Below are 51,785 nucleotides of genomic sequence, written 5' to 3' on the forward strand. Positions count from 1 at the left end.
ATCACAAAAAAAATTAACTTGTTTGTTATATGGTCACATGTGACCCATAATTTAAAAAGTAAGCTCTAAAGCATGGATGGAAAAAATATGTATATATACTCCTCTAAGAAGAACAGAAGGAAAAGAGATGAGAGTTTCAGGAAAAGAATAGATATCTTACAAACTATACTGCTGTTTTGTTTTGCACACTTGTTATTTTACTTCACTCTGACCACTTCCTCTACTCAGTTCCATTTGTTCTCAGCTTCCCAAGTCTTTGTCGTCAACTATGTCTTTTTGTATTTTTAATTCCTGTTTTTTTTTGTTTTGTTTTGTTTTTTTTACATTTTATTAATTTCTTATTTATATTTGTTAGTAAAATTGACAATAAGTACAAACAAAATGGAAAATAAATGCATTTTAAAGATTTATGTTTTTATTTTTCCATTTCAGGATAGAAACAAAGTGTTGTTATTTCACTATTTTAATTACTTTATATGAACTACTCTGTCTCACACTTACACACTCTAACACACATCACATTCTACTGAACTGTAACACATTAACACACTAAACATGAGAGTTAGAGTAAGTTCTATAGTACATAACCTGAAGAAACATTATCAGATTAATCAGATTAAAAAGAACAACATTTCGTTTTAATTATGTTCACCAGAATTTTAATTTCAATTCACTTCCAAAAAGAGAAATTCCCATTGTGCTTCCGATTGTCACCCCAGTGCCAAGAAACTTTAGCTTTACTTTAGTGGGGCTAATTTTGACACCAGTATCAATCCCCAGGCCCAGCTTCACTTTAACAGGACCAGCTGCAGCTGATACACTTCCTAGCTGAGCTCGAGCCATGGCTCCTGCTTCCAGCAACATGTTAGCTTCAGCCTCTACAGAAGCATTTGGACCTCTAGCTCCAACTGAAAAGATGCTCCATGATGCTCCAGCTCGTCCTACACCAGCCTCGGCTACAGCTCCGGCTTTAGGAATACGCTTCCCTGGTTCGTTTTCAAGCCCACATGCATATGCGTCCCCATCTGCATACACGCCATCAGCAAACGCGTCTGCTGGTCTGTCGAAGTTATCGATCATTTCTAAGATTCCCAGTGCGTCAGGGGCTGGAATATGTTTTAAAAATGTCAGAGTTCTTTAAAAATTATGAATTAAACAAACTGATTTACACTAGAAGCTTTTTAACTTAGTTAATTAGTGATTTTCAAATTAAAGAGCTTCTGTTCATATGGCTATGGGATATGGCTCTTTGTTTGACAGAGACGATGTGGTTAGAATGATGAGTTTGATTGAAGTGTTTTAGATAACATCATACTTCAAATCCAGAGATTTTAATTAAGATTATTCTGGAAAAAGTACATTATTTCAGAATATTAAACAAAATTATTGAGTGCAATTTTTCACCAATGTTGAATTTTGAATGTAAACATTATTTCTTCTTTTTCTTTTAATTGGATGTGTGTTTATTGGCCTTATTTTGTGTTCAATACTTTGTAAAGTGGCATTAGATGCAAGACATTTTTTTTATTGTGCGCTTACCTCTCTTACGTGACATCTTCATGTAAAAACACTGGCTGGAAAAATACACAATGAAAAAGAAAGGCAGAATGAGCCTATGCTAAATATGAGAAATGCAAATATAGAATTACAAAAAAAATATATATTGGGTACATTATTATTACATTAGCATGTTGTTTCATTACAACCTTACAACCTTAATTGTGTTTGTTGTCATTTTTATCAATAAAGTGAAGAATGCAAATAATTGTGATCATTTTGGATTTTTTTCTTTTGTTGTTATTGTTGATGAAACGTAAAACTCCATGATAATGAGTATTTTCATAAGCAAAATTGACAAGAATAATATGGTGTTGGTAACAAAAAGCATTTTTATATTTTCTCAATGAAACCTAATAAAAACGAATAGTGAATAATAACCAAAAGCAGGAATAGTATAATAGCACAATATGTATTACAGGAAAGACCATCATACTCACAATTAGATGAAGAAAGAAGAAGAAAATGTTATCAAGTCTTCTTAAAAACTCAAAGAGAGATGAGAAGCTATTAAAGTTTCTCTTCAGCAGTTAATGCCAACTCTCTAAAACAAATTCTGTACATTAAGCTCAGATCACCTGTCGTTATACCCATCACTCCTACTCATCATTATCTCCATAACTGGAGTTGTTTCCCTTAAACTTAGGAAACCAGTTGCAGTTTCACATTAAGTCAGCATCCTCTTTTTTGTCGTAGTTGTTTGAGGTATTCCCCGTCCTCAGAATATTGCCTGCTCACTGCTTTTTCTCATTTACAGTAAATATCAGCCTAAAAGAGTGTAAGATGATGAGTTAATCTTTTCACTGTAACTTTTCACACTGCTGCTAATGCTACATTACAGGGCAGCTGAATGCACTCAGAGATGAGGCTTATAAAATATCCATTTGTGTTTTGGCCTGGAAACTGACAAGGCCAAATTTATTTACTTTTTGTGGTGGTAGCTAATATAATGCAATAACATATGGTGAACTAATTCACTAGTTAAGGCCCTCATCTAGAGTAAAGTGCACAAAAACAGAGAATTGATAGAGGGTGTACTTTCTTTTTCTCATGACTGTACATGAGCAGAATTTGAGTAAAACAGAGGCATGTATCAGTTACACACAATTCTGACCTTGGGGAGCTCAGGATCTCCAGAGTGGCACAAGAGAAAAGAGTTTAGTCCTGATGATGTCACAGCCATGAGTGAGTCCAACAGATCATGAATTGGTCGTGTTCTCTGGGTGGGTGAGTGTTACTCAGACAGTGACAGTGTTACTCTCTCACAGGTTAATCACAGTGTCACTAACCATTCACGTGCGTCTGTGTGTGTGGAAGCATCTCTTATCCTTCACAATCCCTCAACCTAAAAAACAAAAACAAAACTTAAGCAGCTGCATAACCTGACCTGAATACGAGTACCTTTGGACTTAAGACTCTGACTCTGAATACAACAGAGTGCACATGTTTAAAATGGAATAAAATACAAAATCACAAAAGCCGTGTGTAATATGACAAAGTTACACAAACACAAAATGTTTTTTGGTCAGTTAGACCATTAGTGCATGAATAAAACATAAAACATAATCTTAAAGGCTGCGTTTGATGCAAGTCAGACATCTAAACCCGCATCTAAAAACAATTCGCAAAAGCCTCAGTGTTGGTCTTTAGTATGTTTTTATATGTTTGATTTCTGGTTTAGCAAAATGCTTACCTATGTTACTGTATAGCTTTATTCTTTACTGTCGTTTAGTGTGTTCACTTTTTAGGCACTTCATATGCTTCATAATCTGGATTGACAGTTTATTAGACATAAGATTAATAACAATTGTCATATAATACACTATATGTTCAAAAGTTTGTGGACACCTGACCATCACACCCATATGTGGTTCTTCCCCAAACTGTTGCCACAAAGTCTGAAGCACACAATTGTATGGTGTGTTTGTATGCTGTAGAATTACAATTTCCTGTCGCTGGAACTAAGAGGTGTAGTCCGAATCCGTTTCCGCATGACAATGCCCCCGTGCACAAAGCGAGCTCCATGAAGACATGGTGTGTGAAGGTTGGAGTGGAAGAAATTGAGTGGCCTGCACAGAACCCTGACCACAGACCTCAACCCCACTGAACACCTTTGGGATGAGCAGAAATGCAGACTGCACACCAGGCCTCCTCGCTCAACATCAGCGCCTGACCTCACTAATGCTCTTGTAGCTGAATGAACACAAATCTCCACAGCCACGCTCCAACATCTAGTGGAAAGCTTCCCAGAAGAGTGGAGCTTATTATAACAACAAAGTGGGAATGGGATGTTCAACAAGCACATATGAGTGTAATGGTCAGGTGTCCCAGTACTTTTGTCCATATAGTGTAAAGGAAATAAATGGCAACATAGCTCATGTAAATAATGTAATACAGTGATGAACTGTGAAGGGTGCAAAATCTTCTCATGTAATTAGAATGTAATTACTGAAAGACTTCATCTCATATCTATCAGTAATTACATTCTACTGTAAATACAGATTAATGTTGAGCAGGTTGTTAACTTCCTGTTCAGTATGTTAAAGCACACATAGTTTTGGAACCTCTTGTGAAATGTATTTTAAGGTGAAAGAAGCGTTTTCATGCTGTACATCTGTATAAATACTAGTGCTGAAGTAAAACTAGTGGAGTATTAAGTGGACTGAATACCATAAACAATAAAAGTCACAAAAACATTTATTTACCTCTTATTTAATGTTGGAATAGGATCTTCTGAACGATTGCAGGATAAAAAGAAACCACAACTTTAGCTTCTTTTAGTACAAAAGTTTGTTACATTTAAACCATTACTACACTTACTATAGGCTGTCAGTCAGTCTGTGCGTTACCATGGCAACACGCAATGTCCTGTCCAGCTGTGGCTTCTTTGGGAACTATTTTCATTGATGGAGTAAAAATAACAAAATGTTTGGTCATATTGTGTCTGAAATGTCAGTTATTCCATATTATGCAATACCAACAACCTACGAACACAATAGCAACCACTTTGTATTCCAAAGCAACTGCCTACTAAAACCCTAGCAACCACCAGGGATACCATAGCAATGACTATGGTAGCAACCACCTAGAAACACCCTAGCAACCACCTGCAATTCCAAAGTAACAAGCTAGCAAGCACTTGTAATACCACAGAAGTGACCTAGCAACCACCTGCAATACTTTAACATGACCTAGCAACCACCTATCACCCATCTGGAATACCAAAGAAATAACTCTGCAACCACTAAGCAACACCCTGGCAACCAACTGCTATTCCATAACATCAACCTATAAACCACCTAGCAACACCCTATTCATTGTTTGTGATGGTTGGCCAGTGGTAGGCCTGTTAAGGTGGAGTTTGACGAAGAGCTGATGGCTCATCTGATGTTTTGAGATGTGTAGCAGCAGGAAACTCCACCTTCGCTCAATCTCGGCACACGTCCTGAAATTTAAACAGATCACCATTAGTGTCGGAGATGCACTCTTCACTATAACACACACATTACTGTTCTTCTCTCTGTGGGTAATTTTGTAATCAAAATAAAATAAATCATAAATAACAACAACCTCCTCCTTCTTATTATTATGTGACAGATGACTCTCTTTCTGTGGAAACTGAATCGCACTGAAGAGTGACGCATGATACTGAAAGTGGTTAAGAAAGTAAAAGAGTCAAATGAGCTTGAGTTTGAAAATAAATCTGCCCAGAGGTGGGTATAGATCATATCATTGTCATCACATTTATTACATGTAGCATTTACTACACTGACAAAAAATGTAAAAACCTTATTGTATATGGTTTATACATGTACAAAAGTTACAAAGGATGAAGTAATATAGTATCGGTAGACATGTCCAGTGTATTTCAGACCAATTTAAAGACTAGGTTTTGTGTACGATGCACTGTGTTTCCAGGTATGTCAAAATCAAAACCTGCTGATAGCTTGGGAGATGAAGCGAAAATGGATTGTTTGCTGGATATAAAAACTCCTGACGCACCTTTTCAGGACTCTCACTCAACCTAACGCTGAGCTGAAGCCATCACAGGAGAGAAAACAGGTAAGAATTAACACATTTCTAATTTTTATTCAACACCAATAATCCAGTTCAAAGGAAATTAAAGAATTTTCAGCTTTACAATGAAAGACCATTTAAATGAAATGAAAAACCATTTAATTTTAAGATGAATAATCACTTGTCCCAACAACTCATTTACAGTGTATTATGTAAATATGTGTGTGTTGGTGTTACAGTAAAATACTGAGTGACAGGGTGGTATGATTTATTCTCCTATAACAGCAAGTCACTAAGTGTTTTATTCATCTCATCCCACTGCAATCAATGATTACATTTAGACCATTAGACCATTAGACCATTAACCATTTAGAGTTACATTTAGGTTAGGTTCGGTTCAACTTTATGGTCGTTGTCAGAGTACGAGTACAGAGACAACGAAATTTAATGTTGTGGGATATCTGTGAAACAAGTTAGTTCCTGTTCTCACTTACGTTATAGAAGCTATAAAAAGTCATTCCCTCACCTCTATTTTTTCTCTTTTGCATTGAATAATATCAATTAAATTATCTAGCATATTTGATTTGGCATGGTTTTTACTCCGGTTGCCATTACTGACGCAACCCTCCCCAGTTTTATCCAGGCTTGGGAGCTGTCTTGTGCAACCCCAGTGGCTGGGGCTGGTTCCCTGGCTGGGAATCAAACCCGAGCCACGGTGGTGAGAGCGCCGAGGCCTAACCACTAGTCCTCCAGGGACCACTACAGAATTCATCAGTAATGTAGTATAATAAAAATTATTTTCACTCACTCACTTTCAGTAAACGCTTTATCCCAGTCAGGGCCACAGTGTATCCTGTCTCTGCTGGGAACTCGGGGATTGCGGTGGAACATCACCCGGGGTGGGACACCAGTCCATAACAGGGCACCATGCGCACTCATTCACACACACACACACACACACACACACACACACACACACACACACACACACTTTCACATATGCATTCATACCTAGGGGCAACTTATCTAAACCAATCCACCTACTGGCATGTTTTTAGGACGTGGGAGGAATCTGGAGAAAAACCCACAAAGACAAGAGAAAAACATACACAGAAACTCTGCTACGGTTCTTTGTTATTAATTTTAATTTATAATTTTTAGTTTTTGAATACTCTTGTTGGCCCAGGTACACCTGATTTTAAGTTTTTTGTAGGAACATCGACATGGCCAGCAAGGGCAAACAGTGGGTTCTCCTGGCAGGAGGTTCTAAAGGTTGGAAAGACTACGGTGTCCAGGTGTGAATATTAAATGCCGTGGCTTAAATTAAAAGTAATGCTAATATGTTATGTGATATTTTTATGTGTATTGCTCAGTAAAATAATTTCTTTTAAAGTGTCATTTCTATTACAGGCCAACGTGTGCCACGCTTACCAGGTCGCACACCAGAATGGCGTTCCAGATGAGCAGATTGTGGTGATGATGTATGATGATATCGCTTATAATCAACAGTGAGTATAGAGCTCTGCAGTAGAAGAGGGCCGTGCCAAATAGTGAGAAAAACTCTCAGGTTAGACTACATGAAAATGTAAAAAATATTTCATTGTGGTGATGCAAAATACTTTCATGCTTCTTGCAACACAAAATACAGTACAGAGAAATTTTCCCAGGGCATCCATTTTGGTTCTGAGGAAGACCATATGAAAATATAAGTTGAAAAGTAGGAATGATAACTAGCTTTAGTGTGAATGATGATAATGCTAGATAAAATGATTAAAAAAATCTGATTAACACTTGGGGATCAGGCACAATCATTTGTTCTTTTTTTCCTTTTTTGTCGCTAGTAGCACTAGTTTTTTTATTATTCATCCTGTAATTTATTTTCAGCGTGAAAAATCCCATAATGCAACACATATTACAGTATCGTACTGTTCAATAATGTTATAGTATTTTACTGGATTTGCAGTGTAGAGGTTTAAATAAATACAACAATCTGAAACTTGTAACTGTTGTAACTCATTTATCCTAATTCTTTATATTCATAAATACTGTATATTATGTATAATATATTTATATGATGAATAAGTATTCATTAAAGATAATTATATTATTTGTCTATATTATATTTTTGTAGAAATCCCATTCCTGGAAACATAATCAATGTACCAAATGGCCCAAATGTTTACCCTGGGGTTCTAAAGGACTACACTGGAGAGGTAATGTGCTCTGTAACATTTAATAAATAAATAAATAAATAAACTCTGATTATTATTATAAAACAATCTAGTTATTTTTGTTAAGTAGAATCGATGTTTTTAAATTGTCCATTATCAGGAGGTATCAGCTGAAAACTTTCTGGCTGTACTACGTGGAGATTCAGCTGCTGTCAAGAAAACAGGACCAAAAAAAGTAATACAAAGGTAGAAACCATCTCTTTTAGCTTTATTCACCTATTCTAATTCAGGTGACCTTTTACTACATACTTTAAACTTACTTAAAGCACTATTGCATTGTGGATTCTGGTCAGAAGATGTTGATTAATTTTCTACAACAGCAGCTCTGAGAGTACTACAGTTGCAAATCACAGGTATATATTAATGTGCTCGTGCTACTCAAACCAGCCCAGCTGGCAAAACAATCATCTCACAGATCATAAAGACTTTATTTACAACACCATTTGAGTGACTAATTTAAAAATAGTTGCTATTTGAAATATATAATCTCACTTTGCATTCGCTTCCCTTTCTGCATGTTGTACAATCATGTACTGCCCCAATTAGTTCCACAGAGTTGTTATTGCACCTAGTGGTCAAATATGGAAACCACAACAAAAGTTAAATAGAGACCCATTCAGGCAGGAATCACACTGCCCCATGCTCGTAGGAGTGTCAGGTAAGGTAGGCAGAAGAGGATGCAATTTCAGTAAGAGTTTATTGTGGAAACAAGCAGACAATTCCAAATTGTAAGGCAAGGATGCAATCTAACAACAGGCAATAATCAGGCAATGCGCAAACCACACAAACAGGTCAAATCCTAAATCCAAAAACCTAAATCCAAAAACTTACGGGTTGGTAAGGTCGGGTAATCACACTTCACAACTGGCTGAATGTTCATAGTCTGTTTATATAGGTGCAGGTGTAATTGTGAACAGGAGAGCATGGTTAAAAGCCAGTGACTGTGAACATGACGGAATTTGTGTGTTTGGGATGTGTAGTCCGGGGACGCCATGTTTGTAGGCCGCAGTGTGTTCTGGGAAACAGAGTTCTCAGTGGATGAAGGAGGTGACCTGACACACCCCTCTCAAAGAGTTCACTCTAGGATGAGGCCCTGGGAGTTCTAGGTGTCTGGAGTGGAATTCTTGGCACAAGCTGGGGTTAAGGATGTCATGACTATACCCTTCCCATTCAATGAGGTACTCCAGTTTAGCATTTCTGCAACGGTAGTTGAGTATGTTCCTGGCTCTGTACGCTGGTTGACGTTCGATCTCAAGTGCTGCAGGTGGAGTTGTCAAGGGAACATCTGCAATGGTTTTCTGCACAGAAAGTCCTGAGAAAATGGCCGATCTCTTGGTTGGCCCTCTCCACCTGCCTGTCAGTCTGGGGGTGGTACCGTGCAGTAAGGCTCATGGTAACCCCCAGTTTCTTCATAAAACTTGACCAGACTCATGACATGAACTAGGTGCCTTGGGTGCTGACGATGTCTTCCTGGATTCCCAGAACAAGTGGTTAAAAAGCAGTTCTGCTATAGGCTTTATAGGCCAGGCAGAGGGATGAGGTGCAAAGATTTTGAGAAATGGTCAGGGATGACAAGGATGACTGTGTTATTGCATGACTCTGGGAGGTCAGTGTCCACTGCCATCTGAGACCAAGACCGATGTGGCATGGGCAGGGGCATGAGCTTACTGACTAGCAGGGTTTGCGAGACTTTGGCGCGTGCGTAAGTGGTGCATGATGAGAAGAAATGCTGTACATCTGTTAGCGTGTTGGGCCACCAGTATTTGTCCCATAACAGATGATATGTCCATTGGGCACCTGGATGGCTATTGGCTACGGCAGTATGTGCCCAAGTGATGAGTTTACCACACAGGGCAGTGGGCACAAATCATTTGTTGGGAGGACACGACCAGGGAAACCGCTACGGTGAGGTGTGGGCAATCTCTTGGTCAATGTCCCCAAGTGACCGTTCTTACAAAGCACGAAAGGGGGAAGGATGTGATCTTTGCTGTCATTCTTTGGGCTCACAGCATGCAAGCAGGAAAGAGAGTACACTTTCATGTTCTTCGAACCGGGTCTGTATGACAGGATAAATTGGAAACAGGCAAAGGACAGAGCCTATCAGGCTTGGTGACTATTCAAACTTTCTTGTGATCGGTAAATATAGTGAATGGATGGGTGGACCCCTCCAGTCAGTGACACCGTTCCTCCAGTGCCAGCTTAACAGCCAGTAGCTCTCTGTTTCCAATGTCATACTTCTGTTCTGCGGGGGATAGCTTCCTGGAAAAGAAGGCCTTTGGGTGGACTTTGGGCTTATTACTGAATCTTTGGGAGAGGACAGTTCCAATGCCCATCTCGGAGTCATTCACCTCTACTATGAAAGGTTGAGATGGGTCAGGATGCTTGAGGTTCGGGGCCGTGGTGAAGGTAGTCATAAACTTGTTGAGTCCCTCCTCGGCTACATTGCTCCATGCCAGTCATTTGGCCCATTTCTTGAGAAGCAACGTCAGTGGATAGCCTATGGAGCTGAAGCCTCGGATGAAACTTCTGTAAATGTTCAAGAAACCATGAAATCTTTGTAGATTCTTTATGGTTCTGGGTTTGGGCCACTCAGGGATGGCAGTCACCTTAGCTTTGTCCATAGTTACCCCTTCTGGGCTCATGATATATCCCAAGAAAGAGATTTTATGCCTGTGGAATTCACATTTTTCTCCTTTCACAAACAGCTGGTTTTGCAGTAGGCACTCTAGGACTTGCCAAACATTGCAGACATGAGTTTCGAGGGAGCGTAGATCAAGATGTCATCAACGTAAACTATGACAAAAGCATGTCTCATATGACATCATTGATGAGACATTGGAATACAGAGAGGGCACACCAGAGCCCATACGGCATTACACAATACTCATAGTGGCCAGTTTTCCACTTGTCTCCAGAATCTGAACCAGATTATATGCACTTCTGAGGTCAAGTTTAGTGAAGATTTGAGCTGAACACAGTTGTTTGAGGGCTGTAGGGACCAGTGGCAGTGGGTACTGTTACTTGATGGTTACTTGTTTAAGACCTTGATAGTTGATGTAGAGTCTGAGACCTCCCCCTTTCTTCTCCATGAAAAAGAAGCCAGCTGAGGTGGGAGACCTGGACAGACTGATGTACCCTGGCTTTAGTCTTACTGAATACTTCACGAAGATCATGGTATTCTGAAGGGATATTGAGGGGTGTGTGATTTTCTGGAGTTTCAACTGTTGTCGATGCCACTATCAGCCAAGGCACTTGGAGACAGTGGTTGTGACTGTGGGGAGACCAGTGAGTGATCTCATTAGCTGGGGTTCATGTCATTGCATTCATGGACATCCCAGAATAATGGAGTGTTTAGTGGTATGGGTGACGAGGAAAGACACGAGTTCCTGATGCAGCGCGCTGATCTGGAGGAGGAGGGGCTGTGTGCAGCAGGTGATGGCACTCTCTCCGATGGGTCCTCCGTCAATGGCTTGAATATGGACGGGGTGTTGCAGTGTTTGTGTGGGGATGTGGAGTTTGTTCATGGTGTTTTGGTTGAAGAAGTTGCCAGTGGACCCAGAGTCAACAAGCACTGCCAATTCAGAGACACCATCTGAGTGTTGTATTTTCAATTTAAGTGAAAATATGTGAGTGATTGGGGAAACAACAAATGAAAATGACTCACTTTTGAAGAACGGGGATAGTTATTCCTGCTCTCTGATGGGTCAGGTGTGGCTGAAGACTGAGCACAGAGGGGGCTTTGTCCTACGGAGTGGTCAGGCTGGCCACAGTCAAAGCACCATTGTTCTCTGCGACGATTTTCCCGTTTGCCATCATTAAGCCTGGCTTGGCCCAGTTCCATGGGTTCGGAGAGGCTGCATACCCCCAGTGAAATCATGTCTCTTTGTGGGGGCCTTTATTTTTGAAGCAGGTGATCTAGGTGGATGGAGAGATCGATCAGGGAATCTAGAGTCATCTTATCATCTCTGCATGCCATTTCGGTGAGAATCTCAGAGTTTAAGCCCCGAAGAAAGGAGGCTTTCAGGGCCGGTGTGTTCCAACCACGGAACTCGAATCTGTACTTGGATACTCCTCTTTTACCTTGGGACATGGTGAGCAGCTATTCTCTGATCTCCTTTTCCTGAAAAGTGAATGATCAAAGATGCATTGAAACAGCTCTATGAACCGGTCGTGGAAGTCAGCTGTTCTCCTCCCTGATACCATACCACTGTGGCCCAGTCTAGCGCCTTGCTGTTGAGGAGGTCTAGAAAGGCTGCGATCTCCTGCTGCTCTGTTAGTACCTCTTTGCTGGGAAAATACAGTGAACAATCTAGCAGAAAGCCTTTACAAAGGAACATTTCACCTGCATACTTGTCCTGCTGCAGGATTAGTGAGCTAGCTGCCAGCATTGGAGGTTGCAGCGTAACAGCGGAGGTCAGTGACCTCAAGACTTTGCGTCCAGATCTGCCAGACGTTGTTGGTGCTTGCCCACCAGTTGTCTTTGTGTTGCTACCATGGGCCACCAGTCATGCTCTCCTGCTGCATCCATGGTAACAGCAATGTAATTTTATTTAATGTAGGTGGAATTGCAATTGCGGTTTATTGCGGAAGCAGGCAGACAAATCCAAATTGTAAAGCAAAGATGTAATCAACAACGAGGCAATGATCAGGCGATGAGCAAACCGTACAAACAGGCAAATGCTAAATCCAACAACCTGGTAGAAAGCAAGATCAGAATACCACAGAAACAATACACAATAAACAGGTTGGTAAGGTCAGGTAATCACACACTGAGCGTTACTTCACAACGGGCTGAATCTTTGTAGTCTGTTTATATAGGTGCAGATGTAATTTTGAACAGGTGTGTATGGTTAAACGTCCAGTGACTGTGAACATGACAGAATTTGTGTGTTTTGAGAAGTATAGTCCAGGACAGCCATGTTTGTAGGCCGCTATGTGTTCTGGGAAACTGAGTTTTTGGTGTATGCTGGAGTTGACCTGACAAGGAGAAGCAGTGGATAGAGGAGTTATTAACAGAGTTGGCTGGGTGGGCTAGTTCAAAATCTCTCTACTGCTGCAAAGAAGTTGTTTTATAACATATAATCAGAATAAAGCACAGACAGTGTGTGTATGATGTACAGAACCTTTTCTATTGTTAGCTATATTGTACAGCTTGTGAGAGGGAAAGAGAGATTATTGAGTGGTTCATATCCAAACATCAGAAATGTGTGTGTGTACCATGGTGATCACTTCCCAACACAAAGACTGTGAAAAACAAAGAAAAATGTGTCTCCTTTTTGCAATGCCCAAAATTTTGGGCTAGTTTTAGGCCTTCTGTGTAGATTTTGAGATGTAGTTGGGCTGGAAATTTTGCTGAAACAACTGCATAAGTCGAGTGTGATAGCCTCTCCACTTCATTTTGTTTGAGGCTGTGTAGTTATTCATGTCCTCCTGCAAAACCAAAATCTATGGTCACAAGCTGCTGCTGTGCAACTGTTCAACTAGCTCATCTGCTGTTTTTTATCAGGGGAAAAAGACTGCTGTTTTTGTGTGTTTTTGAGTGATAACACATTGCAATGTTCTCTGACATTAAAATGTGGAGCTCCTACACAAAATATGTGAAGGTTGGTAGGTTTGTGGTTTTATTTGTATTGCTAGATGTTATGGGAGCAATCAAGTTAGGAATCTAAAATCTCCACACTTTGGAATGTGACAAAATCATACTGTCAACAATTATTACAAATATCTTTTATCATTTTAAGATTTTTTTTCTCTTTCAGTGGTGAAAATGATTCCATCTTCATCTACTTATCAGACCATGGAAATAAAGGAATCTTTCACTTTCCTAATTCCACAGTAAGTTCAGTAAATTTTCTCCTCCTTCTGGGCCATTCTCAGAGCTCTTACATAGTTATAGTACGTTTTGTACACGGGGTTGTACAGTTGTAACTTATGGGGTTGTAAGTTGTTTTGATTTCATATCAGTAACTGAATATCAGAAACTGAATATCATTAAGCGACTCATTTTCAGTCAGAGTACCAGATCTTTATAATCATATACTACTGAGGTCATCAGGAAATGATCTTTTTTTTCCTGTTACAGCTTTATGCACATGATCTCATTAACACAGTGAAGGAGATGTCAAAGAGACACAAATTTTCAAAGGTACGTATTTTAACTTCTAATTTACATTTTTGCACATCTCTGTAACCCAGGGCTCACAGAGGTAAAGAATCCTATGCAAAAAGTTAATGAACAGGCAAATCAAGGTCAAGACTGTCCAGGTCCTTACCAAAAACACTCTGATAAAACAACAATTTCAGAAGGTCGTCAAAATATCAGATATCAGAAATCTCATCAAAATCAGAGCATGAGACAAAGGCAAAGTCATGCACAAAATATCAGGAAATAACAGCACAGATCTCACACAAATGACTGGCAAAATGTCAGGTTTCATTATAACTTGAATAGCTCATGTGCTTTTTATAATGTGCAAACAGGAAATGAGTCGAGTAGCCGAAGAAGCAGTTCAGAATTTTGGGGAGGGTGCCCTCTTGTGGTCAGGAGGGGACATGGCCAGGTTTAGATGTTACAGTCTTACCATTCATTCTGTGTTCTTATGTCCTGTCTTTCATTTCCTATCTCTCTATTCCATTAAAAATAAATAAAGCAGATCACAGATTATACCACAGCTCTTTTTCAATTCTTATTAGTCCGACAGTGTTGATTATTTTCCTATAACGGCCCTGGCCTTAAGTGTTTTATTTTCCTTTGATCACAGCAATTTACCAATTCAATTTTTTATTTATTAAAGAATGTCATACTTATGATAAATTTTGTCACAATTAATGTTAAAATGTCAGCAGTCATTCAGATCATGGTCAGATTATTCACAGCCATTTTCATTATTGTCATTTTTGCTATTACACTGATGACAAGCAGATTTATTTTAGCACCACAACTACCACTACCACTACCACTACCGCTACAATGACTTGTACCCATTGTGAAGTGAGGGTCCTTGCGTGTGTGTAATTCAGTCCAGGTGTGCGTAATCAGAATGAATGTGAACATGATAGAGTTCATGATGTCTGCGTGTTGTAGTCCTCATCAGCCATGTTCGTAGTTTGTGTTGTAGTCTTGGAGTTGTAGCTGGGCGCTGAATTCATCGTTGACGAGACAAGGACCTGTTCCGTATACATTTTCCATCCCTATCTATGAAAGTGATAAAATCCCTAAAACTTTAAAGTAATCATATTTTTGTATGTGTTTGTTTTTGTGTGTGTTTGCTGATTTTTTGTACCTGGTCAATGTTTGCAGATGGTCATTTATTTGGAAGCGTGTTGTTCTGGATCGATGCTGGATCAGTTGTCTGACTGCAACGGTTAGTACAATATCTATTTACTGCAAAGTCACAGTTCTGTCATGTTTAGGTACATGTGTTCTTCCCATGTGTCTGAAAGGCCTTTATCCTTTTGTTTCAGTGTATGCAGTTTCTTCGTGCAAGCCTGATGAATATACCTATGCTTGTTTCTTCGACAAGAAAAGAAACACTTTTCTTTCTGATATCTTCACTTTTAACTGGCTTCATCACATGGACACAGTTAGTGTTTATTAAACTATTAATGCCTCAAAATATCACTATAAAGTGTTTTTACACCACAAAGATGTACTTTGATTTCTTACATATTTGTAAAATATTTGAATTAGACACCATTCATTTTTTCTGTTGTTCTTCACTTCACTCTAAAGGTAAAACTTACTGTGACTTCGTTTGGAGAGCAGTTTTCCTACCTGTTGAAAAACGTGAATGAAGATGCAAGGAAGGCGGGAGTGACTGAGACACCATGTAACTATGGAGACAAGGTATGTACAACAAAAATAAATGTAGTATTTTAAATGTTTCTTCATATTATTTTGATATCTCAATTAAGGAATAAAGGGAAACATTACATCAGAAGAAAATTCCATAGCAAAACAAATTATTAACCCTGGAAAATGCTGTATTATTTATTCAAAATAAATGACAATGTTAATAATGTTTAAATGCCTAGAGTGTTTACTTTGTGTAATGTTGTATTTATTCTTCCTTACTCGGCATTATTTAGGGCATGCTGAAGTTAATGTTGAGTGAATTTCTTGGAGAATCCCCCGTCTCTGTCAGAGAGGCCTACACGTCCCAGCCCCTGAACATTCAAGTGTCCGATGTGGTAGACACTACAGAAGTTCCACTGATAATCCAAGAAAACAGGATTAAAAATGAACAGGACCCGGAAAAAAGACAGGCCCTGGAAAGACAGTATGATGATCTTAAAAGAGTGAGTAAGCAACTTCCACTGTACTGCATTATTTACAGTCCTTATTTCTGAATAGATTCAGTAGTCACACTCACTGTATCAATGTCGTGACTCTTATTCATCAACACAACACTATATTATATACACTATATTGCCAAAAGTTTTGGGACATCTGCCTTTACATGCACATGAACTTCAATGACATCCCATTCTTAATCTGTAGGAATTCATATGGATTTGGCCCACCCTTTGCAGCTATAACGGCTTCAACTTTTCTGGGAAGGCTTTCCACTAGGTTTAGGAGTGTGATTATGGGAATATTTGACCATTCTTATAGAAGTGCATTTGTGAGGTCAGGCACTAATGTTGGACAAGAAGGACTGGCTCGCAGTCTCCGCTGTAATTCATCCCAAAGGTGGTCTATCGGGTTGAGTTCAGGACTCTGTGCAGTCCAGTCAAGTTCCTCCACACCAAACTCACTCATTCATGTCTTTATGGACCTTGCTTTGTGCACGGGTGCACAGTCATGTTGGAACAGGAAGGGGACATCCACAAACTATTCCCACAAAGTTGGGAGCATGAAATTGTCCAAAATGTCTTGGTATGCTGAAGCATTAAGAGTTCCTTTCACTGGAACTAAGGGGCCAAGCCCAACCCCTGAAAAACAACCCCACACTATAATCCCCCCTCCACCAAACTTTACACTTGGCACAATGCAGTCAGGCAAGTACCATTCTCCTGTCAACTGCCAAACCCAGACTCGTCCATCGGATTGCCAGACAGAGTAGCATTATTCGTGACTCCAGAGAACACGTCTCTACTGCTCTAGAGTCCAGTGGTGGCGTGCCTTACACCACTGCATCCGACGCTTTGCATTGCACTTGGTGATGTAAGGCTTTGATGCAGCTGTTCGGCCATGGAAACCCATTCCATGAAGCTTTCTATGCACTGTTCTTGAGCTAATCTGAAGGCCACACGAAGTTTGCGAAAGTTGGCGACTTAGAATGCACTGACCCTGCTCTGTGATTTTACATAGCCTACCACTTCGTGGCTGAGTTGCTGTTGTTCCCATTTGCTTCCACTTTGTTATAATACCACTAACAGCTGACCGTGGAATATTTAGTAGTGAGGAAATTTCACAAATGGACTTATTGCACAGGTGGCAACCTATCACAGTACCACACTTGAATTCACTGAGCTCCTGAGAGCGACCCATTCTTTAACAAATGTTTGTAGAAGCAGTCTGCATGCCTAGGTGCTTGATTATATACACCTGTGGCCATGGAAGTGATTGGAACACCTGAATTCAATGATTTGGAGGGGTGTCCCAATACTTTTGGCAATATATTGTAAGTGTAGCTACTCGAGGCTGCGGTGGGCTGAGCACAGGTACAGAGGAGGCAGACGTAGGGAAATAAAGTGCCCCTTTTTTTCACAGTGTTAAAGTAGTAGGTGGGAGGGGTGCAGCGTGAGGGAGAAAGTGAGTGGGCTAGCAGTTGTCCTGCCCTAGGGCTCAGCGAGCAGGGGTGGGACCCAGGAAGCTTCTTGGAGTGCCGGGATGAAGAGTCTCGCCTTGTCGATTTTGGGGAGCGTGGTCTTCCTCACTGCCTTCAGCCTCTGAATTGGCTCACCTTACTGCGCTTGCCATGCCCTTTATACATTCCTGGATTCTCCAGGAGGGTGATGAGCTGCTGCTGTAACCATTGGCTGCCAGCCATGTGTGATTGTGCCACCCTGTCTTGCAGCCATGTGCTCCTGTACTATTCAGAACAGTAGTGGTGCTGAAGTGGCACCCAGATCTGAGAGGGGGGAGGCTAAAGAGGAGAACATAGGTTCATATCTCCTCTAGTATCCTGCCAGCCCCAAAAACGCTCATACCAGTTTCTTTGTGATTGGGAGAGGCTACCCTTTACTGCCTCAATTTTCTTTTCTTGTGGCTTCAGCAATCCCCAGCCAATGTGGTACCCCAGGTACTGTGCCTCAGTCAGCCCCAGGTGGCATTTTCGTGGGTTGACTGTCAGCCCTGCCTTCCGGGGCTCACCCAGGACCTCTCTGAGATGATACAAGTGGTCCAACAAGTTGACAGAGTGGATGATGACATTGTCTAGGTATGCAGCAATGAATTGTTTATGCAGCTGTAAGACAATGTCCATCAGCTGCTGGAATGTTGCAGGCACCCCGTGCAGCCCAGAGTGGAGAACCATGCACTGCCAGTGGCCATTGGCTGTGCTAAAATCTGTCTTGAGCTTGGCTTCTGGGGCTAAAGTTACTTGCCAGTAGCCTTTCAGGAGAGTGGGTAGCTGTTGAAGTCCAAGACCTGGTTCAGCTTCCGGAAGTCATCACACAGCCTGCGCCTCCTTTCAGGCATCAGCACAACCAAAATGGGGCAAGACCAGGGGCTGGCGGGCTCCTCGATAATGCCGTTTCATCACGTCCTACTGACCTCCTCCTCAGTAGCACGACGGTGGGGTTCCAGGACATGGTAGGGCCATTGTCGTACCACAATTCCCAGTGGGGTTTTAATTTCGTGTGGGACCAGATGCGTCATCCCAGGTGTCGAGGAAAAGACATCAGCAAACTGCTCCACTAGCTCTGTTAGAGCTTGACTCTGTGTGGGGGAGAGCTCCTCTCCCTTCTGGACCAAGGTACCCTCTGCGGGACCTGGGGAAAGACTTGCGGACACCACTGGGGCAGTTTCAACCCACTTTTTCAACAAATTGATGTGGTATGTTTGGGTGTCTGCATGCTTACCTGGCTGTTGCAGGTGGTAATTCACTGGGCCTACCTTTTCGAAGACTGTACAGGGGCCTTGTCAGTTAGCGAGGAACTTGCAGCTGACGCTTGGTGGTAGGAGGAGCACTTGATCACCCTGCTGGAACTCCTGGGGCTGGGCTGGCCAGTTGTATATTTGTTGCCGTTCCGCCTGGGCTTCCTCCATGTGTTCTCCAATGATAGGAGCCACTGGTCAATCCTCTCCTGCTGGGAAGTGGCTTTCCAAAGGGGAGCCACCTCGGGGTACCTGGTGGCATAAGTCAACAATAACAATGATAACAAGGATGTACTCGTGGCCCCGGGCCCTATGAAATAATAGTGCATGCCTATTCTTTCAAAAGGGATGCTGATGATGGGAAGCAGGATAAGGGAAGCAGGCTTGGGCTTCTTGGGCGCGGTGTGTTGGGATTTGAGGCACTGCTGAAAGAAGTTCTGGACCTCAGTGTCTATGCCTGGCCAGAGGAACTGGTCTTTCAGTTTTTCTAGGGTGTTGCAGGCCCCAGATGACCGTCTAAGGGGTGTGAGTGGGCCAGGTGTATTACTAGCTGGGTTTCTGGTCAGGGGATGACTAGTAGGTTGCAGATTTGCCCCTCGGATCAGGAAATAGGAGGCAGGTAGCTTTCAAACTGGGTCTTGGTTACTTGTTACACCTGGCCCCAACAATGTTTCAGACAGTCTACCTCTTTTTGTTCACTCTCGAAGCTGCCCTCGCAAGTCACCTGCTGAAACACAGACAAGACTGGGTTAACGTGTGTGTGTGTCTCACCTTCTGCTCCCGCTTTGGCATCATCCTCTTCCTGGGCCAGGTAGGCCAGCTGGATCCTGGGTTGCCTGGGTCAGGGTATTTGTCGCTGCTGTCGTGCCCTGGTGATCTTAGTGGTGGGAGCCGTGGGCAACCCTGGCCAGTCTCTCCTGAGTAGTAGGGGTACTGGAAGGTCTGGAATCAGGCCCACTAGCAGTGGGCACTTGCTGAAGAGGTTCCTGACCTGGATTTCAGGAGAGGGGACCTCCCTGACATCTCCGTACAGGAAACTGAGAGGAACCCGCATTTCTTGGCTGTTCGGGGCAGGATTGCGGGCTGGGTCAGTGTCACGGTGCTCCCTGAGTCTAGGGCTGGGAGTGGCCTGCCATCTTCTTTCACTGAGATAGTGTGAGTGCTGGGCAGATTGAAGGTGTGGACGGCACATCTAGGCATCAAGGGTTTATTGGCTCATTGTGGGGGTGACAGGTCCGGCTCGGTAGGCTCCTTCTCTCCCTATTGTTGTTAGGAGGTGGTGAGCTGGCTGACTCCTGCAGCCACTAGGGCCAAAGTCTTGTCACCACGCGCTGATCCCCCACCCGCCGATTGCCAGGGTGGCTAGGGCATACTCCGGGGCCTCTAGCAACTCTCTGGGGTTGCTGGGAGCTCCCATGCCGACGGTCTTCTGTTCTTCGGGTGGCAGAGCCCTCGGGAATTTGTTCATCACAACTCTCTCGAAAACCACAGTGGATGTGTGTTTCTCTGGCTGTAGCATCATCCTCGCTGCTCAGTTTGGTGAGGAGGCACTGGGCATCTCAGCAGGAGTCGGGGAGAGGTGTAGCACCGGTGGTGTTGAGTTTCCGACAGGAGGTGCTTTAGCATGGGGTGCATGGTGTGGGTGGGGGCTGGGTCTGTGCTCATGCCCGCATTCTCCACCATTGTAGCTTCTCAAGGCTGCGGCAGGCTGAGCACAGAGGCCACAGAGGTAGGGAAAAATAAGATGCTTTTTATTTACAGTGTTAAAGTACCCTTTTATACTCTAATGGATTCTCCAGGAGGGTGAGAAGCTGCCACTGTAATCACTGGCTGCCAGCTTTGTGTGCTTACACCGCCCCGCCTTGCAGTCACGTGCTCCTGCACTGTCCACAACAGTTGTGGTGCTGAAGTGTCGCTGTCCATGCAGTATAGGCGAGAGGAGTATAATGTTGGTCACGAAGAGGCTGCAGGCCCACTGTCACAATAAGCAACAAACACTGTATGTAGCTGTGACAGTAAAATACTGTGTGACGGAGTGGTGTGATTAAGCAGAATTTTTAGTGGTAACAATAACTATTTTAGTGGTAACAATAACCAAAGCAATCTGCCATTGAGTACCTTTTTTATTTATTAAAGATTTACATGCCATACTTTATCTGTTCATAGTTATATTTAATGTTGTAGAAAGTTGTGCTTTTTAATTAGAAATTATTTTCTTGCAGCAAATTTTGTAAATGAATATGAACAGCATTAGTCTGTGTAATATCAGAATTCAGCAGTGTTTATTATTGGGGAAAACAAGGTTCATGTGTGTCACACCAGCCATTACTCCTCTGGGTCATGTCTAAACCCCGCCCATTATATGCTAAACCCCACCCCCACATGCTACATACATGTTAGATTGTTATTTCAGTAATGAAATTTGCCATTATATCAAAAATGTTGTCATTTTGTGATGAATTACATATTATCATGTAACGTAAAAAGACATTTGTATTTAAGAAACAGTCACTTTAGATGGCTTTATAGATTAAATTTGTATATTATTATCATATTTGTAGAAGAGGAAGACAGTGGATGAAGCGCTGCAGAAGATTGCTAAACACACAAACGCTTCACAAGCTCTGACTGAAAAACGTGAGGTGACTCGCACGTACGAACTCAAAACCGTGGCTGAGCATTTTAGGAAAACTCTCTTCAACTGGGAAAAGGAGCCGGTATGTATATATGTACAGCATGTACGTGTGTGTGTTTGTTTGACTAACATGAAGTGGAATGGAGTAAGAATACTAAAGAGAGTAGCATGCTGTAATATAATTTGTGCTAAATGAAATAAAAACTTGTTAATACATGTGTTAGTTAGGGGTGCTTTCAGTGATTAATGGGTTTAAATGGCACCCTGGTGTGTTCTCCAGCTCTGTCCTTTAGGCAGATGAGACATTCTGTGTCAGTTCACATAGAGTTGTTGCTGCATGTCTCAGATTTCTTTTTTCATTTGTTTCTTGTGACCTAAAACCAAAGTCTGTAAAAATATTTTGACTGAATTCTAACATCAAAATATATGTTTAGGATTTAATATCTCCAGAAATCTTATTCTCAGTCACATGAAATTTGAAATTTGAAACATGTAACCGGGTGGTGCTAGATTTCAGAGCATAAGAGAATGTGATTCCCTTTTAAGAAGTACGCATGATGTAATGAGAGAGCAACGAAACCTGGGCAGGTTTGGAGGTGAATGAGAAACGGACTACACAAATATCCCAGGGTTGTATCATCTTTCCACAAAACCCAGTATTTACATGAGTAAGTGTGACATGAGAGGTTTGTGCCAGAATGGCGAACGTAAACGAAACCTCCGGCAGCACATTCATAAACCATGATTAGTGAAAAGGAAGCTTAGAAAACTGTTAGCAAAGAATGCTGTTTATTTGAAGACCATGTTAAATTATTTGCCAATTTTTTTGTTCATTTTTTTTTCAGTTTCATAGTGTTTTTCTTCTTTCTCATTGTATATTTTTGTTCATGTCTTGAAAAGTTACGTTCAATACTTTTGGCACAAATTTAATTCCATACGTAAATAGCCCACATAGAATCTTATGGAATAATGTATGTTTTTTTAAATAATTTGTTATTTTTGATATTGAACTGTGTTCTTTATAATTCAAATGAATGAAGGTTGCTAACATCTAACACATTTAAATGTTTTGATTTAATTTCTGTAGCACTTTATAATCTATATCCATTTCATGTAAATGTGGACATTCAAATTCTAGGCAAAACACACAGCAACAGCCCTACATGAATTAACACAGAATGATTCAGGTGAGAACACAGCAATCACACTCGGGTCCGAGAGAGTCTGCGTGAGATGGTGTCAGTCCACTTCCGAGTGAACTCTAGTGAGAAAGCGGTTTGACTCTAAATTGACTCACCTGCAGGAAGTGAATAAAACATGCATTTTTTAGCTGTGTTTTTTTTTTTTTGTAGATGTGAGCTGCTAAACTGAGTCAAAGGAGAGCTGTATAGCTGCAGAAACAATAACTGTGAAATGATTGAAACCAAAACAAAACAAATACCAAATCAAATAAAAGAATCAATTTCACCTCCCAGAATCAACAAACAGCTCCTACTTTATTAACAAGAATTACTGTTATTAATGTTAAAGTTTATGGTTTGTTGGTGTGTAACCTTAATGAGTGTTACAAAAAAGAAAATTATCTCTCTTTATTAAAATTATTTCTCTCTCTCTCTCTCTCTCTCTCTCTCTCTCTCTCTGTGCAGTTTGTTGTCACTCGGCAACACCTGCAGGTTTTAGTGAATCTGTGTGAGTGTGGGTTGGAGGTTGAGAGGTATGTGATGAGTTTCACTTTTTCAGGATTTAATCTGATTTAAAAATGTCCAGTCATTTCTACTTTTATTTCTAATCTAATTTCCTATGTGTTTGTTTCCATCAGCATCACTGAAGCCATCACTCACGTGAGCCGGGAGATTACTTTCTGAATAACTCACACACAACTTCACAATCATTTTCTTTTACCCGTTTTCTTGCTTTCAATAATGTGAGGATGGAGTTTAGAACATGCGAAGGAAAAATTGATCAACCTTTTAATTTCTTTTAATGTAACTAAAATCACATAATCACAAAGCCTGTCAAAGACCATAATAAAGAACTTGCAAAGAAACAAGAGTTTGTGTTAAATCGGTATATTTAGACAGTACTGTGCTGCAAAGATGGTTTTTACATATATTATGACTTGTATTTTAAAAAAAAAGGTTATAATGTGTGTGTGTGTGTATATATATATATATATATATATATATATATATACAGTATAGAAAAGTGTCAGAATACACAGTGCATCACAGTTTGCTGCGTATGGAGCTGCGTAGCTGCGTAGCGGTCAGAGAGCCCATGCTGACCCTGTACACCACCGAAAGCTCCTACAATGGACACGTGAACATCAGAACTGGACCATGGAGCAATGGAAGAAAGTGGCCTGGTCTGATGAATCATGATTTCTTTTACATCGTGTGGACAGTCGGGTGTGTGTGTGTGTGTGTGTCACCTGGGGAAGAGATGGCACCAGGATGCACTATGGGAAGAAGGCAAGCTGGTGGAGGCAGTGTGATGCTCTTGGCTCTGCTGGGAAACATTGGGTCCAGGCATTCATGTGGATGTTAGACCTTCATGGCAGTGGTATTCCTTAATGGCAGTGGCCTTTTTCAGCAGGATAACGCACCCTGTCACACTGCAAAAGTTGTTCAGCAATGCTTTGAGGGTTGGTAATCTCTCTTGTCTCTTGTGTGTTAGTACTGATAGTAAGAGCTCATGTGTTCTTCAACTGATTTCAGTAAACTGTTAAAATAGCACAACTGTTTCCACTACATTGTACAACAGCAGTGTGCTGCAGTACCACTCCTGACCACCAGAGGCCACAATCTCCTGAGGTTTAGTTACATGCTCATCACACACATGTATCTCATTTACTGTGTTGATATAAACGCCACTTAGTCGTTTACTGATTAGTGTGGAATGCAAAAAGGGTCACATTTCACCAACAACAAGCACGTTTTACTGTTTTGAAATGATTTAAAACACTGTTAAAAGTGCAGCTTGTATATCTGTAGTGTTGCATTTTTAAAATGATAAAGAGATCCAACTCCTGTTTTTGACAGCCAGTGAATTTGAACATTATCCATACAGTCAAGGATGAATCAGGTGAGACCAGATCAGTCAGTAAACGAGTGTCTCTATTAGGTCATTCATTTGTCCCACATTACAGAAAGCCAAACAGCGCATTAACAGCATTTTTACAATAAATCAAAGATGCCGAAGTCACATGCTACAGAGTAATTTATGACATAAAACTGTCAAACTGCAGTTATCATTACAATAACAAAAAAATTACTTGTTTGTTGTACAGACAAATGTTACCCATCGTTGAAAAAACAAGCTCTAAAGCATGGACTGAAAGAATTCCCCTAACTAGAACAAAAGGAAAAGAGATCGGAGTTTCAGGAAAAGAATAGCTAGCATACAAAACTGTACAGTTATTTTACAAACTGTGAAATGAAAAATTGACACAAAACCAGAATTGTCTTCTTTGTCAGTTTTTGCATTTACTCTTCCAACTAAGTTCCAATGTTCCAACTAAGCATTTTTAACTAATATTCTAAAATAAAAGTGAGGGTGATTTTGCCACAAGTATTACAGTGTTAAAAATGTTGTTTTGACCATTTTTTACACTTTTAATTACACTGTCAGGCTTAACACATCATCATAAAAGGCTGCAAAATTAATTGAAGACATGTCTATGAATTATTTAAAAAGCAGGTAATCTTAAGGTTTTAGGCAAACACAGGTTTTCAAAGATAGTTTTTCACCTAGGAGCTAATGATATAAGCCTTCATTAGTCAGAGGTTACTAAGAGTAACATTGTAAAGGTGTGTAAATTAGCGAAGGCGATGTCAGATGCAGTAATATGCTCTGGCCCCATTCAAATGCAGTGTGGTGATGTAGATTACAGCAGGTTATGTCTATCTCATTTCTCATTTATATCAGCATTGCATATAGTCTTAGAACAGGCCTAGTTAATTGGTGACAATCCAGAGCCAAGGCCAGGGAGCAGACAAACAGGCTAAACTGACCGCCTGCTAGCTGCACTGTCACTCAGTTGTCACTCAGGATCCACTATATTGAGACTGTGTCTGTTCGCAGAGCTAAACGAGCTAAAAATGTAGAAATACTCAGAAAGTTTGTTTTATTAACTTAATTAACATAAAATTAGATCCTACCAAATGCACAGCCAGCACCTTTGATCTGAAGCTAGGACTGTTAAATATTAGATCTCTTACATGTAAAGCACTTATTGTTAATGAAACTATTACTGACCAGGAGTTTACTGTACTGTGTTTAACAGAAACATGGATTAAACCAAATGAGTAGAATGAAATGAAACTACTCCAGTTATATACATCAGCCCGGTCTAACTGGCAGAGGGGGAGGTGATGCTGTTATTTATAACGATGTGTCACACGAAAACTTGGAGATCAATGCATTTGAAGTTCTTTATACTAATAAATCATATGCAGCCACAAAAAAATAAGTCTATTCAGTCGATTCTGCTAATTATTATTTACAGACCCCCAAGGCTCATATTCTGAATTCCTTTGTGAATTTGCAGATTTCATCGCAAACCTGGTTGTTTCTTTAGACAAAACATTAATTGTTGGAGACTTTAATATTCATTTTGATAATCCAGCAGATCCTCTCAGAGCAGCAGTTGTGTCTAGATTCATTGCATGGTGTGCCACAAAGACTCTTGAGGATGGACAAGAGAGGCATGTTAATAGTATTTTATTTTCAGTATTTTATTTTCTTTGTGTAACAACAGCTATCAGGCCTGTTATATGGATACATCTGCTAGATATTGGTTTATTGCAAAATTAACATCAAAACATTCCAGATTAAACAGCAAAAGGCACTGAGCAAATACAGTCTAAAACAATTAAAAAAAACATGGTCAAGGCAAGGTCAGTAATCTGGACAATCATATGCAATAAAAAATCCAGAGGGCCAGATAAAGTCAACAGTGAGGCAAGGCACGGCAGGAGTGATGTCACCCTCGACACTGAAACTCTTTGGAAAATGATTCAAAAGAAATGCAAACTGTGGCACATGTTTTAAAGGTCATTCAAGAAATAGTGGTTTGAGTTAGTTACAGTGATTATCAATACACACATACTTTGTAGTTATGGAACCAACAAAAAATGAAGCTGTTCTGAAGTTCAAGAAAATGTTTTAACTGATATCAACAAAAAAGGTTATCTATTTATAAAAAAAAATTGTACTGCACCATGAAACAAAACATATATAAGAGGTTTGCCTTTTGTTTATTAAGTGCAATACACAAGTTTTTACTTATTTTTTCCAGTTATCACTAAAAAGTTAAAAAATATTTTCAAAGCATTGGAATGCAGCATCCTCTAGGAACTGCACTTCATGATTTTGACCACAAGATGCCACTACCACACACAGCTTCATGTAATTAACTTTTTTTTTTAGTTTTGGGAGAAAAGCTTCATTGCTTCAGAAAGCTTCATTTTGCCATTAAAAAAGAGTGCAGTCATACCCAGATAATCTGTAATCTGTAAACAAACTGTAAGGCTTCACAAAGCTAAGGTCCATATGCTCTTTATCCAAACATACAAACAGGAAACTACAGAGACAAACTAAAATGCTTGCAGTTCAAGGGAGGGCAGGGAATTGCCTAAGCTGTTGATCTGTATCATCACATTTTTAAATCAGATTTTGTAAGAACTGGTACAATACATTACTATCTGAGCAAAGAGCTGTTAAATAAGCTGGCAGTGAAATCTGTAATTGATAATATGTGCAGGACAGTTGTATAAAGAACTGTATAAAGAACTCAGAGCCACACGTCATGAAATTTAGTCAGTGTATGAATGTAACAAGTCAAAGAAGATCAATTAACAACAATCACTTACTTTAACTGTTAAATTACTTTTACCATAACTTCAATTTCAATTCGTTTCCAAAAACAGCAACTCCCATCGTGCTGCCGACTGACAAGCCACAGCCCAGAACTTTTACTTCTGTGCCATTGGGGCCGATGTGAGCACCTGTTTCAACCCCAAGACCAACCTTCACTCCAACTGGACCTGCTGAAACTGAGGCACTGGCAATCTCAGCTCCAACCATGACTGCTACTTCTCTGTTGTTAGCCACAACCATGGCAGAAGCATTTGGACCGTTAGCTTCAGCTGAAACGTCGTCCTGCGTTGCACTGACTCGTCCTGCACTAGCCTTAGCTCTGGCTCCAGCTCCAAATCCAAGCATTCCTGGGTTTGATTCGAACTGTATGTGGGCATCTCCCTCTGCATATGGTCCCTCAGCGTCAATCTCTACTGAGCCACGTGTTGCTCTGATTCGTCCTGCAGTAATATTAGCTCTGGCTTCAGCTCCAAATTTAAGTGTTCTTGGGTTTGCTTCAAAATCTATGTGTCCATCTCCCTCTGTATATGGTCCCTCAGTGTCAATCTCTACTGAGCCACATGTTGCTCTGACTCGTCCTGCCCTAATATTAGCCCTGGTTCCAGCTCCAAATTTAAGTGTTCTTGGGTTTGCTTCAAAATCTATGTGTCCATCTCCCTCTGTATATGGTCCCTCAGTGTCAATCTCTACTGAGCCACATGTTGCTCTGACTCGTCCTGCCCTAATATTAGCTCTGGTTCCAGCTCCAAATTTAAGTGTTCTTGGGTTTGCTTCAAAATCTATGTGTCCATCTCCCTCTGTATATGGTCCCTCAGCGTCAATCTCTACTGAGCCACGTGTTGCTCTGATTCGTCCTGCCCTAATATTAGCCCTGGTTCCAGCTTCAAATTTAAGCGCTCTTGGTTTTGCTTCAAAATCTATGTGTGCATCTCCCTCTGCATATGTTCGCTCAGCGTTAACCTCTACTGAGCCACGTGTTGCTCTGACTCGTCCTGCCCTAATATTAGCTCTGGTTCCAGCTCCAAATTTAAGTGTTCCTGGCTTTGCTTCAAAATGTATGTGTCCATCTCCCTCTGCATATGCTCGCTCAGCGTCAATCTCTACTGAGCCACGTGTTGCTCTGATTCGTCCTGCCCTAATATTAGCCCTGGTTCCAGCTTCAAATTTAAGCGCTCTTGGTTTTGCTTCGAAGTGTATGTGTCCATCTCCCTCTGCATATGCTCGCTCAGCGTCAATCTCTACTGAGCCACGTGTTGCTCTGACTCGTCCTGCCCTAATATTAGCTCTGGTTCCAGCTTCAAATTTAAGCGCTCTTGGTTTTGCTTCGAAGTGTATGTGTCCATCTCCCTCTGCATATGCTCGCTCAGCGTCAATCTCTACTGAGCCACATGTTGCTCTGATTCGTCCTGCCGTAATATTAGCTCTGGTTCCAGCTCCAAATTTAAGCGCTCTTGGTTTTGCTTCAAAATGTATGTGTCCATCTCCCTCTGCATATGTTCGCTCAGCGTCAATCTCTACTGAGCCACATGTTGCTCTGATTCGTCCTGCCTTAATATTAGCCCTGGTTCCAGCTCCAAATTTAAGCGCTCTTGGTTTTGCTTCAAAATGTATGTGTCCATCTCCCTCTGCATATGTTCGCTCAGCGTCAATCTCTACTGAGCCACGTGTTGCTCTGATTCGTCCTGTCCTAATATTAGCCCTGGTTCCAGCTTCAAATTTAAGCGCTCTTGGTTTTGCTTCGAAGTGTATGTGTCCATCTCCCTCTGCATATGTTCGCTCAGCGTCAATCTCTACTGAGCCACGTGTTGCTCTGACTCGTCCTGCCCTAATATTAGCTCTGGTTCCAGCTCCAAATTTAAGCGCTCTTGGTTTTGCTTCGAAGTGTATGTGTCCATCTCCCTCTGCATATGTTCGCTCAGCGTCAATCTCTACTGAGCCACGTGTTGCTCTGATTCGTCCTGCCGTAATATTAGCTCTGGTTCCAGCTCCAAATTTAAGCGCTCTTGGCTTTGCTTCAAAATGTATGTGTCCATCTCCCTCTGCATATGCTCGCTCAGCGTCAATCTCTACTGAGCCACGTGTTGCTCTGATTCGTCCTGCCCTAATATTAGCTCTGGTTCCAGCTCCAAATTTAAGTGTTCTTGGTTTTGCTTCAAAATCTTTGCGTCCATCTCCCTCTGCATATCTTCCCTCAGTGTCAATCTCTGCTGAGGCACTTGCAATCTCAGCTCCAACCATAACTCCTAGTTCTTTTGTGTCAGCCCCAACCATGGCAGAAGCATTTGGACTGTTAGCTTCAGCTGAATTTATGCTCTGAGGTGCTCTGTCTTGTCCTGCTCTAGCCCTGGCAGAAGCATCTGGACTGTTAACTTCATCTGAAACGATGCTCCGTGGTGCTCTGACTCGTCTTGAATTAACCTTAACTCTGGCTCCAGCTCCAAATACATATTTTCCTCCTTCAAAATGTAAGAATGCCCCTGCCTCTGCATATGGTCCCTCAGCGTCAATCTCTTCTGAGACATGTGAAATCTTGGCTCCAACCTTGGCTCTTGCTTCAGCTAAGGTGTCAGCCTTAGCTCTGGCTCCAGCTCTACATACACACTTTCCTGGTTCACACACACTGAGATCCTGAGGTCACAAAATAAAAAAGGCTTAAATCAGCTAAATTATCACGTCAACATATAATAACCCTTGTGGGAAAAAATGGTATACTTAAGTAGGGCTGAAATAGTTTGACACTTAATGTGTTATTTTGGCACCAGTTATTTTTTTAGACTAATTTGTATTGAATCACTACTAATTTGTATATTTTATACTGTATTGTATATACTGTTTATATATATATATAATGCATATGTTGTTTTATTGTACTTTAACTTTCAATTTTAGCTAAATATCATCCAAATTTTGCAGGCATTTTTAACTAAGTTCAAAACACTGGGTTGTACTTTGTCCAGAAACACTTTTAAAAAAAAAATCACAATATATATACTTTAACTTATGCCTCCAATTATTTTTGTGAAGTATAATTTGACCATAAAATAAGCAGTCAGTAAATATTTACTTTTATAAAGTACATTAAAAATACCAATTTAACATACCCAAACTGAAGTACACTTGTATTTCATAATATGTGTTTCCTTTCTGCCTGTTTTGTATCCTACACAAATCTTAATAACCCAGGGTCTCATTTATCAAAGTTATTTATCATATATATATATATATGATGAATAATATGTTCTAATCCAACACTTAGTACTGCATCTATGAAAGCAAGATTTATTGTGCTGTGCTTACCTGCTTTTCTCTTCATCTTGCTCTTCTTGAGTAAAATAAGTACCTGGAAAATGTTAGTGTTGTTTTGTCATTTTTATCAATAAGCTGAAGAATGTAAATAATTGTGATCATTTTGGATTTTTTTCTTTTGTTGTTATTGTTGATGAAACATAAAACTCCATGATAATGAGTATTTTCATAAGCAAAATCCTTGTCAAGAATAATATGGTGTTGGTAACAAAAGCCATTTTTATATTTTCTTAATGAAACCTAATAAAGAAGAATAGTGAATAATATCCAAAAGCAGGAATAGTATAATAGCACAATATGTATTACAGGAAAGACCATCATACTCACAATTAGAAGTAGAAAGAAGAAGAAAATGTTATCAAGTCTTCTTAAAAAGTCAAAGAGAGATGAGAAGTTATTAAAGTTTCTCTTCAGCGGTTAACTCCAACTCTCTAAAACAAATCCTGTACATTAAGCTCAGATGACCTACTTTACCCCCATCACTCCTACTCATGATTATATCCATGAATAGTGTTGTTTCTCCAACTTAGGAAACCAGTTTCAGTTTCACATGAAGTCAGCCTCCTGTTTTTGGAGTTGTCTGAGGTCATCCCCCTGCTCTGAATATTCCCCATCTCCCCCGTCTGCTTTTTCTCTCAGTAAATATCCGTCTGAGAGAGTGGAAGGTGATGAGGTGTATCTTTTCACTGTAACTTTTCAAAATGCTGCTGTAGCCGGTTAGGAAGAGAGAAATATTCTTTTTTATATATATGTGCATGATGAATTTCCCAAAACTTCTCTTTTGGGCTAGGAACTATAAATTAAGGTGTTTTTCAAGTGAGACATTCTCAAACCCTTGAAACTCTTGAAACCCTTCCTGACGTCGGATTGTAGTTCTGGAGACTTTCTGGACCCAAGACGCAACTAACCTCTGCAATTCTCCAGCTGTGATCCTTGGAGATTTTTTTGGCCACTCAAACCATCCTCTTCACAGTGCGTTGAGACAATATAGACACACGTCCTCTTCCAGGTTGATTCATAACATTTCCAGTTAACTGAAACTTCTTAATTATGATGTTGGAAATGGGCATTTTCAATGCTTTTGCTATTTTGTTATAGCCACTTCCCAATTTACTCAACAAACTTTGAGCTCAACAACCTTTTGATGCACATCACAGCTATATTCCTTGGTCTTTCCCATTGTGATGAATGACTAAAGGAATTTGGCCTATGTCTTACTTCATATTTATACTCCTGTGAAACAGGAAGTCATGGTTGAAAAATTTCCTGTTCCTAGTCACCCAGGCGTACTAAAAAATGTAAAATTTCAATGGGAATATACTTCAAAGATATTTTTCTCATATGAATTTAGAGGGATGCCAATAATTGTGCCACACATATATTTAACAAAGTTTTTTTTTTTTTTTTTGATAAACCTGTGTTGTGTTTGCAATTGTTTGATATCCATGAAAGCAGAGTATTTTTGTTAATTTTTTGAGCAAAAGGTCAAAAGGTTAAACAATAAAGAGAATTTTTCACAGCCTTCTTTGCTCATATTTACCATCGGTGCCAATATTAGTGGAGGGCCCTGTACATGTGGCATTTATTACTTCACAACTCTACTAAACTAATGTTCTAATCAAACACTTAGTACTGGATCTATGAAAGCAAGATTTATCGTGTCGTGTTTACCTGCTTTTCTCTTCATCTTGTTCTTCTTGAGTGAAATAAGTAACTGGAAACTGAATAACAGTGAAAGTGAGAGAGAGAGAGAGAGAGAGAGAGAGAGAGAGAGAGAGGGCTGGGGGGTTATAGCACAACATGCCAAATAGTAAATGCAGTTGATTAATAAAGAATTCTGTCTGAAAACCTTATCTCATTTAAAACAGCATGAAATGTTGTACAGATTCTTACCCCTCTCATGTGCTGGTTTCAGGTCAAATGCACCATCAGACACATGGCTTCAGATTATACATCCTACATTACTTTCACTTTCACATTCAGTCTGCTTTTTTTGGCAGAGCTTTCTAACTAATGAACTTTAATGAAAGGAAAAACAATATAAAACACACCTTGTAGGAGCCGTAAAGTGACATATATGAAAGTATTAGATAATGTATCAGTCTTGTCATTATATGATTTGTTTCAGTGTCTGTTTCAATGTACTGTATGTTTCTGTATTCTGTGTTCCCCTGGGGGTGGATGATAGGTATTGCTACTTCCTGTCGGCAACAGGAAGTGAGGCAGTAACAGGGGTAGGAAGAGAGATGGGAGAGTACTACTGAAAGGCTAACTCCCTTTTTTAGCTTTGTGATTACTTTATTGCAATAAAATGACAAGATTTTCTCTGCTTGTTGTGAGAATTGTCAAATACTCTGTCCCATCACACACCTATTGAAATATAAAAGGCTGAATTTCCTATCTTTGTTTAGTGAAGTGCTCACATGTCACCACAGGATGAATGGAAGGATGGAAGGAAGGAAGGAAGGAAGGAAACTTTGAGTCCATGACCTGAGTGATACTTACCCAAAGTACACTTACATAAGAACATAACACTGATATAATAAATATAGTTTACTTTATAAAAGAAACTGCAAGATCCACATCTGATTTGTGCACCATGCACTGCAAAATAAATAGTGATAAAATATTTAAAAAAGTGAAAATATTTGAAAATGAATATCGTCAAATCTAGTATTATGCAGTGTTTCCTATTAAAAGATTACAATAAACCAAGTATAAGATCATGAAGTCTCTTCGTGGACATTTTTAACTTATTTCAAGCTTGAAATGTTCTTATTCTGTTGGCAGAATGTTTTAGTTCTTTCTAGAAACAAATGCTTAAAATGAGTAAAAAAAGTCTATGAACAGGCTTAATGATCTTACATTTGGATTAGTGTAAACTTTTAATAGGAAAGAAATGATAAATGTGACTATTTTCAAGATATTTAGCTTGATATGTTGGTATTTTTTAAATAACTGTTATGGAAACTAGGCTGAGCCCGAGAGCAATAACTTGCAGGGTGGAAGGATGGTATGAGCTGCTGGTGGATACGAGACTGACCATTTTATTTGTAAAAAAAAAAAAAAAAAAAAAACTTGCATTCACAGACATCAGAATGCAGATATAGAAATTTCCAAGAACATACAAACACAGAGCAAACATGATCTTATTATTCTCACTTTTTTATAAAATCATCAAAAAATGCAAAATGCAAAAAAAAAAAGAGAATACCCTTATGTTGCGGTATATTTGCAGGTATTACAGTAAATAGGTATTTATTTTTTAGTAAGATTTATCTCTAAATATGTAATAGGATAAATAGATAGATAGATAGATAGATAGATAGATAGTTCTTGTTATAAGTATAAAACAACAACAAATATACGTTTTTTTTTTAAGCTGCAAAAACAAACAAAAACAAAAAACCCAACAACAACAACAACAACAACAACAGAACCCTCCAACACATATAAAGTATATCTAAAGGCAAAGGCTACATGATTTTGAATATAGTAAAAAGTATATATAAGGGTTAATCAATTTTCATCACCAATACTCCATGATGATTTTTGGTTCACCAGAATAAATGAAATGTATAAACTCGTGTGTGAGTTCTTCAGAAAGTCATCTCCCGGCTCACGTGGGTGATGGCTTGAATGATGCTGACGGAAACAAAGAAATTGGAAATGAAATTAGAAATGACTGGACTAGATTAAATCCTGAAAAAGTGAAACTCATCACATACCTCTCAACCTCCAACCCATGCTCACACAGATTCACTAAAACCTGCAGGTGTTGCCGAGTGACAACAAACTGCACAGAGAGAGAGAGAGAGAGAGAGAGAGAAAGTCAGTATGACCCACACAGCCATATATTGCTTTACTTCTACCATAACTAACATGCTTTACTATACAAGTAAACATAAACAAACCATAAACTCCAGCATGAATAATCATTCATCCAAATCAGAGTGTAAATTTTCCTTTTAGTTTGTTTGCTATTTGTTTTGATTTTGCCTGACTTAATCAAACAAAAAGCAAATCATATTTTGTTCACTTTGTTAGTTCTTGTCTGAAAGGATTGTAAGCACTCTTACCCCATCACATTTGAATTCTATACTAGTTAAACAAACAAACAAAGAGACAGACAAACGTACCTGCTCCTTTTCCCAGTTGAAGAGAGTTTTCCTAAAATGCTCAGCCACGATTTTGAGTTCGTACGTGCGAGTCACCTCCCGTTTTTCACTCAGAGCTCGTGAAGCGTTTGTGCGCTCAGCAATCTTCTGCAGCGCTTCATCCACTGTCTTCCTCTTCTACACATGTGATCATAATATACAATTTTTGTAAAACATTCAAAATGAATTGTAATTTCAACTGAATTTCAAAATGTAAATGTCTTTTCATATATGTTAGATTATAACATGGTAAGGTGTTGATTAATTTCACATTCATCTGTTTGATAAATTAATTTAGTCAGAATCAGGATAAGGGTACAGTAAGATCATCATTTGACCCACAGTAATTTCTACACACATTCAGAAATAAGGACTGTAAATAATGCGCACATTAGAAGTGGCTTACTCACTTTTTTAAGCTCATGATATCGTCTTTCGAGAGTCTCTCTTTTTCCTGGGTTCTGTTCATTTCTAATACTGTTTTCCATGATTATCAGTGGAACGTCTGTATTGTCTACCACATCCAACCCTTGGAAGTTCTGGATCAGGGAATTGTAGGCCTTCCTGATGGAGCTGGATGACTTTCCAAGAAATTCACTCAGCGGTAACTGGAGTAAATTCTATAGGTAGAGTTGAGTAAGTAAGAAACAACTTTCACAAAATAAAAATTTCACTAAATAAAACTAAATTTCACTTAATAAAATGTATTCGTATTTCGTTTTATTTTTGGTATAGGTTTACAGTTTTCATTTGTTAATTTGTTTTCTTATACAGCAACAAAAAAAAAACACTTTAGATGAATTGTATTAGATTTTAATTGTTTGGAATCAAGCTGGAAATTAGAACTGTTTTTATCTACATAATGCTTCACTTTATTTCCTAACTGGCTAAAAGCCATCATGAAAAGAAACAAGATTTTAATTTATCCTTATAGTACATACCATGTCACCATAGTTACACGGTGTCTGAGTTTTCCTCCGGCGTTGTTGCACAGCCTCACTGACATTTTCTAACAGGTAGGAAAACTGTTCCCCAAATGAAGTCGTGGTAAGTTTTACCTTTAGAGTGAAGAGAAGAACAGCAAAAAAATGAGTGGTGTTGAATTTCAAATACTTTCCAAACAGGTAAGATTAGAAACCAGAGCACACTATTGTGGTATAGAAATACTTGTAATTTATCAAAAACACTATAAACACTAACTCTCTTGGTGTGGTGTAGCCAGAAAGCGGAGAAGACATCAGCAAGAAAAAGCATTTCTGTACAGGTCACGGAAACAAGCATAGCTACTTTCATCAGGCCTGCATGCTGCAACTGCATACACTGAAACAAAAGGTTAAAGGCTTTTCAGACACATGAGAATATCGTCAGAACTATGACTTTGCAGTAAATAGATATCGTACTAACCGTTGCTGTCTCTCAGCTCCTCCAGCATGGATCCAGAATGACACGCTTCCAAATAAATGACCATCTGCAAACATTGACCAGGTTGTGCAAACAATTCTGATTGTAAGATCAGGAAATATAAAGACATATAAACAAATCGAAACATTAATGCTCTTGTAGCTGAATGAACGCTGAATGAGATCCATACCTTTGAAAACTTGCCATTTGCTGACATTTTTGTCACTGTGTTAATGAGGTCATGTGCGTAAAGCTGTAACAGAAAGCGTGATTATTCCATTTCATGACCTCAGTATTGTACAGTTACAGTATAAGAATATCAAGAATCTCGAGATATTCTCACCAAGTTGTTGCCAATTTCTTCACACTAAATTTAGCTAGCGGGTGTAGGGAAGATGGTGCTTACCTAACTGTTTTTTGCAAAAAAATGTCTTTCACTATACATTATTACATACTTTTATTAGTACAATGCACATTTCAGTGCAAACAGGGCTCCACCCCAGCCCCACCTGCAGGTACAGCTGACAGCATCCCAACATCCTTAAAAATGAAATTTCCTCAGTTTGGTGAATCAAGGAGCTGCAATGCTGTCACTGCTTTCACTGAGAAATGTGAAAGGTTTTTGACATTTAGGCCATTAACAGTCAGGAACTCTCGGCCGCACTGAACGCAACAGAAAATTTTGTGAAACCCAGTTGTTTAAACTACATTAATTAAAGAATATAAAAAATAAAGAAAAACCCATAAATTAAGATCAATCAGATTTTTACTGAAATGAAAGTGAGTCAAAATAATTTGCACTTCTATATTTATGTCTTTTCTGTCACTATTTAGTAGTCATTTCACGGTTCCAGCTCTCTGTGCGCTTTAACTTTTATGGCATTTTGTTGGCGTCACTAAATGCAAATGAGCTGTTTCAGGAGCATGCTTTGCACTTTATGGGCGATCAACATACACACACAAGTACGAAGAAAATCAGCATTTCCTAAACTTTTATAAATCTGGCAGAAAATGTTACGTTTGGTTTGACTTACACAAACATTTAAACACAACTTTACTAAAAGAGTGATAAATGCGCATTGGTGGCTTTATTCTTCAGAAGCAGACACCCAGAGTGGGATTAATGGCATCCAGAATTCTGTTGTCTTTTTTGTCGTCTTTTGCATAACTCTAACCTTCTTAACCTCAGAATAGTACTTAAGTCTGAAGTTAAATGTGAGATCTGAAATCTGATGTGCACAATTTCTGTATTAAACCCTCACTATGCATAACTACACTATATAGCCAAAAGTTTGTGGACACCTGACCATCACAGCCATATCTGCTTGTTGAATGTCTCATTCCAGATTTATTCCCCTGTGTTTGCTGTTATAATGAGCTCCACTCTTCTGGAAGGCTTTCCACTAGATGTTGGAGCGTGGCTGTGGGGATTTGTGTTCATTCAGCTACAAGAGCATTAGTGAGGTCAGGCGCTGATGTTGGGATGTCGAGGAGGTCTGGGGTTCAGTCGGTGTTCCAGTTCATCCCAAAGGTGATCAGTTGGCTTGAGGTCAGGGTTTTGTTCAGGACACTCAAGTTCTTCCAGACCAACCTTGGCAAACCATGTCTTCATGGAGCTCGCTTTGTGCACAGGAGCATCGTCATGCTGGAACAGGTTTGAGTCTCTTAGTTCCAGTGAAGGGAAACTGTAATGCTACAGCACACATAGACATTCTATACAATTGTGTGCTTCAGAGTTTGTGGCAACAGTTTAGAAAAAGCCCACATATGGGTGTGATGGTCAAGTGTCCATAAGCTTTTGTCCATATATAACTCAACTCTGAATATGGTCCAGAAGGAGAAGAAAATTGACTAAACTTACTGTGGAATGAGGAAACTGAAAGATTCCATGACCTCCATGATCTGATAAGTAGATGAAGATAACATCTTTTTGACAACTGAAAGACAGCATGAAAAAAATAAGAAGAGGAAGAAGGAAAAGACCCATTTTATTACTATTATTATTATTATTAGTAGTAGTAGTATTTAAAACACTGTCCCTAGCAGTTAGGATGACTGAAATAGAACGTAAAGTTACAGCTTTACCTCTGACTATTACAAAGCGCTGACACTGGAGACTCCTTCCAGAAATGTTAAATAAACGTCTCCTTATCAACGATTACACACGTTTTATAATCCATTTATGTGGAGCGCCCACCGCTGTTACTGTATGTCAGGTCAACTCCCACATCCACCGAGAGCTCAGTTTCCCAGAACACACAGCGGCCTTCAAACACCGCCGTCTCAGACTTCACTTCCCGAAACACATGAACACAATTATGTTGACAGTCACCGGACTTTTAACCATGCACACGTTCACAATCACACCTGCACTTATATAAACAGACCATGAACATTCAGCCGGTTGCGAAGTAACACTGAGTGTGTGACTACCTGACCTTACCAAGCCACTTATTGTGTACTGTTCATCTGGTTTTCTGATTTTAGATTTGCCCTTTTTGAGTGGTTTGCACATCACTTGATCATTGCCTGTTTTTTGATTTCATCTTTGCCTTACGATTTGGATTTGTCTGCCTGTTTTTTCAAAATAAACTCTTACTGCAATTGCTTCTTCTTTCACCTATCTTACATGACACTATATAAACGATAAGGTATTAGAACGAGCACATTAATATAAACCTGTGATTTGCAGCTGCACTAACGTCAGAGCAGCCGTTATAGAAAACTAATCAACACCTTCTGACTAATGAGAATATGGGGTAAAAGCGCAGTTGACTTAGACGTGGAATTGGTAAATAAGTCTAATAGACATGGTAACTACCTTTTTATTACTTTTTTTCTTCCTGTTTTATTGACAGCAGATGAATCTCCACTCAGTACAGCCAGAAAGTTTTCAGCTGATACCTCCTGATAATGGAAAATTTTAAATGATTTGTTGTGCTTTTATAAAACAGAATCATAAATAGAGTATTTATTTATTGTATGTTACAGAACACATTACCGCTCCAGTGTAGTCCTTTGGAACCCCACGGTAAACATTTGGGCCATTTGGTCTGTTGATTATGTTTCCACGAATGGGATTTCTGCATAAAAATATCATACTTATTTTTCTTACTTTATTGATTATGTTATATAAGCTACTTACACTATATGGTCAAAAGCCTGTTGAACATCTCATTCCAGATTTATTCCCCGTGTGTTTGCTGTTATAATAAGCTCCACTCTTCTGGAAGGCTTTCCACTAGATGTTGGAGCGTGGCTGTGGGGATTTGTGTTCATTCAGCTATAAGAGCATTAGTGAGGTCAGGCGCTGATGTTGGGATGTCGAGGAGGTCTGGGGTTCAGTCGGTGTTCCAGTTCATCCCAAAGGTGTTCAGTGGGGTTGAGGTCAGGGCTCTGTGCAGGACACTCGAGTTCTTCCACTCCAACCTTCACACACCATGTCTTCATGGAGCTCGCTTTGTGCACAGGGGCATCGTCATGCTGGAGGCAGACTTGAAACAACTCAAAAGGTGCTTTATTCTTTATTCTTGTTTTTCAGTGGTTTTATTTTACACACACACACACACACACACACACGGCCCTGTGCTGGTTGGCTTCCGCTTCCACAGTGTACATTTCAGCATAGCAAGCACTGGGGGCTGACTTAGGTTAAACATTATACATTGTAATTGATACAGTTTAATAAATGTTATAAATAATTATAAAAAATACAATAATTTAATAAATACATTATAACGTTTTTGTCAGATCTGGCCTTATTCAAAAGGCTACCACTAACAATTTATATTGTTTGTGATCAGAGATCAGATGCTGCTGTCAGAGTGAGATGCGGTAGTGTATTAGTCCGCAGGATCACTATAGATACATAGAAGACATTTAAAACTCTCAGTTGAACACCACAGTTGTTGATTTGAGATGGTATGAATGCTAATAACAAAGTATCATAACTGGAGCAGAGATGGTCCTGGATTATATTAAATGAACAACATGGCTAAAGGCTGATTTTGGAAATTTTACATTGAATGAGATCAAGGTCTTCTCACATCCACATTCAGGTCTGGTGTGAGGTTTATGTTCAAAACACACCTGCTCAAAAAAACTCTTTCACTTGTGGCAGTTTTCTACAAATCCAGAACGATTCGTGTTAACTATGTGATGTTAAATGGTTTCAATAGATGCTGAGATTAATACAAACTAGTCAAGTGAAATAGCTGGAAATGATTAAACAGAAGACAAAAATCTTCAAACAGACTGAATCCATCGGAATGCTGAAAATAAATCGGATAGGAATGGAAACTATGGCCAAACATCATAAAAATGCTAAAGCTTTTTTAGCAATTATTTTTGGGCTGTTTTGCCATACATTTTTGCAATGTTAGTTAATTTATTTCAGGAACCTAACTAAAATGTATATCTTTTTGGATAGTTTTGTCACGTTCAGCTTTTCTTTACTTTGCTTGGGATAGGGGAGGCGTTTCCATTATAATATCAGTGGAATGCACACCTGTCATGCTTGAGTGGTTTAATGCTTTTATAAAATAGCAACCAAAACAATATGATAAAATCCTGTTCAATAAATAATTCAATGTATTATTAAAAAAATAGGGCTGTATGACACCATCTCAAGGTGTTTTCTGTTTTGACTTGAACTTGTCTCAGACCTGGCGTTTGTACTTGGACTTGAGCATTGATCTGCTAAATATGGTCTTAGTCTGGACTGAGGGTTTGCAAAATTTATTTTCCCTTTTGTCTTTTCTTTTCACATGTTCAAAGTTTGATAAGAAGTCATTAATTCTTCTAGAAAAAAAACTGGACAACTGTCAAAAGGATTCGACAGTTTTTGATCTTGATCTTGACTTGATCTCGCTTTCATTTGGACTTGATCTTGACTTGGCGTTGACTCCTTTAGACTCGGTCTTGGATTGACAGTGGAGGTCTTTTCAATTCCTCTTCCACACAATGTAACCTTTGGTTGGTAAACTTCAAAAGCAGCTTATCCAATCAGATTTTATAACCAGAATATTCACTTGAGAATATTCACTACTACTTCAAAACAACAAAAGAAGATGAACTCTATAATATTCACTCTTGATTTTTAGCAATATCATCATACATCATCACCACAATCTGTTCTTTTGGAATCTCATTCTGACTCTCGCTTTCGTTTTTACTCTAACAACAGGATTTCAGGGAAACAGTCTGGCATTTGCACATTCATATTCCTGGAAGCCCAGCACACTGCACACAAAGCAGCCAGTAAAGTGGGCTGGAGATTTACTCCATTTCTTGTGATATTAGGCTAAAATACTTAACACTCTCCGTCTGCTGTAGATGTGTAAAATAAACATTAACATAAGGGTTTAAATTTTCTCAATGTAGTATATGCTATATGTGACAAATGTGAGACTCAGACTAAGATGCAACATACACACTTTCTGAGAACAGTGAGGAAGAAAAAAATCAGATTTATTCTGAAAAATAATACACTGCAAAAAAATGATGGCTTAGCAGGTGGCCAGGCAGCAGATACAGACACAGATGCAGGTAAATAAAAGCTTTATATAGAGAGCTTGCACATAAATCCACAATCTGAGACAAAACAAGGAAAGCAGAAACTAGATCAAAACCAGAAAGGCTACAGCTAAATACAAGCCTTGGCCGTGCCTGGCATGCGAACACAGCGACTATACGTCACAATGATGGGATGAATAAGAATCCTATATAGTGTTGAGTGTGATTGAGTCCAGGTGTCCGTGATTAGTAATTATGTGAGTTGGAACATGAGTGATGGGAATTGGAGTCTGTGGTGGCCATATTTGTAGTCCGTGCGGTGTTATGGGAGTTGTAGTTAGATGCCAGTTCCGGCGTTGACATTACACAGCTAAAAATATCATGAATATGGGCAATTACAACCTATATTTTTCTTTATTAGATGACTAATTATTATTAATATTATTAAGCCTGTTTCTAGATACTTTTACTCAAGTTGAGCTTAAAATGTCTTATTCTGTTAGAACATAATTGAACTTATTTCAAGCATTTATGTCTAGAAAGAAGCAGAATGATCTTCCAGAAGAATAGAACAATTTTACGCTTGACGTTAGTAAGGAGGCTTAATGGAGAGTTGCATGCAAAATGTTAAGGCACAGCTACTTTATATTTATATTAATAACTAAATAAACAGTAGTTATGTCATGTGCAAAAGTTTAGACACCCTTCCAGTTCTAAATTTTCAGAACTTAATCAACCTTTTAGGCCTTAATTGACTCTTTAGGACTTGTTATTCAGGTTAAGCATAAATTCTCAGATACTTCAAACCTAGTGCTAAGACTCAAGAAACACGGGCTCCTCTAAGCAGGAACTGATGAAACTAATTAAGGCCTACAAAGCAGGGCAAGGCTGTAAAAAGATAGAGTGCTTCCAGCTCACAAATTCCACTGTCTGAAATGTCATTAAGAAATTAATCAGTTAAGGTGAACTGTAGAAGTCAAGGCAACATCACCAAGAAAACTTTCAGATAGAACTGCCTTTTAACATTTACATTTACATTAATACTGTTTGCGGGTCAGAAAGGCAAAGCAAATTCCCCATATGTATTACTTGCTTCCTGTTTGTGTCACTTCTTCTGTCACTCCACCCTAACCATTTCCTCTAAGTAGTCTAAGAACTTCCTCTGTGCAGTTTTGGCTCTCACCTCACACACAGATAATTATGTTTGTATCTGAACATTCGAGTAAAAATTTCATCTCATATTGTACACTGTACTTGTGCACATGAATAAACTGGAACTGATCTGTGTTGAACTGTAATGACCTTGTCTGCTTGTTATATAACACATTACAGACACGTCAATATGAGAAAGGCCAGACTGAGATCCCGTCGTACAACCTGCAACACATCTATTTTTATCAGTGTTTGTGCTCACTTTTTTCTCTTCTTAGGCCTCCAGTTATTTATCTTCTCATACTTTTGCCTTTTATAACAATTTGTGTTGTTTTTTTAGTTATTATTATGTCTTTGCAGTATCTGCTATTTGTGTCAGTAATAGTCATATCTTTCCATGTTTATACATGTTTTATATTTGTTTAAAAAGCACCTCGCATAAACTGTGAAAGAATAAAAAAATTAGGTGGTCTTATAGCAATAAAACAATTGACAATAAAGACAAACAAAAAGGAACATAAAGGGCATTTCAAAGATTCATATTTGTATTTTTCTCTTTCTGTTAGGATAGACTTTGAGACATTCCAGAGTGAGCACTAGACCTAACACATTTAAGCTGAAGCTAAATATCTTTTTATCGTATATATTTTTACATTTGCTAAACTAAACAATCAGAGTAGGACATTTTATCACACAGAACTAAAAAACATTAATAGTTAAACAGTAGTCACTTCTGCTTTAAGAGCTAGGATTACTGATGACATTTATGGTAATATATTGAAGCAAAGCACTTCTGTAAACATCCATACAACCATTTTCTGTACCGTTTATCGTACACAGGGTCACGGGGGAGTCTGGAGTCTATCCCAAGGGACTCGGGGCACAAGGCAGGGGGACACCCTGAACAGGGTCCCAACCCATCGCAGGCCACAATCGCATGTACACACACTCAAACATTCACACAATCTCCACACACACAGGGCGGAGGCGGGAATCAAACCCCCAACCCCCCCCCCCCCCCCCCCCCGCAGGTTAAACATCCCTAGTCTAATTGTAGTTACATTTCTGTTAAATATGTAAAATTCAGTCAAATCTGCTTGATTGTGCTTCTTCACTAGAGGTCAGTGTTTCCTTTCATAGTGATTTGATGTTTTTCCTTGAGGCTGAAGTATTTAATTTTAGCATTGTAATTTATCATAACAGAAGTTTGCCATGTACTTAACAGGGTGCAGTCCATTCTCAGTAAGAACATAAACATTTCTTGTTCTCCATCGGGTATCTGACTTGTAGAAGAAAGAACGTGTGAGGGTCAGGACTGTATAAATAACAGGAATAAAAAATATACCACCAGAATGATATAGTATAGCAGTATAGCATCTTTTTGTCTGTTTGTTTAATGTTCAATGTATATTTCACTTATGTATGTATAGTTTTCTTTTCCAAAAATATTATATTTGTTGTGGATTCTGGCCACTATTGACACCTCTGTGGCTGTAAGCCGTCATGTCCCTGCTGGAGATTTGCAGGTCGCTTTGCCTGCAATTTTCAGACCAGAGTCATGTTGTGATCAAGAAAAAGGACTTCATGGGACATGGAGAGAAGCCTATTCCTCCTGCCGTTATCATAATGATTCCTGTGCAGTTGTCTGTGGTCTGACTTCGATTCAAAGAAACCGCAAAGATGGATTCTGACTCATACCTTAAGAGGAAAAAAGGAGAATTGAGGGACATGAACCTGGATGATTTCTGAGCTATACCCTAAGAATAAAAAAGAAGAATGAGCTTGGATCTGTTTACATGGACAGAGACTTCAGGAAGGAGCATAAGGTTTCCCTGTGAAGATTCAGCAGCCAATAAACACTTTTAGAAGAAGCCTTTATTTGTCACATATACATTACAGCACAGTGAAATTCATTTCTTTGCCTATCCCAGTGTGTGAGGTGGTTGGGATCAGAGCGCAGGGTCAGCCATGATACGGCACCCTTGGAGGAGATAGGGTTAAGGGCCCAACAGTGGAAGCTTAAACCTCCAACCTTCTTATCAGTAACCCAGAGCATTTAACCTGCCTACAATATGGGAAGGTTGTCTTGGACATTTCCTTATTCTGTGAAACATTACAGACCACTTGAAATATGGTCCTGAGACGAGTGAAACATGAAAGTAACAGGTATTTTAAAGGTATAAGAGTAAGCCTGAGATGAGCAGGAGGAGCAGGAGGACTGAAGGCAGATCTTTAGAGAGATCTTCACAGGCTTTACTGACTCACATCTTTGTAAGACTGGGGTAACATCAGAGATTGTGAATATGTAATGGATCTGTGTGTTGATCAACACCTAGAGCGAGGAGAATTTATACTATGCGTGCTATCCAAGCACTGATACATTATTATGGTTATATTAATTATCATATCATAATGCTTCATAGGTATGATAGATATGTGACGGTGATGTGACACAGTAACACTGTGGGTGTAATTATGTTAATGAATATAATTAGTAGTATTACTGAAAGTAATTTACTGAGAATGTGGCTACATTGCATCATCATCAGAGTGTGATGTTTTTTATTTTCATTATGGTATCATTTTTCATTATTTTACATATCACTATTACAGAATTCTGAAGATGCCTGGAATGTGTTAATGTGCCAATCAGAACCTCAAATCAGGCCAGTGAGAAATCTATTGAATGAAATATCAGTGCTTTTGTTGACTTGACTAATACTTGGATAATTGGTTGTGTATTCATTGATATATTTTTTAAAATTGTTAGGGTTTTGCTGGGAATCGAATCCGGGTCGCCGGCGTAGTAATCCAGCAAACCCCCACTAGGCCACCAGGGGAATGACTGAAGGGCAGAGGAGTGAGGCAAGAGTAAGTAAAGGAAACAGTTTATTAATTAAAATCCAACATCCAAGGCAAAAATAACAAAAGTATAATCCAAATGCTCAGAAGATACAAGGGAAAAGATTTTTTTTTAAAAATCCAAAAGTGCACAGTCCAAGAAACCAAAAATCAGAAAAAAAAGAGGCAAAAATCCAAACACTCAGAAGATCCAACAACAGCAAATACAAAGTCCAAAAAGTCCACAAGAAAGCAAAGTACCAAAAACAACACAAAGACATAAGTAAGGAACACGGAACAGAGGTTACTAGTTTTAAACATAACAGCAAAAAGACTCCGTGACAAGAGGCCAAACTGAGGGGTATAAATACACAAACAAATCAAGGGGGCAAACTGAAAACAGGTGTAAGTAATGAGGACTAGGCGGGGCACAAGGCACATGGAAAAACAAAAGCACATGGCTGTCAAAACAAAAACACAAAACACGGAAGCAATAGCGGCCTCTAGAGGCCAAGATAGTCCAAGTCCTAACAAAAATAAATCATATAATCTTTATATGACCCTTATTTCTGATTTACTGTGCATAACTACAGCTGATTGTCAGAATGGTGTTAGATTTCACCATGAGGTCTTTAGCATTTCTGAAGCTATAGTGCACGAGTCGTAATATTGAGATGAAATATTTGCTTGGTAATGCTAAGATTAGGACGTAAGTACAACATCTAAACATCCCGAGATGTTTTCTGAGCTCGTGTTACAGTAGTGAAACGTAAATACCTTCTTACACGTAACTGGAAGTTAGTATGCGTAAGGGGTCCATGTACTTGTTGCTAAATAATTCCCATAAATAATAAGTTCATTTGGGAATTGCGTTTCTATATTTACATACATGAAAATTAATGTTCTCTTCATTGTTTATGTACTGTAAATGCTCAGAATTTAACATCCTACATTACATTAATATTGATATATAAAAATTACAAAGATGTTAATTACATTTGCAAATAGTAAGTTATTATATATGATAATATTGTAGATAATAATGTTCATAACAATGATATCATAATGCTATATAATATCTATTTAATAATAATGATATAGATAATAATGTTAAAATTTCAAAAAAATAGATATATTTATATAGTATTCTTTAATCTATATTTATCCTGATTAAAGATTAAGAATTTATTTTCCACTGGTTTTAAGCACAGTGTCAGTGTTTTATTACTCATATTAAACAATGCAAATAAATCAAACATGAATTCATATATATTTTTACATGCTTTATTATTTCACAGTAACATCCCTCATCCCAATTATAGAGACATTTTAAATGTTCATTAATAAACAAAGTACTCTACTCAACATATATTCCGATATTTGCACTTTATCTTGGGAATTCTGGGTGTGAGGCAGGAATCCACCCTGAACAGGGCACCAGTTCATTCACACCTGAGGCAGTTTAGCATAGCATTTTTGGGAGGAAACCAGAGAACCCAGAGGAAACCCACACGGACGTCGGTCTGTTAATCATTTAATTTTTTTTTATGGAAATATAGGTGAGGTACTTTGTGGACTGACTCAGCTGTTACTATTTTTACACAGCTAGAATTATTTTTGTGCACTTAATGCAGTTAACACGCTACAGTCTGCTAGTCTGGTTCTCAGGTTGATTATTTCTCCCTCAATTAACCCAATGAAGTAGAGTCAGCGGTCTTTGAACCATAATAAATGCACAGAAATATTGGATAAAATGCTATTTTAAGTAATTAATATTTTATGTACTCACTACAAGAAGGAATTTTTATCTACATTCTTCACACAATCCTAAAGAAAAGAAATTATCCCGGGTCAGACGAAGCTACTTTTAGAACCAAGAGCTCAATTATTATTATTATTATTTGGTTCATATCAGCTAAAAATTAAAATTGAAACAGCCCATATTTCACCAAGCCAAGTTTTTTAAAACATGAGAGCATTAGTAGCATAATGTAATGATTTGCCTTTTTTCCTAAAGGTATTTAAAACTTTAAACACACCATTTGAGATAGAGCTTTTAAAAGTTAAAAGTATGTTTTTGATATTTAGCCAAATAAAAAAGTACAATCCTCAATATAATGCAGTTAACAAAAGGTAACCCATTTCTTAACACCTCTTTTTTTTGCTAGAAAAATTGTTTTCAAAGACCAGATTACTGAAGTAATTTATGTTAATATTGAGAACAATTGCACTTATGTTAATAAGCAACACAGATTATGGATTATGATGACAGACAAAAACAGCAACATGGCCTGAGCAGAAGTTGAGTTTGATTGAGATTGATTATTTCTGCTTCCCTGCTTTGTTTCTTCACCAGAATTCCACGTCTCCTTCTACCCGGTATGATCTTTCTTCTGTGATGCTGATGGAAACAAGAAAAAAAATGAAACATAAAGAAACTGATACTGAGTAGATTATTTGTAAACAGAGTATTGTAACACAAATGCATTGCATACGTAACAGGCTCCAGTCCATTCTCAGTAAGAACGTAAATAACTTTCTTGCGCTCCATGTGGAATTTCGTCTGCAGAAGGAAGAACGAGTGAGAGTCAGGATTGCACAAATAACAGAAATAATATAAATCAAAAAAGTGTCAAGATTGAAATAGTTTAGATTTAGAAATAGATTGAAATTGTCAGATGATTTTTTTCTAATTTTAAGTATTTATTTCTAGAAAGGAGCAAAATGATCTGTCAATAGAACAAGACAATTTAAGCTTGAAATAATTGAAAATGTCTAGAAATAGGTTTAATAATCGTATATCTGGTAATTTAATCTAATATGTTCAAGTTACACTATATGGACAAAAGTATGTGCACCCCTGACCATCACACCCATATGTGCTTATTGAACATCTCATTCCAGGTTTATTCCCCGTGTGTTTGCTGTTATAATGAGCTCCACTCTTCTGGGAAGCTTTCCACTAGATGTTGGAGCGTGGCTGTGGGGATTTGTGTTCATTCAGCTACAAGAGCATTAGTGAGGTCAGGCGCTGATGTTGGGATGTCGAGGAGGTCTGGGGTTCAGTCGGTGTTCCAGTTCATCCCAAAGGTGTTCAGTGGGGTTGAGGTCAGGGCTCTGTGCAGGACACTCGAGTTCTTCCACTCCAACCTTCACACACCATGTCTTCATGGAGCTCGCTTTGTGCACAGGGGGACTGTCACGCTGGAACGGATTTGGACTACACCTCTTAGTTCCAGTGACAAGAAATTGTGATGCTACAGCGTACAATGACATCCCATATAATTGTGTGCTTCAAACAGTTTGGGGAAGAATCACATGGGTGTGATGGTCAGGTGTCCACAAACTTTTGACCATATAGTGTATTTTCATATCTGAAGATCCTAATTCTTTTTTTTTTTCTTTTTTTTTTTCAGTGAATCAAGATTTTTTTGTTTGAATCTGAACAAAAATCCACATTTGTAAACTTTGTCAGGTTAGATAAATCAAGTTAAAAATAAAATTACCTCATGATTAGGCGTGGTCATAATTTGCCTTAAACTATTGCCTCCTGGAAGGGCGACTTGATTTGATGATCTGTATGGCATCACCTGGTTGTTTGAACTGCTTTGAGAGCAAGCGCATCTACAGCACTGATGGTGACTCATGGTCTCCTCTTCTTCTGGAAATGGAATTGTAACACTTTTAGTTATATATATATTTAAAACAATAACTCTGCTTCATCACACACACACACACACACACACAGGGGTTTTCTGCATGTAGCTAAAGTAATACAGGTCAAATCCATCAGTTAATGTTTTTAGCATTATTTACCTAAATATTCAAAAAAAAATTATGTGCAGAATTTAAAGTCACCACACGGTCATTACTTCAGATATATTATATTATATTATATTATATTATATTATATTATATTATATTATATTATATTATATTATATTATATTATATTATATTATATTATATTATATTATATTACATACACTTTCAGTACACTGGCACAAATAATTTGGCAATGATTTCAAGAAACTTTTGACTCAATTACACACTTTTACTATAAAATGAATTGTAATGATATAATCAGGGCTTGCATTGTATTTTTTTTTTTTTCAGTTCACACTCCGGTCCGAATTCATTTCTTTTTTGTTGCTTTTTGTTTTTTTTATGATGCTGTAAACTGAAACTTTACAACAGGCTATGAACACTGAGAGATGCTTACCTGACGACTTCTCACCCTGGGATGGACGGAGTCTTTTCAGATGGAGGATTTCTTACACAGGAACGCTTTTATATCACCAGCTTAGCACAACTTTTGCTTTCAGTTTTTTTTTGTTTGTTTTTCAAAACACATTCCTGTGCTTGACAGTAAGTCCTTGTTACACCAGCTAAACAGGTTACACCATCTAAAGAATCCTATACATTTCCAGAGACGCAGCTTTCAACACTAAAATATTCAGACCCTAGACATGCAAGGCTGTCTACACAATCTAATCTCAGAGTCTCAGAGTTGTTATGGTTGTTAAGGTCTTTTTTTAAAAGTTCAATCCTCAAAAACAATACCACTCATTCATTATATCATTTTTTAGCACAGATATGTTGACGATTAATGGTGTAAACCTTAGGCTTCCACACAATACATTATGATACGTTCGATATTTGATGATAGCACTGAATCTGCTACGATATGATTTCAATTTATGACCCATTGATACGTGACCAGCTTTGTTCAGAATCTCGGGTAGATCTATCATTAATTCACAAATAATGGTGTAGAGAAAGACAATAGTCAAAGTATCACCATGCTAGCCTGTTAAAACATCAGTTTAAAAATCTGAATTATTTTTACACACCAGATGTCTGTCCTTTTTTGATAATAATCAATTTATATTTGTTGTCTTTATCCATTTCAAATTGCCAACTTTTATATTAATGAATTGATTAAATTATCCAGTTGTTACGCCCTTGTTGGGACTGAATAAAAATCTGTATGTTTCTACAATCAACTAAAATGAATACAAATACATAAAAAAATACTAAAGACTCCACAGTGTGCTGTTTTATAAGCCAGATGTCTTGATTTGAGAACCTGCCCCTGTCATGTCACTGGAGTGTGTTCTCAATTAATTTGATTTATTTATTCCCTTGTGTGTCTTTGTCTCATTGTGAAGTCTCGTCATTGTTACTGAGCTGTAATTTCTTGTCTTGTATTTCTGGTTAGACTTCATGGTTCTGACCTGTGTTTGTCCTCGTGTTTCTCATTATGACGTTCATTATTAAACAACATGCTAAGTTTACACACTTGTGTCCTGCCTTTCAGCATCGCATGTTTGTTTTTTTACTGCTATTGGTGGATTTGCAATCATGAATTATTTTGTTCCTTGTTAAGCCGAAGTGTAAGTAAAGAAACGAGATGCAAAGTAAAGAAAACTCTACAACAAATAACTCCTAAATGATTAAACAATATATAACACATGATCTTTCATCAAGCGGGCTCCGTCACACACTTTCTTTTAAGTGTTAAGCAAACATTATTAACTTTATTATTAACTATAAAACTTCCAATTATCCAAAAACAAAATATATATCTGTATGTTTAATTACTGTATATCTAATTATAGGGACAGGAATTATTCTTACAGGATTGGAGGCCACATATATCCAATCACATGTCATTAATGATATACGTGATTTTTATGCTGTTTATTCAAATTGGTGACTGATCTTCATGGGACTGTAATGCAGGTTGTTAATGCCTTTAAAAATCAGTTTTAAAATGAACTCTTGTTAACTATAAGTGAAAACAGACTGCTGCTTTTTCACAGCTGTAACTAGCTGATTTATTTTATCTGTGCCTAGGTCATCCTGTTCACCAGGACTGCTTTCATACTGCCTTCAATATATTCATTTATTGGGAACAGCCACGTTAACAAATTCAAGAAATGAAACAATTCATTCAGAATCCATCTTCTGTTATGTCAACAAAGACATTTGTACATCAGCAATAATCCCAGGAAAGAACCTCTAGCAGATAAATCAGTCAGTAAAATT

The 51,785-nt window shown here is 38.7% G+C and overlaps 2 protein-coding genes, 1 long non-coding RNA gene and 1 pseudogene across 5 annotated transcripts; 1 reads left to right on the forward strand and 3 right to left on the reverse strand.

The window, feature by feature from the left end:
- The first annotated feature begins 6,791 nt into the window (after positions 1 to 6,791).
- On the forward strand, positions 6,792 to 23,521 carry LOC113527238 (legumain-like). Its single transcript, XM_034309567.2, has 13 exons — positions 6,792 to 6,869; positions 6,985 to 7,082; positions 7,706 to 7,787; positions 7,906 to 7,991; positions 13,565 to 13,640; positions 13,888 to 13,950; positions 15,106 to 15,169; positions 15,270 to 15,388; positions 15,538 to 15,651; positions 15,894 to 16,103; positions 21,411 to 21,566; positions 23,131 to 23,198; positions 23,304 to 23,521. Exons 1-13 carry the CDS (start codon positions 6,798 to 6,800, stop codon positions 23,347 to 23,349), a joined length of 1,254 nt encoding a protein of 417 aa, XP_034165458.2. The 5' UTR covers positions 6,792 to 6,797; the 3' UTR covers positions 23,350 to 23,521.
- Positions 23,522 to 26,255: 2,734 nt separating this feature from the next.
- Positions 26,256 to 32,656, reverse strand: LOC113527103 (uncharacterized). 3 transcript variants are annotated; one of them, XM_026914616.3, is made up of 4 exons: positions 32,564 to 32,656; positions 32,342 to 32,391; positions 30,662 to 30,704; positions 26,256 to 29,992 (listed from the first exon to the last, which is right to left on the reverse strand). In XM_026914616.3, the coding sequence occupies exon 4, from the start codon at positions 29,633 to 29,635 to the stop codon at positions 27,377 to 27,379; it is 2,259 nt and encodes a 752-aa protein (XP_026770417.3). In that variant the 5' UTR covers positions 29,636 to 29,992; positions 30,662 to 30,704; positions 32,342 to 32,391; positions 32,564 to 32,656; the 3' UTR covers positions 26,256 to 27,376. The 3 variants fall into 3 exon arrangements, with proteins under 3 accessions (XP_026770417.3, XP_026770418.3, XP_053094376.1); XM_026914617.3 differs by lacking the exons at positions 32,342 to 32,391; positions 32,564 to 32,656 and adding an exon at positions 30,998 to 31,993; XM_053238401.1 differs by lacking the exons at positions 30,662 to 30,704; positions 32,342 to 32,391; positions 32,564 to 32,656 and adding an exon at positions 30,998 to 31,993.
- A 1,125-nt stretch (positions 32,657 to 33,781) lies between these two features.
- LOC117598653 (legumain-like) lies at positions 33,782 to 41,902 on the reverse strand (annotated as a pseudogene).
- A 5,101-nt stretch (positions 41,903 to 47,003) lies between these two features.
- LOC113527230 (uncharacterized) lies at positions 47,004 to 50,065 on the reverse strand. Its single transcript, XR_003402853.3, has 4 exons — positions 49,957 to 50,065; positions 49,242 to 49,396; positions 48,231 to 48,298; positions 47,004 to 48,136 (listed from the first exon to the last, which is right to left on the reverse strand). It is a non-coding gene; the product is annotated as an uncharacterized LOC113527230 (long non-coding RNA).
- Positions 50,066 to 51,785: the final 1,720 nt, after the last annotated feature.

This window comes from Pangasianodon hypophthalmus, chromosome 12, assembly GCF_027358585.1.
Source record: "Pangasianodon hypophthalmus isolate fPanHyp1 chromosome 12, fPanHyp1.pri, whole genome shotgun sequence".
Lineage (NCBI taxonomy): Eukaryota > Metazoa > Chordata > Actinopteri > Siluriformes > Pangasiidae > Pangasianodon > Pangasianodon hypophthalmus.

Bases quoted from the DNA above. Each gene is read 5' to 3' on its own strand.
- LOC113527238 (XM_034309567.2), top strand. From the start codon at position 6,798: ATGGCCAGCAAGGGCAAACAGTGGGTTCTCCTGGCAGGAGGTTCTAAA. The intron at 6,870-6,984 runs GTGTGAATATTA...TTTCTATTACAG, and splicing joins GGAAAGACTACGGTGTCCAG to GCCAACGTGTGCCACGCTTA. The intron at 7,992-13,564 runs GTAGAAACCATC...TTTCTCTTTCAG, and splicing joins CCAAAAAAAGTAATACAAAG to TGGTGAAAATGATTCCATCT.
- LOC113527103 (XM_026914616.3), bottom strand. From the start codon at position 29,635: ATGGTTGGGGCTGACACAAAAGAACTAGGAGTTATGGTTGGAGCTGAG.